Below are 60,948 nucleotides of genomic sequence, written 5' to 3'. Positions count from 1 at the left end.
CTATACATCATTTAGTTGATTTGTATCCATCACCGTACATGAATAACTGTATCACTGGTTATATTAAAAATAGGCTCACACAGTCCGAGAGACAAAGCTCACATCCGTCTCTGTCATGTGTTGTTGGATCAGAGTTGATTGTGTGGATGCAATATACAGAGCCTGTGCACATATTGTACATGTATGCTTTTTTTTCTTTTCTTCTTTTATTTCACAGGGGAGAGTCTCTTCAGTAGCTTCTTCCCCTTGGAAAGTAGTCCTTTCTTCTTCTTGTTTGCCAGATCTTGGTCCCGGGGGTCTCGGGGTTCCAGCGGGATGTGGGGGCCCCTCGTAGGGCTGAGGGGCCTCATGGTGCCCGGGAGGAGGGGCCGAACAATCGGGGACGGCGCTCGGACAGGTGTCGCGTCGTTGTCGACGGCGTCAGTGGTTTCTGTGGTCACCTGAGGGGAGAAGCGATGGGGAGGAGTGGAGGCATGGGGCAGCGTATTACAAGAGAAGAAACGCTTTTATACTGCAGACTAGGCCTGAAGATGTCTGCCTGTGAGGTCTTCATTAAACCGTTCCCTTAATGCAGAAGCTTTTCTGTATTGCTCAAGCAACACAGAGGACTGTACAGTAAGCAGTGTCCTGTCCTCTGTGTTCCCTGTGTATCTAAAACCTGCACTTACTGAGCACATAATGAACAAATTACCCACTGACTCATTGATGTCTTACTTGCTTGTTTTTTGCCTGATGGTACTTGTTGTGAAAAATGTCTGACTGGTTTTATCCAGTAATTCAAGTGGATTTTCTGAAAATACCTCCAGCAAGAAGGTTAGATGTTTGTAACTTTTTGTTGTTTAGCGGAAAATCTCAAATGTCTTTCTTTTAATTTCATTTGATGTAGGGTTAAGTCATGGGTCAACAAATAACTTATTTCCTTCTCTCTTGACATTGTCAATTGGAACATGCATCCCATGGCTGTCCAATTTAATGCAGATGTTAAAAAGCAAAAAAATATTCTACTATTAAAAGAAGTCAGAAGTTAGAAGAAAGAGGATTATGCAGAATTGATATTTTGCATTCTCTAACTTTAGTATCCATGAATTGAATATTATCTGGAACCATGATTATAAAATATTTATTTTTGAATATTAATCAAATGTATTTAGCTAATATAGTTATTTATGTTTATCTTGTATATTATCTACCTCAGTGTCTTTATGTTGTTTGTTTGGTGATTTATATGTTGCTGCTGTAACTACCGCAATGGAATTAATAAAGTTATCTATCTATCTATCTATCTATCTATCTATCTATCTATCTATCTATCATAGTTTCATAATTCAATTTGTGAAATTAATTCACATGAACACACACACACACACACACACACACACACACACACACACACACACACACACACACACACACACACACATTGTACATATGTAGAAGAAACACTGAGGAGGAAGCCATCAAATGTTGAGCACGACATCAGCACACCACAGAGCCGCAGAAGTCCACCATGTGTAGGCCATCAGTAGGGAACATACAGTACAGTTATATACACTACAACACCCAGGGACACAACTGTAGATACCAGGCTTCTCCTCTAATGCAGCAGCTGCACACGCAGTGATGCGATGGTAAGCATAATGCTTAAGATAAAATAGATGATAGTTTGTTTTTCGATATTATAGACTTTCAGTTTTAAAGAGTGTACATTTCTCAGACTCTGGTCCAAATTGTCAGTGATGTATCATAAAATACCGCTTTTGGGTGACAAAAATGATGCTATTTCTGTATTGTAAGGCCAATATTATAAACATTTTCACATTTCGAAATAAACATTTATATATTTGAAATTGTATCAAAACATTTCGATCTGATACATCACCGTGAAAAACAAAAGAGCACGACAGAAACACTTGACAAGTGCTTCCATAATACAAAGTGGCATTTAAAACCCTCTGCCGTGAACATGAGCTGTGTGCATTAGAGCCGCGAGTTTGGTATCTCAAGTTGTCGACTTACTGTACAAGGCAGACAGAGCCATTTATGATGTGAAATGAACAATCTTCCTCTGTTTGTTTGTTTTGTTTTGCCAAGCGGGTGAGGAAAAACAAAAAAGAAATCAGATGTGGCAGCAAAGTCACCGTCGCTTAAAGAACCCACACCACTATGAAAACTGAAAACAACAACAACAACAACACTGTCAACAACTACACCAACACACCGAACACAGAGCGCAAAAGAAGAATGTTTTTAATATCCAATTTTTTTCTTTTATTGTTCCATTGTAACAATACAGTATGGATGTATCAGTGCTGCGATTAGTTTTGTCTCTCGAGCTCAGCGCAAACATGGCGCATCCGCTGTCAACAGGGCTGAAAAATAGATTTGATGTGTGTGCAATATACATAAAGAAACAAAGCCTCTTTAAGGAAATACAGCAGTCGAATCAAGAAAGTTATTATAAAATGTATCAAGTATGAAAAAGGCATGCTTCTCTCTCTTTTTCATCTTAAAAGTTTTTCACTGTAATAACTGCTTTCAGTGTCCTTGGGTAGCCATTGTTATGTGTTGATAAAGCACTTATTATTTTACACAATAACCACATTTTGATTTTGTGTTTCAGTGCAAAGAGGTACCAAATTATGTCGTGTTTTTTTCAAGTCCTCCTTAAACCAGTGCTACATGCATAAATCACCCGCAGAGCTCCCACAGTCTATCCTCTCTCTGTCCATGTCAGGCTTTGCTTCTTCCTTTCTCTGAGACTCAGAAAGGTGTTAACACTGGATTTATTTTGTCCCCTTTTCCAAAAGGGTGGGGGTGGGGGGAGGAGGGAGAGGGGGAGGAGGGAGAGGGGGGGGGAGGCTGGGTTGTTAGTTTGTATAGAGTCACCACTGTCACCACATGGACGAACACACACAATGAACAGCACACAGACGGCAAGTGGAGGAAGCGAGAAGACGGTAAATCAAGAGAGAGGACGGAGGATGGATGAACACAGGGCCTAGCGCTGAGAGCGGCGATGATGGTGTACCCGTTTGCCCTCTGAGACGGTGGCGGCGGAGGAGTTGGCGGGGGCCGGTTGGCAGGCTCTTCCTGGGGGTAGTGGGACGGGGTATCGGTCAGATACACCTCCACGTCATCAGGCACTTCTTCCAGGAAGTTAGAGGGAACCAGACCGCGGTGGCCGTTGATCTCACCCTGTTAGACAGTAAGGAGGAGAAGAGAGGAGAAAGTTCTGTCCGAGGGGCTTACCATGATGTATTTAAAACAGTAAACACAGCATGTTGTATACTACTGTATAGGCTGTAATTTCAGTATATCCACTCAGGGATGTATTGGCACACTCTCCATTATTTTATTTCTTTTCACCAAAATCAGCATGTGAACCTAATTTATACTGTAAATCCCCTGGACTTTTTTCTCATTTAATTCATGTTTCAAAATTATTAATTTGCATATTCATCATCCTAACCGACCTTCTGATTTGTTAAATGAAAGATTGTTTGACACCAACTGTCCTTCATGTAATCAATCATTGTATGTTAAACATTTCGCATTCTTTATGGGAGTTTCAGGAGAAGATTGATGCCATTATCTGATGTCTGCACGGTGAAAACAAAGCAGTTAGTTACCTAATCATTGGATAAAGATTTTTTTTTTTAAAAGGGAAAACAGCTAGCCTTGCTCCACCTTTAGGTAAAAAATATATAATTTGCATACCAGCACCTCTAAAAATGTGAAAGTGAAAAAAAAAGACAGTTCTGTACAAAAATAAAAACAATATATAACATGTTGTTACAAAAGCAAACATGGCAAAGGGGAACTCACATAATAGAATCCGTCCTCATCAATATCTCCAAACACAGCCATGATGTCACCAGCACAGAAGGTCAACTCGGCCTATCACAAGACAGAGATGGAGAAAGGGATATACAAGGAATGCAGTCCAGGTGAAGTTGACTATGTCTTCATCTGTTATATTTGTTTATGTGATGTTATGGTCTGATACAGCGCTTCCATGGATCATTAAATATATGTGTGTTCAGTTAGGAGTCCTAAGCTGGTACTGATACCTCGACGTCAACATTAGGGGAGCTCTCTCGCGGGTCGTAGTCGTACAGAGCCACCATCCTCCTCGAGGCCTGATCTCGACGCTGGCCTCTTCTGTTCTGCTCTGGAAGCAACAACGGGTTTCATTTTAACACAAAGTATTTCAACTTCACTGACAGTGGGTAACATTGACCATCTTGACTTTGGTCATGAGAGTGAGTCAGCCTGCGTAGTACCTATCCTGTCCACAGGGGTGCTGAGCGGCAGGAAGCCCTGTTTGATGAGCTGGTCCATGGTCTCCTCGTCCTCCGCTCTGATCTCTGACACCATGTTACAGGGGATCAGCCCCATCCTGCCCCTCACTTCTCCTCTGTAAAACCCATCTGTGTCTTTATCACCGTACACCTGTCAGACAAGAGAGTAAACGAGTGATGTTTAGATCTCCCAAAACATGTGTAGTCAGGTCTTAAGGTGTTGGAGGTACAGTCAAGTCAGGAATTTACATGTTTTTTAAGATAGTTTTAATTTAAGTAGAGGGATTATACATAATAGATAAAGATATTTGTTTTAAAATAGTTAATTCATGGTAAAGGTCTTTAATTTCCTATAAATTGTTAAATTATAAATGATTTTTATGACAATAGTGCACCATTTTTCAGCTGCTACAAATATACAAATGTGTGTGTGTGTTATTTTGTGTGTGGATGAACAAAGATAAAACCAAGGCAGGTTTAATTCCAGAGAAGTCATTTTACTGACAGCTATTCTATACACATGAATATTGAAAAAAACGAACGATAGTGAATGGTAGAGTCAGTCTGAGAGAACAATATAAGAACTGAACATACATTTCTGCAGATACGGCACATTTAAATAACTATTTACGACACCCAATATTTAAGGATTATAGTGTTTCTATTTCATGGCCAAAATAAAGCAAACAACTAGCACCTTATGAAAACGAAATCAACATAAACTCCCACCCTAATGATCTGCCCCTCTTTGAAGGGCAGCTCCTCATCAGCTGCATCCGGGTTGGGGGACATGGACAGAGGATCGTAGTCAAAGAGGGCCACAAAGATCCTGAAGGAGTCCTCGGGCTCGGACTCATCGTAGTACGTGGGAGAGCGGCGGTCCCGGTCCCGGTCCCTGTAGCCATCTTAAACACATTTAAGACAAACAAGTTCCATCAGCCTGCATCACTAGAAAAGAACAACCTATAAATGTGGTCCAACACACAAAACAGGAACTTTGGAGGAGGCTTTGTTTCTTTGTGGAAGTATTTTTTTTTTTTGCCTGTGTTTGTGATGTTTGGTCACAGATTGGTGATTCAATCTACTGTTGCATACAGTATATACCACTTATATACTGAGCAAGTCCAGTATGTTTACATATCGATTTGTCTTTGTCATGCTTCAAAGGAAATCAATGAGAGGATTTTTTTTTTTTTTGACTTAATACGTCTCATTGATTTGCTGTACTGCATGACAGATTTGATTTTCCTATCTAGCCATAATTGTGCCTGTCAGCATGCAGAAGGAAATCAGTGGTCAGTCAACTATTTAAATAATTCACCGACGCACACACGCATGCACCAACAAACAGACACGCACACACATACATTACATGTACTTTCATGGTTCTGTCTATTTTTACATTTGAATATGCAGTGAGAGACAGATGAGGAGCAAGACAGACCATGATGCAATACACAGAGAACGTGATTCACGGACACGACACCAGAAACAAACAACACTCTGACATGCATGCTACAAAAAGCCTGAATAAAAAACGCACCTAAAGACAAAGATACAACTCCATGTGTCTATTTTCACTTAAAAAAACTAAATAAATGAAATTCTGAGATCTAACGCAAAATCCCAAACTTCCCACACATCGCCAACCCTTGTAGCAGCAAGAGGTATAAAGCCGAGATGGCAGAGTCGTAGTGGAAGTAATTTGTTTGAATTTGCTAGCAAAGTGTGAGACTGTTGGGCCAAAAGCTTTATTTTTGGTGCTTGGAAATACAAGCATGATGTGAAATGCACTGCTCCTGACTGAGCATATGCCAACCTACAGAAGGTTTTTAGTAATTATTTTTATGTGGCACAAGCAGAGGACAACTGCATTTCCAACAGCTGATATTTCAAACTCAAGAAACAAGAAAGCAGTGAACATGTAGTCCTTATTTAACGTCTGTCACTAATATTTCTTCTAAATGTCATGCATGAATACTCTCATTAAAAGTGTTGTAGGTGTGGTTGTACCACAAGGGGAGGGGGTTTAAGCAGGCATCTGGAGTTCAGTGCAGTGAGTGAGGCATTCTCTGAGCAGTCAATCAATCATTTATCATCTGCAACTGTGGGAAGGTTCATCCTGGACCCCAGGTATGGCTTGCCAGTGGGTCCACCATTTCAGTGCAGTGCAGTCATGCTGTTCAACTGGAAGCATAATAATATCTAGTATTATTTGAGACGGAAAAAAACAGGCACTTGCAGGTGTCCACAGCTACTTCTTGCTGTTTTTGCCAGTTGGCTGTGGCATTTTTTTTGTCGCCATGCTGTGGTGGTAGAAACAGGACTGCAGGCACATACCATGGGGAGACCTGGTGCCGCCCATGTGCCTGCGGGAAGACCACGTCCTGTGCCGAGCTACTCTGCCATAGTAAACATCCTCGGTGGTGGGGTTTGCCTCACTGCTATTCTCAAAGGTTACCTCTACAGGAAACACCAATTAGAGGGTGATGGGGTTACGATGCAAAGCTCAACATTCCCTTCCACAAAAGGTTAACTGAAGATTTGTGTTGCCCCCTAAGGCGTCTTATCTCTTAGACACAAGGTACAAAACAAATACACACAGGGAAAATGACTATGGCAAAAAGTATCATGATTGTCAAGAGTTTATCAGAGTAGATTAGCACATCAGCGTGTAGTGCAACTGTGCAAGGCAATTTAAGAAAAAAAGTGTCAGTTTGTGGCAGCATAATAATCTCTGTAAGATGTTCAGGTAGTGAAGGGCATGAGCATGGTTCATAGACACAGAGGTGATCCGGGGACACAGAGAAGCTCATGATGGTTTTTAACAGAGCGACAAACATGTCTGTTCTAAGGCATGCTAACGCTAGAGATGCTAAATAAACGAAATAAACCCCCCCTCGGCTGTCTCTATCCTCCCGCCCGTACTGACCAATGGAGGGGACCATTAGAGGTCGTCTCTGAGGCTGGGGACCGCCGTGATGGTTTCTTCTGCCCGTCTCCCGGTCGTGACGGCCTCCAGCAGTGTTGCTCTGAAATGCACATGAAGCACAGAAAACACATTCGCAAACATTAAACATTCCAGAGCTGCTGACAGACACATGACTCACAAAAACAAGTGTGTGCAAAAAAATAAAATAAAAACGCATGTCGACGTACTCGTACAAGTTGTATGTAAACAAAATCATGCAGCACTCACAGGCAGGCACACTGAAACACAGACGCATAGACACGCACTCAGACACACACAAGCCCACGGGAAATTTCAACATTCCGACATTAAGTGAATACTGATAAAAAAAACTACTGATTTAAAATATGTTCAAGGAAAATTATTGTGTCAAAGATATCAGTAGGCACTACCTTATATTACTGTGTACAACGCTAAACTGTTCACGCCCAGTCTCTCCCTGTGTCTCTCTTCAAGGTGCTTAACACATTCACACCCAGTATATCTTAGTTTCTCTCCATGAAGCTGAAACATTCAAACCCAGCTTCTTTCTCTCTGTTGCTCTCAGACTGCAGCCTCCTGGCGTCAGTGTTCTGTATTTTGAATTTGTGGCAGCAGGCTGCAGTCGTTGCAGCTCCACGTTACCTCCGATCCTACCAATAACCCCTTCTATACACCACAGGCTGCCTCTATCTACCTTGTGCAATCTCAACTCAATAAAGCGAATTTTGCTGACTAATATCACAAACATTGGGCCAGACTAGATATTACAACTTTGAAGATGTTGCTTCAGAACAGTTTCTCTTCACTGGTATGTAGAAATGCTGCCTGAAAGCATTAAAACCCAGTCTGCCTCTCTCTGTTTCTCTCCATAGTGCTGAAACCCAGTTTATTTTCTTCTCTGTTTTTATAAATTTTGAACTAAACTCAGCACACACACTAACAACACCTATTAAATGCAAGTCAAGGCAGCAGTCTCAATTGAAGTATCTGTGCCCGTGCAGTTCACTAGATAATAATAAATTTGGGTGGTTATGGCTTTTGGGGTTTAGAATAAGTGCAAAGAACTGCACCTTGGGTGTGTTGTGCGAGTTGCGTCGGCGTCCCTCTTCCAGCTGCATCTCAGAGTACAGCTCCTCCTCATCCTCTTCCATGATGTCAGACAGGTCAGAGCCCCGGCTGCTTTCGCTGTGATAATCTTCATTGTGACTATAGTGAGGCTTTTTTGCAGTCGCACACACACACAAACACAAACACACAGACGCAATTTGTTTAAGTCCACGTACATTCATACGTACGTGCACACACCAAACGCACATGGAAGGGCAAACACACGCATGTGAACACACACACACACACACACACACACACACACACACGGAGACACGGGCAAAGGAGTGTATGCATGCAACCACCCAGACATGCATGCACACACACATCCAAAAACACACACACACACACATAAGAGGTTGTTGTCCATTTAAAAAAACACATCGGGACCAAATAAGGTAAAAGATTCATCGCTGTTCTTACCGGCCTCCCGAGCTCAGAGCCTCTGAGGAACTCGTCCACAGAGGGTCCTCTCCGACGGCCGCGTGCGAACCCTTCTTCGTCTTCATCTTCCTCATCGGAGTGATGCTGGTGAAATGAATGACCCTGCTCTTCGTATCTGCCCTGCCTCCTGTCCGCCTGAAAACATGCATGGAAAATGAGGTAAGCAACATAGACAGGGGCATACCAGTGGTACTTGATCTTTACTAGTTTGACGGATCAATACGCTCTTTTTTTATGGTGGAAATATACTGACAGTCATAGAAAGACAAATATTATTTTAGTAAAAAATCAATAGATTGCTGTATTCCATTCATTTCTAACTCGTTTAAAGTTATTTTTTGAATTATAGTTATAAATTCACTGTTTATTGTCATGCTGCAGGTTTCCTTTTCTTTTTGGACTTTGTAATGCCATTTATATGAATGGATTAAGCGTTTCCATTTTTATCAGACCTTGCCACTTTCCGCTGCCACCCTCTGCGCTGCTTCTCGGGCGATGGCTTTGGCCACAGTGTCCGGGATGAGCGTGCCTCGGGGCTGAGGAAGAATCCTCTGTGGGGAGGGGGAACGTGGATTGGCAGAGGGAGGGGCCTCGAGGTTGTGGCTTTGCATGGGCACAGGAGGCTGGGAACCGGGAGAGCGCGACGGGTCCCAGCCGGGCTGGCCCGGTGGAAAGGCTCCCCCGTGGTGGGCTGCGTGCTCTTTGGCATCCAGGTCTCTGGCACATACTGGTCTCTGAGGTATAGGGTGGTGATGGGGGTGGGGTAGCAGAGGCAGTTGGTGCTGGGGCCTGGGACCTTGGTGCGGAGGGTGAGGCTGAAGGTGTAAGGGCTGGGGCTGAGGATGTTGGGGTCGGTGCTGGGGTTGCTGGGGTTGCTGGGGACCGCCTGGGTGGGGGAGTCTGGGATGGGGTTGAGGGTGAGGAGGATGGGGATGGGGATGGGGATGGGGTGGGGGTGGTTGTCCGTGTGCCTGGGGCAGAGCAGGAAGTTGGGGCGGGGCGTGAGGAAGGTGAGGGGATTGGAGGTGGGGCAGAGCGTGGGGGTGTGGCGGGGGGCCTGCGTGGGGGTGCATCGGCGGGGGCAGGGGGATTGCAAGTAGAGGCACGAGGAGGTTGTTTGGAATGACGGCGACTTGGGAGTCCTGGGATTCTCCCTGCACTGACAGCGTCCGCACGATGACTTCCCGGGCCTCCAGGCACTGAATCCTCGTCAGCTCCACAGTCACATAGTCTGCCATCGGGAACAACACTTCAGCTATCTGGATTTAAAAAAAAGAAATATACATTTTAACATCAACAGAACCGGCACGATCATTTGTAACAGCTGAAACAACTTTTTTCTTCTGCGGAATCACAAGATTCCAAAACTAAGATACGAAAATGGTTAATATTCTCTTTGTTCTGAACAAAACTCCTTCAGAATGAATCAATTTTGATATTATTATATAAAGTACATGATAAGGCAGGAAACAGCCTTATTAAACATAGTGTGTTGATTCACTTTGGAAGTCACCAGAGGGAGTGAGAGCTCTTTTCCAGGATGTTCACAGGGCCGAGATTGAGAGTCTTGCACTGAACATGAATCACAGGTAGATGGCACCACTGTGTGTGCTCAGGCCACTGATGACATAATGCTAAACTCAGCATCAGATTCGATTACCACCCCATCTGTGATGCATGTTCTCATGTTTCAACTTGATTAAATATGATTAAAACAACTCAATCAGTGTTTAACTGTATGTGTGTACAGCATGTAGGCCTTTGAAATATGGATCCCATATGCTTGGGAATTCTCCGCAAGCCGGTCCCTCGGTGCAATGCATGTAACAGTACGAAGTCGCTTATTTTTCCTGGTATTATTATCGATGCGTTTAACCCAAGATGAGCTCCTCACCTTCACTCACCATGCCTGTTAACAGAGGATATAGTCTTGGTGGGTAACACTTGCTAACTCACCCTCTGTCCTTTAGTGCAGACTGCGTAGCCAACGACGTTTGCCCCATTAGATGTGCCTGTGGGAGAGAGGATGGGGGGCTTCCAGCGGACCTGTAGGACCCCCGGAGCCTGTCCACAGAGCACCTGTACATCAAGGGGAGGCTGGGGAGGGCCTGGGAGGTGAGGGGGAAAAAGAGTTTAAAAGTTGTGTAATCATTCACTGTTTTATTTTCACATATATAAACAAGAGGGAAAGGGTGTGAAGCATTCATCAAATGCACAAATTGGTGCACAGACAACCATGCACAGAAATGAAAAGGGGTGAGGTGGGGGTGAGGATTCAAGACACCACAAACAGGGTTGATTTATAATTTGACTTCCATATTCATATTTGTGAAAGAATTACACAACACATAATTTTTACTTTGTAGACATGCTCAGTTCATGTGAATACTTGTGATAATGTGACATTACTAGTGAGGGTCATTCACAATTTGTTGTGTGCTGTGTTTATGAAATGTGACTATTAATATTACTATAATGAAGTTATAATGGCAGTACACTAACATTGTCCAACATACGATACTCTCAAACCAAACTGAGCTGTGAAATGAAATAATTTTAGTGCAGCAGTATTTTTGCGAAATCAAATATGAACAATTCAGTGTGTATTCCTCTGTCCTAGTGCTGTACCATAACCTTATTCTACGATTAATGAGAGGAGAAACAATGAAGGTAAAATCAAACAATGTGGGCCTCTGGGCCTCCTGAGAGAAGCGCTGTGGTCTCCGCATGCAGGACACAATCCAGAGAGACTAACTACAGCCTATTCTTTGTCTTCCACTCTCCTGGATCACTGGATAAAAACATGCACAACTGCATTCAAGCAGAGGCAAATGCACACTCATACAAAATGGTAATTTGAGTGAGCAGTGGATGGGCACTGCTTTGTATAGTGCTGGTTACTACAGGCGAGGCTATAGGCTGAGGATATGACTCATCAGAATAATAAATGATCATATCGGGTGATGAGAGGCTGACCTCCAATCAGTGATATACTCAGTGCAGTGAGCAAACTTCGGCAAAATTGAATTTGGTTTCCTAAAAAAAAAGTATGTATTTTAATTGAAATAGATACATAAATGACAAAATTGTTTGTAGATGAAAAATCCATTTTGCCCAAATCTCTTAATTTGAACAATATGTCATATTTATTCTCAGTTCCATGACCATAAGCCTCTTCCGAGCACTAATGTCATCTCTGCCCATTGGTTTGCAAAAGAGTGAAAATTATTTGGGAAACCCAGCCCAGGGCTGATGTTTCATTCTGACCTGTTCTGCAATATGGTGTTGGACCTAGACAAAATACAATACACAACAACGGCAAGGTAAGGCAAAGATGTACTGTACTCTTCTACAGCACAGTACAATAACCTTTAGATTGTTATGGCATTATGTCACATATTTGAGCTGGCATTACAGTTAATTGACATAAACAGAGCAGTAGCAGTCTGTCATCTCCATCTGTCTCCAAGCTTGTTTAAAACATGAAGAAAAAAAAAAAAGCAATCGTCTGCTATGGAGCTATGCATATATTATTGATACTGTATCTCTATGTATAGAAATTAGCTTTGCTGACCTGCAGCCTGAGTGCAGAACTCCACACCGGCTTCCTTCCTCTCTCTCTGCTCCAGCGGCAGTTGCCATGGCACCTGGTGCGGCTGTGCCAGCACCGTCACTTTGTAAACTGTCAGGGGCTTCAGGTTGATGAAGCGTAGTCTATACCTTCCTGGCTTTACCACCGCATGCTCTGCCCCATCCAAAAACACCGTGTGACCATAGTTACTGTTGCTAGGCAACCAGGAGAGCTCGGCAGTGTCGCGCTGGATGTCGTCCACCCGGAGGCCGCACGGCGCGACCACCACGTTGGCCCCCACCAGCAAGGTGCAGCGCAGCTCGTCTGACAGGCCCCGGTCCGTGATGCTCTGCACCGACACGCGGTGAACGCAGCCGTCCAGGTCCAGCTTCTCCAGCAGACACTTGGTCCGGCCGCCGTACGCCACACTGGCACGAAGCTCCCCGTCTATTAACACGTTGTAGCCGGAGATGTTCCCCCAGCCCAAAGGCACTAGTGGAGGCTCCCAGGCCACGATGACGCTCCGTGCCAGCTGCTTGATCAAGTTGATCTTTCGGGGATAAGGCACGACGTCTTCAGCCAGGTCATCAGGGTCCAGGGGCCCCCCTGTCCCATTGCTACAGGGAACCAAGGCGTTAGATAAGCCCGTGAGGCCGTCCTGGGAGGCACCTCCATCCACCCCCATCAAGGCCAGGGGCATGTGGTCCAGAGGGCCCAGGTCGTCTCCTCCATCCCCCGACTCGATCGCTAGTTTTTCCTTGTCTTGGACAAATTCCACGAAGTTGGAGGGAACGAGTCCTCGCTGGCCATCGAGCAGCTCCCCTGTGACACAGAAAGACATAGACAGGAAGTTGTAGGAGATGAATAACTCAACAAAGTGACATATTCTTCCTGTTCATGGTGATGAATAAAAAGGCCTGAAAAATCTACCCTAGCAAGATGGTCCCTCTGTGATGCCTCATGCTAATGTTAAAATTAGGCTCACTAACGGCTCCATACAAGACAAAGACACAAGAAGAGCTGTAACTTGAATACACTTAATCATCAGTAAGGTTTATTTTCCTTGTTCTGGTGGGAGTCAGTGAGTGAGAGGTGGGAGATATGTAAACATATACTATGTGCTATTCCCAGAGATGTAAGATTAACTGCTGCTTTGATGCTAAACACAGAACTCAGAAAACATTTAAACATTTCGAAGAACATGAACTTTAGTTCACTGCTTTTGAACATTTTTTGAACACCCCTGAGCATGTAGATGCTGCGGTCAATGCAGAAGAAAAAAAAACAGCTTAGATTTACACTGTTCTTTTTTTCCCAAAGGGAAGACGTTTCTCCTAAGAAAAGCTCTCTATCATCTTGTCCTTCAATCCCTTTCTCCACAGAGGCCTGGGAGACCTTAAGACCATCTGTGTGTGTCTTGTGTATTTATGTGCGAACGAGTGTGTGTCTTGTTTGTGTGTGCTGATGATTAAGCCGAGCCCTGCTGGATTAGTCATCAAGCTAAAGGGAACCAAGGTCCCATCTTGACAACAGCTTGGTCTGAGGCCCGAGTCTCCCTCCTGTGTGGTAAATACAAGGCTCCTCCATGATGGCGTGCAATTTCACTGCCCACAGCTAATGAATCACTACAGCTGAGTACTACTGTGTCTGTAGCGGGCCGCGCTGTCGACAGGATGCTAGTCATGGCGATTAGGAATGCCTCTGATGGAGAAGCCTTCATAATTGTTAAGAGATTAGACAGAGTCACTTCAATCACCAGTTACAAAAACCTGTACAGTATGTGTTCTTGGTGACACTGACACAGAGCATACTTACATAAAGGTTTAGGGCAAATTAACCTAATCACCTGGTGGGAAAACTATTGAAGCCGAACTGAATGTGCATCAGACTAAATTAAAACTGAAAAATGATTTGATACCTCTATGAACACCATGGCAACATGAGCCAAATGCAGTTTGACTGCACTGACTAAGAGGAGTTCAAGTCACAAGATTAAAATAATCAGTGTGACATCTACAGTATGAAGGGGACAAATACTGCTGCTGTCATGAAACTTAAGAAGATCAACAGTGTTTACAGTGATGATTGCCTCAGCATTATAGTCCTTTTACATTAAGGTTTGATCATGATGGTTTGTCATGTCTCACACACTGAGGACAAAGTCAACAAGATATACTTTAGAGTGACAAGTGGGGGAACAAAATAGGTCATGTACGTGTGTATATATTTATATATATATGCACACACAATGGACAGAAGAGAATCCGGCATGGTCATTTTAAAAGGATGTTGACTGTAACAAATTCCCTGGGGATAGCTGTGAGCTGACACACACAGATCTTGGCATTTTGTCTCATTGTGAGATAATCAATATGCGATGATGCACACGCTTGTTGTGACTGTCGAGCAGTCTCTGCTGCAGCAGCAGACAGGGACTCAGGCAAAACCACACACTGCTGCACTGTAATCTTTGGTATATAGAGTGCAATTTAATAGATAATTATGTTGTTTTTTTTAAATTATTTTCCATGTTATCTTTAAGCCTTGTTTTACTTCTCACCTTGATAGAAGCCGTCATCATCCATGTTTCCGTACACATACAGATACTTCCCAGCCACAAGGGGGAGTTCTGCTTCGGGATGCTCGTTTGGTCCATCGTAAGGGTTATAACTGAAAAGAGCCGTTCCCTTTTTTATTAGTTTCCACAAGAGTAGCTTTTTAACATTCACATTTGTAAATAAAGAAGCAGTTAGTGAGTAAACTTGAAAAAAATGTGCAAGATAATCAACCGATTCCTGAAGCTAATTCACCTGTATCGGGCAGTGCAAAGGCGGACCTGGCCTGTGTAGCGAGGCTTGGACCTGGGTGATGGGCTCGCCTCATCCTCCATCTATAGATTGACCACATAACCAACATTAACGTCATATTCTATATGCATACTATTTATAATTAAGATTCAACGTGAGAGTAAGCAAAGTAAGCCACTCACTTTAAAAACAATCTTTAAGACATGATAAGCTTTGATCAGCATTGATGTGATAGTGACACATCAATTCATCAGACCCACCTCTGAGGGAGTCCTCTGTCGAGGGTTGCAGAGGCGGTCCGTTGTCAAGGTGCTGGATTTGACGGACAGCGGTTCTGGTCCTTTTCTGTCTCCAGTCTGTGGTGTGCAGGGCGAGAACCGGGAGATCAGTAGAGGCGTGTTTGCCGCGCTCTCATCGCCTGGGAGACATTGATTTCCATAGCAAATAAAGAGCAACTGTCATTCCTTCTGCATCCATTTGCTGCTCACTGTACAGCTATTGATCTCCCGCTGAAGCGAGTGTACAGCAAAACACTCTTCATGGCAAAGGCTGTTCCACTCCGATCAACACCTCACATCTGCAATGCATTCATCCTTAAATATCACTGATGTCCTCTTGAGGGGGGGGGGGATACAAACTTGAAAAACACAGGAAATTCAAAATAGGAAACTGCAGTCCTATTTTGAGTGTGAACAGCTGAATTCCTTGAGGAAATTAAAGTCAGTCAACAACATGGGTCCATGGTATCAGTGGGTTCTGGTGGTTTGTGAGTGAGTAATATTATGCATTAGCCCCGAAAGCATCAGAGAGTGCCCTCCTCTGTTTCAAGTGAAGAGAAAGATAAAACAGGATTTCCAGCACTTCAAAGACCTCTGGTCTGTGCCAGACTGTATAAATCTACATCGTTGATATGGCTCTATCTGCTGCCTCTGCAGGTTGCACTATGTGTCGTTAGAATACTAATGTGTTAAACCACATTCATGTCATATATCAGGCCTGTGATCAATTAGGGTAGATATTGATCATGAATGAGCAGTGCCGCCATTAATGGTGTCCACCTATGGTCAGGAGTGAACTGATCCAGCTGTTACGGGAGTCTTCTGGGGATTAGATCACTCCGACTTTCATTTCATTTTGATCATAGGCCTTTTGATCACATGTTGTTTGGTGAGTGCTTTTATCTAGAGTGCAGTCATTCTTTTTTTTTTAGAATAGGTGGACCTCACTGGTAATGGAACATTGAACACTGGTAGTCTAAGTAGCATGTACTACACAGATTGAGCATTGCACTTGTAACACTGTCAGACTCACGACGGACCGTTCAAAATCATGGCGTCTACATCAGTCAAAAATGTATATGTAAATGTGAAGTTTTGCTATGAGTTGAGAGCACTGACCCACCTGTCTCCGTCTGGGCTCCAAATCCAAAGATGTCTTGTGAGAGTTTCTTCTCCGATGAGAGAGGGATCTGGGATTTGGAGGCAGGACTAATTTTAAGGATGTCCCCAGTATCTGATTGCAAACGGAAATTCAGCAGCTCGTTGGACAGCTGGTGGAAGTGTTCACTCTGTGACCTGCATTTCTGCTCCAGGTCACGAACTTTGACCTTTGGAAGACAACGAAGAGAGCAGAAGGGGTTGGTAATGGCCGAGAGGAGGGAGAGAAAGAGCAGGAGGTAAAGAGTGATACAAACACACACAAAGCATGGAGTGTTTTTCATCACATGTAATGTTCAGATATGAATTCTCTGAAGAACAGCCAACGTTTCATCTATTTATGCTGATCAAAAAATGAACCAATTATAAAAGGATCCCTAAAGAGCCATTTTTCAGCATGTAGCAGCATGTTATGTTAGAACCACTGTAGTCTAATCACAGCACATGGAAGTGTAGAGCCATCTGCAATGCTGCAGCTGCTGATACATAACACTGTTAAACTCTGATAAGGAAGCCTGAGCACTGCAAGTAGTTAAGAGGATTATAACACTTACAGTATAGACATTAAAGATGTCATATCATAAATATATCAGAGGAAGTAAAGGGAGATAGATGGGGTGTACAGCGAATACAGTAATACTCAATATCATTCAGTGCACAAATGGATTCTCATTTTGCACAATGTAAGGTTTTCATTTATTTTTTTAAGTTTTAAGGATTTGCTGAAAACTCACACATGAAACTAATCAGGGAGGAAAGTAAATACCTGGAACATTCTGTCCTTATTGTTCTGTTTAGACAAAAAAAAGGGAGACAGAAAAAAGTAAAGAAAGAAGAAAAATTAAAAGAAAAAACACAATGATGATTGAACCCAAAAACTAATAAATGTCAATGCAATCGGTGCAAAAGAGGAAAAGAAAAAATGCAAAACAATAATATATTTATCAGTTCAGATAATGAAGAAAAAAAAAAAGCTACTTGAAAGAAAGTAAAAGGAACTAAAAAGAAAGTTTGTCAATCTGAAAAAGCCGAGCACAGGAGTGTGGAATCAGGGGTTTGTTTCTGTGTTTGTCCTCACAGACAGTGGGGCAATGTTTTCCCTCCTGCTGAAGTGTGTATTTGCCCATTAGTGTAGAGAAACAGGCATGTGACAGAGACTAGCAATTGATTCAAGGGATTTCACAAGAACAGAAGTAACTCAGCGACAGTGGAGCTTCCATCTCTCCAACCAAACTCTTGATGTTTGTCTCAGCCAAACTCAGGCTGCTTGCTAAGTAAAATCGTATTACAGTGCCTCAGATGGATAATACCATGACCTTACTTGAAGTAAGTCTGCACCCAACTGTCGTGACAAAAAGGATTTAGAGTGAAATGAGAAAATGATTTTGAGTAGATGAGCCGGTGACAAGCATCTTAGAGACTGATGAAACACAGCAGGTCAGTGATTTGATCATAGGGACATTTAGTATTCAAGGTCAGCCTAGTTGCTGAATTAACTGGAGTCTGCAACTATTGCGACAGTTTGGAGGGAAATTTTATACAGCAAAAGTGCAGAAAACCTACAGGAATCCACAAAGGACTAGGGAGGAATATAGCTGCAAACAAAGAAGCTGAGCTACGGTTTGTTTTAGATTCTCTGAGGTATGAGTCACAAACTGGTGTTGAGTATTGAATAACCTACATGGTATAACAGTATTTGTTCACAACTACTTATAGGCAGGAAGAGGCCCGTTTACCACAAATTTTAAAGACATAATTTATGCCAGAACCCTGTTTCAGGGCAGCACCCCTGACGAGGCCACCTACACTATGCTCAAATTCACAACCAATAACGTTTTCTTGAGGAAATTGCATTAAAAAAGGATCCAGAAACATGACAGAGTTATCCACAAAGCCAACCCTGGTTTTTCCTCATCATGCTTAACATAAAAGAGCCTACAACACACAGGCGTTTTCACTTATTTGGCCTGATTAGACCTCTTCTCTAGGCTGTGTGGACATGTGTAGATTGATTCTCTTTAAAGTCTTGCTCGTGCACCTGTTCATACTTTTATCATCCTTGTGAGTAGAAAAATTTAGATTTTAGACACTTCTGCATCGTCATCATGATCTTGCATTCTTACTGACAGGTGTAGTGTCCCTTGAAAGTCATTTTTTCATCTTTAAACTGCAAACTTGATGGTTGCTTTCTAGAAATCTATTTTAAATCAAAGAAACGTTGTTTCAAAAATCCTGAAAAACAACAGAAAGCTTGAGAGCAATGTTAACAAAGGGGGGCAGGGCTAAACAAACACTAACATTTTATTCAATTCTTAAGATTATTAAAGAATTTTAATTTCATCTTTAACACTAAAAGGAAATGAATTGTTATTAATATAGTACCCCTCCTCCACATCTGTCTAATACAATGACAAACATCATTTTTTTCCTTATATCATCAGCTTTAAACAGATCTAAACTATATTATACATTATATTTCAGAGAGGTAACACTGAGGTAGAGCTGTACCTCTAACAGGTGCCCTGCCCTCCTCGTGCTGTTGGTCAGCGTGAAACCTAGCTTGCAGTGATCACGCAGAGACACACAGTGGCAGCTGACACTGTGATCATAGTCCGTGAGGTAGAATAGACAGCACACAGCTGACATACTGTCAACCCAATACACTGGTTGATCACAGTACTGGTACTTGAGGAGGTGCCTACTCCTGATGGCTCTGATGAGCAGTAACAGATTTATTTTAGTGTACAAGAAGTGGCTGGTAGCAAAAGTAAAAGAACAGTTTTCAACATTAAAAACCTTTTTACGTTGTTATATAAATTACTTAGCATCTGCTTAGTGTCTGTTGGTTTCTCTTTGAAAAGATGCCAATGCAAATACAAAACCATAAGGGGGTACATGCAACCGAATAAACCTGACAGATTATTCAGCTGTTTTAAGGTGTATCAAAAAAGGCTGCACGGTCTAATCCAGCAGGTACTTTGAGTATATTTACATATCAGTCATTAGAATAAGAATGGGCTTTTTAGCTTTTTGTTTTATCTTTTTATGTTGTGTAAACAATTTATTGAAAATAATGCTGCAACAGGATAAAGATATGACAAATTCATTCTTTAAAGCTACATATTTGTTAATTTAACAATTGAAAATGTAGGCTCCACAATGTTGATTCACAGGGTGATTGAATGTCTTCAAGGCATGATGAGGTCAAAATTCAAGTTAAACAGTAAGACAGATAATTCAAAATCTTAGACATTTTGAGGGTTTCAGGTATATCAAAAGCCCTTATAATTTAATTCCATGTGTCCCTTTTGGTATTTGCAGTTCTATCTAATCGGTTTCTAAGCAGAGAAAAAATATATCCAAATATTAAAAAGGTACCAGACTGAATACAAGGCCTAGAAAACAAGGTTTGCACACTGAAAGATGTTCACAAGGCGTTTAAATTTATCTACAACCAGAAAGGCAACATTTATAACAAAGCGCTCATCATCACACGATCAAACGATATGGAAGGTGTTGTAAGCTGAAACTGCATTTCGGATAAAAATCTGCTGATTTTTTACTTTATCTGGCAGGTTTCTGAGGTCTTTATTTTCTCTGATACAGTAGCAGCGATTCAATGACAGGGATTCAGCACAAACTGACAACTGACACATCAATTACTGCACATGGAGCTTCAGGTCGTCACTGCTCTTATCGCAAAAATCCATCCCAAAGGAGCGTTATGTCGAAAGTATAAAACAGATAAGCTTTCAATGACCATTTTTGCACTTTTGCCGTCATCCATATGGCCATACCTTTTGCAGTTGATTGATCTCCTTCTGCTTGGTGTGAAGGGCCACCAAGGCTTGCTCATGCTCTATCTGCAGCTGCTGCTTCAGCTCTACAGCCTTGTGCATATGCTGGAGAAACAGAGAGAGGATATGGTTATGTTGGAGGATGTCATGTAATATAGATGATTATTGACAGTATACATTTTCAGCTAGAAAGTTGTACATTTTTGCAACCTAAGGCACTCAAGAGTTGAGTTCACTGTGGAAGTAAAGAGTGTTATACAGTATGAGCTTTTCACATAATGCGTATCAGATGCAACCCACTGTATACTCCGAAGTGACTCAGACAAAGCTGTCACGGATGGTCACCCACGCTGATCCTAAATCTACCCTTTCCCAAATTAGCCGAGTCACAACCATAGAGTATATCTATCCGCGGAGTCACGACCAGCTGCCACATCTTACAGAAACAAGAGTTAAGGCCATAAGATGTTTCTGCGAGCTTAAGAAGAAAAGACAGCTTAAAAAAAGCTCTGACATTCATCATTTTCTCTCTGTGTTCTCTCTCCCTTGAAAAAAAGAAAAGCCTCTTTACCTCCCGGAGTGGCTTCGAGGTGTCCCGAGCAGGCAGCTACTGCTTTGCATAATCAGGGAGAAAGTTCTAAGCTGCAGAGGACTGGGCTGGCTGAGAGGCTGTCACTGGAGCCTTAGTGAAAAGTACTTTTTATAACTCTTGGATATTCACGGTAGGCTTGATATCTCACCTACATTTTAAGCAAACACTCTGAGATGTCATGTTAAACCAGAGACAGACATTGATTTTACACCAACAACCGCAAGTCTGCAGCTCCAGCCCTTAAGGCTGCTGCCAACCTTTCTTATTTCGGTTTGTGGCCTTTTAGCATGACCCTGATGAAACACGTCGGTCTATAAAGTTGTTCTATATATATACTACATGTGTTGCTAGAGTTATGACCTCTTTGGACTTTTTCCCTTCTCCGTGCACCTTGGAAGTAGGCGAAGTTTTGGTAGGAACCCCAACTCTGCTACAACACTACAGACAAATATTGTTCAAATAGTGATGTTCACTTTTTAGCAGAACCGGAGACCTGAAATCTGAGATTTGGGCTTGAATCATACTTAAAGGGGAGCTCCACCCATTTCACACATTGAAAAGTATTTACGGGTCTTGTGGAGTACTACTGTATGTGAGCAAAAAAGTTAAAGAAAGGCTTTTCTGGTCCCAGAAGGAGCTGCGCTAAATCTGATGAATGGTCTTAAGTGATGTCACTTGAGGCAACATCTGTTGGGTCTGAAGACTACAGATGGGGGCGTGACCAGACCACCGTAGTCCACTCATCCTCACTGCTTGTGGCTGGTGGCTAAAAGCTACATTAGCCGCTACTAGCACTACTTAAACATATGAACTAACCCCTTCAGTGACAATTGTAAAAGGCCTTTAGACGTTCAGTATGACAGAGAGGTGTCTTAAATTCCCAGAATATATGTCAATAGGTCTTTTGTTACTATATAATATAACTTCAAAGCCTAGGTTTGTATCTCATTAGCTTTGACGGAAGAAGTCTGTCTTTTGCCATTTTTTTTCTATGTTGCGTCCCTCTCTCCACCACCATCGCCCCATGTAATTTTCTCTAAATAGTCCCTTTGTCTTCTTAATCAATACACAATGAGAAAGTGACAAACCTTTCTTTGCTGTATTAGGGAACAGGTCAGTTTTTTCTCAGATGGGTACATTTCTCTCTCAAATATCCTGACAAACAGACAATCGATAGGAGATGCAGGGAGGCGAGGATTTGTAATGAGAGTGCCTCTGACGGCGCAGGGAGACTGTGTCTGATTACTATTGGCAGACTATAAGACGGTGAAAAAAGAGCCTCTCCATGAATCCGATGACACTTCACCTCATGAGTTGCATCGCCTTACTTCTGAAGTTTTCTTAGAAAACAAACACATGGGAGATTTGGAGATTTTCCAAAAGAGACAGCGCAAAATAGGGCCTTAAAAAACCACCAAATCTGATAAATGGCGAGAGGTGAACAGAACCACTGAAGAGAAAAAAGGATGAATGAGTGCAGATGGGAATGCTAGAGAAACTTGGTGAGGTATACAGTATGTCAGTAGAAAAACTGGATGGATAGAATCAGTGGTGATAAAGGAGGATAAAAGGTTCAGACTTGGGTCTACTAATTATTTTGCTTTGCCTACATGTGCAGGGTTTGCTTTTGAGAAATATCGCTCAGAAGTCTTCTCTTTTCTCTAGAAACTATTGCAGGTTTATGATATCAATCCCTGAACTATTACTATTACTATAGCTATAACATTCAATTGATTTACATAATTAAATCCATAACTGCAGGTGATTAAATGTGGGGAGAGAATAGAAATGTTTTCCTTGGATGATATATAAAAAAAGGCAAATTGGAATCCTTTGATCGAGTAATCCAAGAGTTCATTACTGACACTTACTGACAGGATTTCTGAGTTCTCCCACAATACTCAGAATTGTTTTCTGACAATATTAAGTGAAATGGAGCTGGTGACATGGTTCTTTTTTACTTTTTACTTTTTTGACTACCACTGTACTAAAGTAAAGATCATTCAAATTTGTCATTATGTGAGAAATCAGGGGCAACATTTTCCTTCCATAATGAAATTGTAAGTATGACTGGTCATAAAATGAATTTATAATATGAAATATGTACTATCATGTCACTTATACAAGGATTAAATTACAAGCACACCAAATAATACCTGTGGAGTAAGGACACATTGAAATAAAGGGATGAATAGAGATGAAGTATTGAAAGAAGACTAGCAGTATTTGTATTGAGGGTTATATGGGATGAAAGTAAACATGGGTTCAACAATGTCTCACCTTTAGAACCTGTTCCAGGTTCTCCACTTTGTCTTGGAGTTGGCTCCTCTGCTGCTGGGCCACGTCTCTCTCCTGGCTCACTACAGCAAAGGTCTGTCTCAGCTGCTCATAGTCTGATTGCACCTATGTGAAGAGAAAGAGTCCAGATGCGAGGGAGGGAGGGAGGGACAAGGAAAAGACAAAAAAGAGCAGGAGGAGATTAAGAGGATTATAAACAACATGGAACTAAACAGCCATGAAAAAAGGTCAGCAGAGACACAGGTAAACAGAAAAACATCGAAGTGAGGAGAAACACTTTCATTTCCTCCCTTTCTTTTTACTTGAGCAGAGTAAATGTACCATTTATTCAGTTATTTTCAAAGAGGAATAGAAACATGCAATTTTTATGAGGTTTGTTCTTTTTACATTTATGAATAGAGGCTGTTCTTTTTTTTTTTTAGCTGGAGGGTTGATTGGGAGTTCAGAGTCTGAAGAGAAATTAATCAGCACATTTCAATTTGGCCTTGATGAGACAGAGCTGCTGACTGAAGCGTTCTGCCTCTCGCTCCTTCATCAGTCAGAGGCCTTGAGTCAAGCTGGTTCCTCTCAAGGTGGCCTCATAGGATCGAGCAGAACCATCCCTCAGCAGTACACCAATCATCTCATTAACAAGCAAAAGAGACGAGCGTACAATAGATAAGCTCGCTTACTCAACGTGCACAAAACTGCACTGCTTCTAAGGGAACGAGTGCATTCATATTGTGGAATTTATGACTGGAGCTCTATTAAACTGACTATATCACGTTGAACGAGTAGCATAATACTCATTTTCAAAACTTAATCTAGAGACCCAAAGATGGTTTACATAATAAAATGAAAAAGGGGGAGTAAAAACAACCTCTAAAACTAAAATCAAATATAAGTGCAGAACAGTGTAAGGTATAAAAACTAACTTTAAATATAGTATAATATATAATATAACAAATATTCTAATCTTATATATATTTGATAAATATTCTGTCCTTGGTTGGGCTATTTAATCAGCAATATTCAAATATTTCTTCATAACCGAACTAACTAATTGTCAACAGGCAGCACCCTGACTCACCATTGGTGATTCTTTATAGGGGTGGAAACAATAACATGAACATTGAGTCCAATACAAGCCCACTATGATTTTGAGTCAATATATTTCCTTTTGAAACTGTCAGTGATACACAGTTATTTCTTTTGAACTCTCTGACAAATAGCCTCCACAGAAAGTACAATTTATTTTCTGTGATTACTTTCTCTAATAATATCACCCCTTTCATCTGTTCTCTGCCTCTTTTCTCTCTTTCGTACCTTCATTTTTTCTCTCTTTGCTCTGTCCACCACACGCTGCCAGGATTGCTCTTACAAACCCGTTGCGCCTCATTCATGCCGTATATGTGGCCGGACTGGACCCACTTCCTTCATCATCTCTGTGCCCACCTTGTCTGTGCACAGATGGCATCTTTTTGCGTGGCACGGTGGAGCAAAAAGCTCCGAGCTGAGTCCCTGGACGCGTGTCAAATCTGCCCCCTCTGTGAAAGTCACTATTAGCGCCAGAGTAGCTAATCGCCTACCATCACAGACTGTCTCCATCTGGGTCTGTGTGTTTGTGTGTGTGTGTTTATGTATGCATGTGTGAAGTGGGAGACTCTGGCTGACTGTGCCAGCGAAGAACACAATGATGGAAAAAGGAAACATAGCAATGATGTGTGTGTTAAAGACGGTAGACATGACATTAATAGCACATGTGGGCTGAACAGCAATATAAAGAATATGAAGAGGCAACACATGATAACATGTATGATGATGATAAAAAAAGGCTGCAGGTGTATTGATCTGCACAGACGGTTCACAGATAGATTTTTAAGACCTTGTGCATGTGGTACGTAGCACCTATATCACTGGAAGTGTAATACACAATAGATTTAACCATTGATCATGGCCTGGTTGACCATTGATCAACATTGTGTGTGTGTGTGTGAGCTTGATTGTGCACTGCGTGTTAGATGCCATACCTGTTCATATTCGGACGCGGTCAGGTGTTGGTTGATCAGCTCAAGGTTCAGACGATTTTTCTCCTGCAAGGCGGCATGGAGCTTTGCCCTCTGAATAAACAAGAGACACAAAAGAGAGTTTGGTGTGCTGCATCATTAAGATGCATCCTCTTCCTCATTGCAAAGACTTTCATGTCTGACTGCATCATGTATGCAAGCAACACAGCGCAACTCCATCTTTAAAACTATTATGTAAGCGACAGATGAAAGACTCAGGTTAGTGCCGATCCCTCCCTCCGTCTGTACGCATGTGTGTGTGTGTGTGTGTGTGTGTGTGTGTGTGTGTGTGTGTGTGTGTGTGCGTGTGTGTGTGTGTGGGGTGGGGGGGGGCTAAGCTTTTCTCTAAGATGCTGTCTGGAGGACAAAACCCACAGCTGCACACTGTCACCCTCCATTTGGTATATGGCATTAGGAATGGACGGGGGGGGAGCTGGGAAAAAAAGGGGGGGGGGGGAGACTGGGAGAGAGAGGAACGGAAGTGGGAAAAGGTTTGAGGGAGAAATAGTCAGGAAAAAACCCTAACAGACTGATGAGATGAAAGGACGGAATGAGGGAGTGGTGAACATGTCAGCTGAATGCTAAATAGGCAAATGAGTGCATAGTGTGAGTTAAAAACCTAGCGAGCTCAAGATGAGATTAAGTTGCATGCCAGGTAAAAAAAAAAAAAAAAAAAGCAGCTCCTGTCTGCACTCTCTGCTGCCCAGATCCACATTCAGAAGTTGTCACGCCGCTGGTGCTGCAGGTACTCAAGCATTACATAATTACGGCAGACTCAAACTAGGGCATCGCTCTCCTCCTATCACTGCGCGGAGCATTTGAGAGACTGCGACTGGTCATATCCGGGGCCCATAATACCACTTCATGCCAGTGCACTGAGCTCATACTGTTGATTGTCATTCTCAGCATCCTCATCATAATATGTGGTTTATTCCTTTATAATAGCAGTCGAGCCTTTTGTCTGTTCAGCTTTGTCTTTATACAAAAAAGCAACAGGAGTCGATCACAGCTTTTATTTTTGTCGTACGTCTAGCACGTTGACATGGTGGCTTCAAGACCAGTGGGGTTTCAACATGTCTTATTAATCTAAAAATATTAGATCACAAGTATTGTCACAAAAAGAGGGTTTAATCTAATTGCCACCTATGTGTCATAAACTGATTAAAAGCACATATGACTCCATTCTAGCTCCATAAATCACAGCGGACTGTGTTGTTTTTATTCCACACAAATGAGCAGCACCATCTAAACACTGTGATACACCTCACATACATGCACTATGCTCTCATGAGTCTGTTTGCTAGGATATATATTCAAGCAAAAGAGGAGCTCAGGCATCGTACGTCACACTGCTGCACAAGAGAAGATTGTGCAGCTCAGAGGTTTTATGATCAAATTTATCAGTACAAATGGAGGAACTCGATAAACCCTCGCCAAGAGGAGAAGAGAGAAAAACAAAGAGAGAGAGGGAGGCCAAGCCAGGTTCATCCTTCTCTCTGTGTGCAGACAGAGAGACAACCAGGGCTGTCGGAGGAAGACACAATCAAACCGAGACACAGATAGAGAGAACAGACAAGGACGGGAAGACACAGAGACTGGTGAGTGAGTTCATGCGCTGCTCTTATTGTGTAACGCTGTCTCCGCATCACATCACCGCAGACTCCAGAGCAGCAGCAGCAATTGTGCAGAGCCACACCTAGCTACAGTAGCAGCCCCCCCAAAAAATGATCTTGTTCTTCTGCCTTCGACTGGTAATTATGAAAGACGTGACACATCATGGAGGTGCCAGCTGTGGTCGTCTTACATTACATTACATTACAGTCATTTAGCAGACGCTTTTACCCAAAGCGACTTACAATCAGTAGTATATTACATATCATTCACCCATTCACACACTGATGACAGGCTACCATGCAAGGTGCCACCATCAGACTCTAACTAACATTCATGCAACATCCAGTCCACACCGATGGCAAGCCTTCAGGAGCAACTTGGGGTTAAGTGTCTTGCCCAAGGACACATCGACTGCGAAGCCGGGTATCGAACCACCGACCCTCTGATTGGAGAACTACCTTGCTCTCCACTACACCACAGCCGCCGTCCTCTGAGTCGATACACTCCAGGACGTGGCCTTGTTGTTGACACCAAAAGGAAGCATTGGTGGGGGTTGGAAGGAATGTAAAGGTAACTGGAAAGAAGTGATTGACAGGTCGAGTAAAGACAGTTCAAGCGGAAGAAAAGTTTAGGGTTCATTTGAGGTTGCTATGATAACAAAAAGAAAGAAAGACACATAGAAAAAAATAAAAAAAATAATGACCTTTTAAAGGCTTCTTTTTTTTTTTATGGGCCTTAGGAATGATGTCTGCTTCTCCACTTCCTCCCACTTCCATCCAGTGAATCACACATTCACAGCTCTGCTTAACACTTCACAACATCTTGTAAACACATTGCTATACTGCTAAGCCGAGGGACACACGCACACATTCCTGCGCCAATTTAAACCTTCAATATGCACCAATAAACAGAGAAATCTGGTTAGAATATATAAATGATTTGATGGAAAAACACCTTAAAATGGGATTAACAGCAGGACATCTGTCCAGATCCATGTTTGAGTGAAAAGTGTGGCATACGTGTGTGTTGTGTGAATCTGTAGCTGGTTGTGAAATTTGAGATCAATATGTTTGTGTAGAAAGAGTACACAAGCTAGGGGTGGAGGCCTCAACACCACTAATGACTAATTCACTTCGACAACTTCTTTTTTTTTCTCTTTCCTCTTCTGTCCTTTCGCTCCATCTATCTCTGTCCCCCCCTACACACACACCCACACACACACACACACACACACACACACACACACACACACACACACACACACACACACACACACACACACACACACACACACACACACACATGCATGCACTTTCCCCTCCATCACCACCATGATAATCATTCTCTCCCCAAACCCACTAATTTAGCTGCTGGCCCTAAATCTGCTCTGCTCACTGTGGCCTCTCACTGAGCTTCTAAAGAACCAGAATCTAATCTACAGCCGTACAAGTGAATCCTAAATCTAATTTAGCAAGAGTCTGCATCAGGAGTCTTAGTTTATATCATTTTGTAGGAGCAAATCAATCAGATTACAATAGTAGTGTTTTCCACTATGCTTCAGAAAAAAAATATAAATTGCTTTTCCACAACTGGCTGGCTTTCAGAAAACTTTAAAGGAATAGATTCACATTTTGGGAAATGCCCTTATCTAGACTTTTTTGACGAAAGTTAGATAAGCAGTTTTATCTCACACTATATATAAAGCTACAGCCAGGAGTTGTGGTTTTGACGATCTTCATCACTTGTTTTGAACCAAAACTATTTTATGATCTGGCTATGTTGAAGGGAAAAAGGCCAAGCTGCACCGTATAACAAGATACAAAACTAAGACATATTAGTGCCTCTGATTTTTGTAATATCATGCGTCACTGCAAAAAACATACAAATAATGCAGTGTAATGTTTTCCGCCAGACCAGAAAAATTACTTAGATTTGGCAACAAGCTGTCAGAATATAAAATGTTTATTTTGTTCCAGGTATTTCCCGCTGGGTTCTGATAACTTGATTTTAAGGAGTTCAGCAGAAAGACATGTACTGTATTCATACTGATACAAATTTGCTGGGAAGAATCTTAAAATATTCCTTCTCTTTCATAAAGAGCACATCCAGCTTTGTTTAACCCAATTTACTCCGGTCCTCATAGCTGTTTTAGATTCTTGAACATGCTGTATTTTTCCATGCAGGCTTAAAATGTATTTAAGGATGTGATAGTGCTTTTGTATTGCTGATGTGCCACTTAATAATAAAACAGACATTAATGGGAATTAATTGCAACATTCAAATATTGCCTCTTGCAAGCCAACAGAAAATTACACGGACAGGATCTTGGATTTGCTTAATTTAGAAAAATACAGGTTTTGGATCATATTGGTAGTATCAAATATTGCAGTATCATATTTGAGTAAGCATTAGCCAGTAGCTGCGGCACTTATAATGGAGAAAAGATGAAGGATGAAGTAACTGGTGCAGAGTGAAATTTCTACAATGGCTTCTGCTGACTCTAAATGGGATTTTTTTTTTTTTTTGTGGGTAGAGGATTGCTGCTGCTCTCCCTCAACTCCCAGGGGGATTGTCATTAATCAGATGTCACGGTGAAACACTTTGTTCCACTTAATCGTCACATAGACGACATCAGCTGTCTTCAGTCGGAGCACCAGTGAAGTCACAGACAAGCAGAGATGTCCTATTAAATGTAATAAGTGAAGTTACAACCTTCATGTTCAATATATATAGAAATTAAGATATATATGCTTCTGCAACATGCTGAGTTTTGTTGCATTTGATCATCAAAACAATAATGCCGTTTTTTTTCCAACTGCAACTCGATGTGAAAGTTAAACTGGAGTTCATGACTTAAGTGTGGAGATCATAATAGACAAATTTACTGTCCTTACAAAGACCTCGCCTCACTCTCAACCCAAAGATAAAGCATAATCTCTTCTTTGTCTTCCTTTCTAAGTTATATTAGGTACGGAGCAGACTGGTTTTTTAAACTGATCCTCAAACAAAAGGCTTCTCGCTTCTGTATCAGAGGATTTCAATCTTATTTGGAATATTGTGATATTATTAATTCAAATTTTAAACTCTCTCCAATGCCGTCCTCTAAACGTTGTGCAGAATGTAAAACAGGACAACTAAAGTTAATGTGTGTGTGCAAACCAACAACCATGTGTGTAACTGTGTCAGAGGTTTTTCTGCACTTGTGTGGTTGGAGAATGGGCAAATGGAGTCAGAGCCATGACTGCTGTCCCACCACTAATCGCTGCTGCTACATCAGCTGCCAGTCAGCACTGTCCAATAGCTGAAGCAGTCAGGACCATGGACAGCTCCCTCAACTGTGGGGCCTTCTGGATAAAAACTGAATGTATAAAATCGGCTTTAATGATTCAACTGTGCATGTTTCAACTGTCAATTTTGCATGATGTGTCACATTAAAGCCTGAAATATCAAAAGCTAGGGTGTATACATTCACATATACTCAAACAACAAAGTATATTTACAAATACAATTAAGGAATATGAATCAACTTTTTTCTTTTACAAATACTTTAAAAAAAAAAAGAGCCTAATAGCATCGGACACCTTTTTAGTAATTTCGGTAGGCTACCTGACCATTTAAAAACTCTGCTGTACCATTAACTACAAATTGCTTTTTACAACAGTAATGACCATTGTTGAGGGCATGCCATAAAATCTTTCTCAACTTCTATAGGATGCAATTGGTTTCCGTTCATTTAGGTATACCATGAAAATAAAAAGAAAAGGTACCCTGTGGAGTTTCTGACCACTAGTAAGGCTACGGTGCAATGCTGTTAAGAATGGACCACAGTATGCGTATGACACATGCGTAGTTTAACTGGTGCTCCGGTGCTGGAGGATTACAGCAGGTGGGGCTATAAATAAAAGGGATGGTGTCTGCTCAGGTGCTCTTAGGGTGAGCTCGGCCTTACCAAACTTTTTGCGTACGCTCTTATGTATGGCAACCTTAATACATTAGAACATTTTCAAGGCGTTTGTTAGATTTGCTTATGACATTTTATTAAAGATCTTCCTAATAATTGCAATTCTCACCCATAAAGTAGGTCACTATCACTTAGTTAGGATGCCCCAGTGAAATGACTCAATCATCCTCATGTTCTATGATCGTACGTCAGCAAGTGAGCCTTTTGGCAAGTGCAGACATGATTTTACTGCGCATGTGTTGTACCCCAATGACATGACCCAATATGAAGATGCAGAATCTCCCTCCTTGACGTCAATGAGGATGTACATACATATGAACAAGTTATTGGGCGACATGAAGAAGCGTAGCAACAGGCCAGCAAGGGTAGCAAAGAAGAAGACTTCCAGGCTGGCAAACATGGAAGTAAACTATTTAAATATCCACAAAATCAGCTCTGCAAATTTGTTAAGTTGACGATGGAAATGCATCAGCACCTTTGTTAGACTTCAAGGATACATACAAATACGTAACAATGTAATGTAGCCGAGATAGAACACACTTTCAAGGTTGATGATAACTTTAAAGCAGTTGAGCATTGGCACTGTACATCCCTACTTAAGCAATTGGTTATGAAAAAGAGGGACATTTTGGAGATTTATTGTTTAGCATTAGCAAGGTCTTCACTGCAGTATAAAAAATGATATATAACACAGAGTTTGTCCTCTGAAGGGCTCAGTAGGTGTTTGCCTTTTCACTAAAGACTTCTATCCCACTTAATATTCAGGCAAAAAATCAGCTTCTTTTGGCAGACTGTTGCAAGTTTCAAGATCATTTTGAGATCGATCGTTACAATTCAAAATACTGTGCATGGCACCAGGACAACTCCTGGCTAATAGATGCACAGTACATACACAAAACAGTGATTTTCATTTTTTCTTTTAACCTTTAATCATCACCTACCTTTCATGTAGTGTTCATGTGTGCCACCTTATTTGGAATGCAACCTTTCGCATTACTCACCTATTCTTTGTGCTTATAATGAAGCGGTGAATGTTACTAAAATGTCACCAATAGATCTTTCATCAACATGCTATAAAATCGTTTCCTTTTGTGTCTATTTCACCTTCTGCACTAATGTGTCTCTACAGGTGCCTCATTCATAAAACATAAATGTGTGGCTCATCCTTGTATGCGTGTGCATAAGACCTACAAGGACATTTTGAATGAGTGTAGCCTAAACCATAGAAATGAAATAGTAGTAGAACGGAGTACCGTTGACATTGCAACTGGTGTAGTGGGCTAACTTCCCCATAAACTAAACCGACTTCAGGCATGTCACAGACTCACTAAGGTGATCTTTTGCAGTAACAACTTAAATGTTCAGTGGAGTAGTAACCTTATAAAGCACAGAGAGCCAGAGTAAATGAGTAAAGTTTAACAACCTTACGCTTCAACTAACTCTCGTCACAGTGTAAGACAGCATATTGCTTTTCCCAGATGAGTGACAACTTTGTTCTGCTTAATTTATGTAACTAATGTAGCATTAAATCTTGGTGGAATTAACAAGTTAGTTAGCTAACTGGCTAGACAGCTACTCTGGTTACAGAAAATTAGTCAAACAGCGGGCTTAACGCTCTCTTCTCCGCATACATTTTATGGCCCCACTTACGTGTTGTCCTCATTTTCTTTTGTAATAGTTCAATGTCCATTCTACTCCTCTTCTATTTCTGTGGTGTAAAACTGTGGACGCAGATGGCAGTGGGTAACATTAATATAGTGAAGTGTGAGTTGAAGTATTTGTGTGTGTGTGTGTGTGTGTGTGTGTGTGTGTGTGTGTGTGTGTGTGTGTGTGTGTGTGTGTGTGTGTGTGTGTGTGTGTGTGTGTGTGTGTGTGTGTTTGTGTGCATGTGCGTGCGTGCGTGCGTGCATGTGCATGCAAGCATGAATGAGTTGCATAACTAGCATCTCCAGGCATACATCAGCCTTAAGCTCTTGTGCGTCCACAGTGTTCCAGACCTCTCATCTGAATCCTAAGGATTCAAAATCCCTAAAAAGTGATTAATGTGGCAAGAACTACCTCTCATAATAAACGAATACACACTCTATTAAGTAAAAACTGTAAGTTGTCACAATGTGTAATACCCTAATTATTTGAGGAAACCCCCTGTTGTTAGTAGATATGTAAATAAAGGTTTGCAAAAATGTCTCTAGTACGAAAAACGTGACTCACTCTTGCAGATTTAATAATGTGGATCAACTGGAGCCTGAATGGAAACCAGGCCTACGCAGTCAGAGACGTTTAATATTAATGTCTCAAGCCCAAAAGACCCTATACAGGTCAATCTGGCGGCAAAGATTTTATGCACATATAAAATCTTCTTACTGGGAAGAAATCCCGGCACAGACTGTACAGTCTTTTGTGCTAAGTGAAACCACATACTCAAAATTTTACCAAGTATGATAAGTGTTCAAAGACTCATATCTGAGCACAAATAAAGAGCCTTGCGGGATATGTAGTTTCAAATTTTGCTCACCTTTTCTCTTGAGCAAAAATCAAACAGCTTGTGTTTTGTTTAAACGCCCTGGTTTCTCCACATCCTGCCGTGTGTGTTTTAGTGTGTGGGTGTGCAGAGCGGGAGACAATCCAGAGTTTTATGGAGGAGAGAAGACAGAGGAGAGGCAGGGAGAGGCAGGGAGAGGCCGGCGCTATCGTCAGGAGAGATTAACTTCTCCTCCACGTAACGCACATCCTCATTCACCTCACTGCTCGACCTCCTCTGTCTTCTCCTGTTACTCATCTGAACTCTGCTAAGAGTCTGTAATGCCTGTGCTTGTGTATGTATTGTAAACATATATGCAGTTTATACAGTGTTTGCCTTTGAGTCTCCACAGATGCTCAGGGACGCATGTTACCATATTGCAACAAAGCACAGCTGATTTGTCACGTCAAACAGCTCACAACAACAAGTTTTAGGCCCACATATGAGGCAAGTTACCAAATAGCTATGGTTTCCATTTCCCCAAATTTGCAAAATGCATGCTTCAATTTTCAACATGAGGACTTTTCCCCTCAATTAAGTATGATACTTTTCACTAATAAAAAAAACTGGATAAATGCAATGCAATGCATGAGCAAGTGAGAGCCTGTAGGATTCAAAAATGTTTCTGCAATTTGCAAGCGACAATTGTTTGAAATAAATGATGCTGCCGCAATTTGCAATCAGCTTATGTACTTAATAAAAAAAGGAAAAAAAAAATTAAATGCAGCCTTTAGATGTCTGTAGACTGCGATTGAGACTATAAGACCCATCTTGCATAGTGTGACATGCATTGACCTTATAAGATTGTTATTGCACAATCCCTGTCAAATTGTGTGATGAATGCCTGGTGAACCTTAGTGCTTATGTGAATCCAGATGCAAGAACTCAAAGTCTTCCAACTATGCTACTCTTATGTTCTGAACATTTTGCAACACATTAAACATGCTTTACCCATAGCACAGTTTTCCTTTATAGAAAAAACTCGAAGAAATGGAGCAGGTAATGAAGCAGGTGAAAAAAGTTACATGAAAAGCCAATTTTGCAAAGTGACTTCATGGTAGCTCTGTTTTAGCAGTAGCATCATGCTTGTTCAGCAGTGTTTTCGTTGTCACATTCTGATTGGTTGGTTTGTCAGTTGTCACATTGTTGGATTTTGGTCCTAAATTTTTGCGTAGCTTGTCTTTCGTCACTGAGGTTATAAAGAATGTCAGACTATAGACGCATTATACAATCCAAGAACACCGTTTTTGATTGAGATCCAAAGATTTTGCCATGTTTCTTTCATTAAACTCAAAGAAAAAATTTACATTTGAAGCACAATTTGATGTAAGACGTGAACCTACAATTTTTCCCAACTGGATCTAAATCCAATCTGAAAGTGGTCTGAACAGGACCAGGGAGAAAGAGAGAGCCCATGTGAGCATATTGACTTTGACTGTGTACTATATGTTATATGTAGAGTTGCTCCAGCTGTACTGTATATGGAGGGCCCTCCAGGGGAAACGCTGGCCTCTCTTGAGAATACACATGCCCCACAGGAAACATTAGGGCAAGGGAACGTGCATATTGAAGTGTGTGCACGCGCTGCACGTACATACCCAGGCAGCAGGCAGTGAGAGTGAAATAGGGCTCCCATGACGTGAGAAGCAAAGCTCCGAGTCACATTGATGACATAACACATTTGATGTGAACAGGACCTATTGTTCCCTCAGGCCACGGAGAATATCAGAGGCCTGGAAAATAAGTTCTGAGGAAGATCAGTGTAATGCTAATGAGAAGCCCAAGAGCTGGTTAGGGATTACATGTGCTTCGATGGACCTTCATGCTCACATAATGCTTGGATGGAGCTCCATGCTCAGAATACACACGTGCACACACAAAACACACACAAGCTGGCGAATAAACGCTCGCACAAAAGCAAATCCATAAAACTCTCTCTCATACACACACACACACACACACACACACACACACAAACCACACCCGAACAAGGATGCACACACAAGTCTATATGTGCATATACACAGACCCACACACAATACCCACAAATACACACTCACGTGACCCCAATCTGCAGCAAAACATACTGCACAAGGTGCTAAATAATTTACATCTGACCCCATTGCACAGTTGCTAAAATGTACAGTACGCTAGGAATACACTGACGGAGCCTTAGCAGAGGTTTCCTCGCCACTGGTTTCTAGACTGATGCCTACTGTAGGTATATCCCATTACAAAAACAGCAAACTACCCCTGCAATGTTTAACAGTGCAAAATTTGCATTTTATACTCATCAGCAGATGCTTCAAAATGCAGCAAACGGTCTTCTTACAAAGACAAAGCTCTGGGAGAGGGTTATGCAGTGATGCACTCTTTGCATCAGCTGCCAGGAGATTTTAAAATTAATCATATTAGTTTTTGTTTAGATTTTTCAGGCAGGAGACAGTGAAGTCCATGAGTACGTTTCCTAATTGACTTACAGGAGACACATGCTCATTTTCAGGTTCATACCTGTGTTTAGGGTTTCTACTAGGACATGTTCAAATGCTTTACTGTTTTCTCATACTGTCAGTCTGAATATACCTGTATTCAACCTCGTTTAAGCGCCTGTCGCTTTAAGCTCTGTCTGCTTTGATTGGCTCGCGAGAAAAAAATATGGTGCACCTTTACAAGTTCTTCTCAAGCAGTGGGTGGATATACTCCTAGAGGGGGTGGTTTATTCTATTATCTTATCTTATTTGTGGGTTGGTAGACACTCCAGATACCAAAATGCATGAGCAAATGCACTGAAAAAGGGAGTTTTTCATGATACTTCTTCTTTAAGTCACTCGACTTACCAGGGACTGCTGGATGTTTTGTCTCTGCTTTGCATAAAATGAATAACGGGCATTTGCTAAAGTTAGGAATAGTTGTTGCTCTTAATAACAAAGTTGATCATAAATATTAGTAATTTGCATTCCATTGCAGATATATTGCTCTTGTTGAGGTCATTTCAGTTTTACTAATTTGGTTTTGTTGCTGTTGCATTTGTTTCTATCCTGCCCATTTGACATTTAGTACTAAATAATTTTATTGTGAGGCACTTGCATTAATAAATCATTGCCTATTTTACATATGTACCTATTTTTTTTTATCTCCATTAGTATTGCACAAGCCTACAAATGGTTCCTCTTGTGAGCAGAGCAACAGAGCAGAAAATAATTGGGACTGCTACCATGACTACATGGTTAGCCTTTGAACAAAACATGAAAATCACCCTTTAATCTATCACAGACTTCTGTCTCATGAATCTCACTGATGTCTGGAAAATGTTCCTTCAAAAAAATTTGATAATGAGATCTTGGATTTTTTTTTAAAAAAACAATCACTTACAGATGATAAACAGTCCCCATCATCTGGGCTCAAAACAAATCTGCTATTGTTAACTTATATTTGTGCTTGAATTTTTTCTCAGGATCCAATGACAGAAATATAGAGAATTCCATAATGTTTCCTGTAACAGTGTGTGGCAAATGCATGTGGCCGACTTTTAGGTCTCAAGTGAGCAGGACTCGGTGGCACAGAGCAATAGGTGACAGTTACAAGAGCACAGGTCCTGTCATGTCATCTGTATCCAAACAGGCTGGTGTGTCTGACAGTGTGTACTCCTCTCTCTCTCTCTCTCTCCATCCTCTCTCCCTTCCTCCCTCCATCTCGTTGCCCTTGGTGTTCACTCCACCAAAGGCTCCTGTCCTATGTTTAATCATTCAAGCCCATCCAGACACAAACCACTGGGGGCTGAAAGGAAGGAGGAAGAGAAACGGAAGTGTTGAGTGAAGGGGAAATGTAGAGAAAGACAAGAGGCACAAGACAGGTGTAATTTAGGTAATCAAGCCGTTATTTAGAGGAACAGGGACTGAGAGGAAAGTGTGATCTCAACAGAGAGGAGACAAAGGGGACGGAGAGAATAGGGTTGAAAGTGAAGGGAGAAGTCAATCTAAAAAAAGGACAGGAGACAGTGGGAGACAATTAGTGCTGCGGAATAAACAGGCTTTTAATCAGCATGTGTCTTTGCTAAAGGGCTCACCTAGCCTTGTGTGGCGAAGTTATGTGGCGATACAAAATCAAATAGGTCACAAATATAGGTTTTTGAAAAGGCACTTTGGTTCTGCTACACTGTCCTTGAAGTATGACACAACTTTTACAACGTATACAACATAAAACTTGGTTCAGGGTCATATAGAGGCTTTTAGTGATGTCATCCAGAGGGCTCTGTACACTTGATACTCAGTAAAGTGATGTCGATGGCAGATGAAGAAGAAGAAATGTAGTAGTAAAGCCTGACGGTCAGACAGGAAACATATCCTAAAACGAATGTGTTGTACATTCATTGAATAAACATCACTTAATATTATCTGATTAACTAGCCTGGTCAATCAATGCTTAAATACCCATCTGCACACATTCATTTGAAGCTGTATTTGTATTTAGACTTCAATCAGACATCCGTTTACGACCTACAATCCCTCTGATCCACCTCTCACTTTCCTTCTTTGCCCCACCCTCCTCTTTTTTCGCTTTTTTTCCCTCTGCAGTGCTCTGTCTCTTTCCTTTAATAAAACTTCTGTGTATCTTGAAAAGCTGCCAGGAAATGTGCGGAGGAAATGTTCCTTCATTGTTTCCCTCTCTGCTTCCCCGATGGCTAGATGACATCAACACGTGTATGCTAGCGATCAATACAGCACTCACTCATATTCAGGCATGTGTTCGCATTCGGAGCTACACACGTTGCATGTACACACACACACACACACACACACACACACACACACACACACACACACACAGGGGTGGGGGGCGAGGGGAGGGAGGATGGGGTTGCTATAGAAACTGATCTCTTTCAGGTGTGGTGTTTCAGGATGATAAAAAGTAGCAATGGAGTATCACAACATATATGATGCCCTCTGAATTGTCTGAATGTAAGCCGGCATTCATATCACATACAAAAGCCGTCTAATTGATTTACATTACATTACATGTCATTTAGCAGACGCTTTTATCCAAAGCGACTTACAATCAGTAGTATATTACATATCATTCACCCATTCACACACTGATGACAGGCTACCATGCAAGGTGCCACCATCAGACTCTAACTAACATTCATGCATCATCCAGTCCACACCGATGGCAAGCCTTCGGGAGCAACTTGGGGTTAAGTGTCTTGCCCAAGGACACATCGACTGCCGAAGCTGGGTATCGAACCACGATTACACGAGTAAGCAATAGAATATTGTACAAAATGATACACAGCATAGTCGACTCCATTTGATGTGGATGTGTAGTAGAGTATAGCAAGTGTCAGCACTCGTTGATACACTGTTAATAATACAGTAAAAAATGAGTGTGTATGAAGGCATGTCATCCAGAGTTACGGTGGAAACATGCGACTGTCTGTGTGTTACGTACACAAAGGTTTGCTAATGTGAAACTCTCTGTCACCACATGTTAGTGCATGGAGTACATATGTGTTTATTGATATGTGCAGCCACACACCTACGAGGCTGTTTCTGTTCAGGGATTATTGCAGTGTCCATACTGAGGAACATTTTGATAAATCAAGGAGTGTCTTTTGGCTGCCAGACTCGCTGATAATCTTAGGAGAGGAGCAGGAAAATCAGCCATGAGACTGAAAACACAAGTTTCATCTTCTTTCTCGCCCCTCTAGCATCCAACTGAATATCAGCTGGCACAGCGGACCAGTCTGCCGCATGGAGATGAAGAAGTGGAAGAAGAATTGGGAGAATGGTGCAAGAGGAGCGTGATTACTGGAGGTTATAAGAGTGTCCCCATCAATTCTAATACTAATATGTTCATGTGGTAAAAACAAGTAAAAGGGATAGATAAAAAGGAGTAATCTGAGAGAACGTGAAAGAGAAAGTTACTCTGCTCATATGAAGCAAAATGCTGCAAAAAGAGACTTTTCTCTCTCCTCAGCCATATTTCTCCTTTGGTCTCTCACCCACCCACACAGCCATACATTCAAACATATGCATGGTTCAGGGATATGAATGTATAGTCTAACCTACACACACACACACACACACACACACACACACACACACACACACACACACACACACACACACACACACACACACACACACACACACACACACACACACACACACACACACACACACTTGTTCTAAGCATGTATAGTAACACGGCCACATGCAACAGAGAAAGCATTTCTGAATGTTTGGCAGTAGGGAAAGCTTTGATTTCTCTCTTGTTTCAACAACTCACCAGATAAAACCAATCTCCATTCTACCATCTAGATGTCTCTGCAAACTTCACACTATGCTTTTTTTTTTTTTTTTTTTTTTTTATTGAAAAATGTTTCATACCTAATTGCTTCCAAAACATTAGCAGTTAAGGCTTTAAAGCTTTACAGTTGTAAACACACCCTGTTAGCACACCTGGTTCCCACACGTTTTTTTTTACAAAGCAGTCAATTATATTTTTTATAAAGACACAACAGTTAGTATGGGCAGCAACATGGGAGGGAAGGATCCATAACCCGTATGAATGAAAATGTGATGTTGGGTGTATTTATTATCTAAATGAAAATGGTGTCAGTAATTTAGGGGTTATAATTCATAATATTTAGCTCATCCTAATGTAAAGTAGGTTGACAAAATACCTCTGGCCCTTCAGACCAGTGTGTAGGATTTAGGGGGATCTATTTGCAAAAATAAAATATAATATTCATTACTATGTTTTCATCTCACCTGAAACTAGCTTTACTAAACTCATTCTAGCTAAGAAGGAATCCTTCATATCTAGATAAGGAGCAGGTCCTCTTCACGTAGTGCGCCATTTTGCACCGCCATGTTTCTACAGTAGCCCAGAAAGGGCAAAACAAACAACAAACACTGAACCTTTCCTGTTTTTACGTTACCTGATGGCCCCCGTAGTTCTCCAACCCAATTGGTAAGGGAGGGGTGAGCGGAGGGGTGTTCAGTTGGATGCAATCTGCAACCTCTCCACTAGAACCACAAACTACAGCCTATCATACCATAAAGTTGAATCAATATCAATAAGTAGGAATTGAAGGGTGATGCCTAATAAACTGGCAAATGAGTGTATAGAAGACAGCATCTTCTTGTGTGCACTCACTCAGATTTAGACTTTGCCTCATGAGGATAAATAAATAACCAAATGTCAATCAGCCACCAGTGGGTTACTATTCATCACTAACACCTGGCAACCCCTCAGCAGGCAGGAACCAGGAACAGCTCAGGTTGCAGGAGCCGTCAAAGCAAAACGTCAAAGCACAACACACACACACACACACACACACACACACACACACACACACACACACACACAATATCTATTTGTTTGACAAAGCATCACGTTTGTCTCTCTCCCAGTGCGTCTAAGGGCTCATGTGAACATGTGTCTACATATGCTTTTTACAAATAACGCATGCATGTGCACACGAACAAGATTAGATTCACACTTTGGAAAATCCATGTGCAAACATACACACACACACACACACACACACACACACGCACACGCAATCACATGCACATACTAACCTTTCCAAGTCACAAACACACCATTAGACCCATACACCCGTAACCCCACCCCCACCCTTCAACACACACCGCACACACCCACACATCTCCAAACAGGTGGCCCCGCCACAGTCAAGAAACAGAGGAAGCTAGAGGTTGCTTTTTATCCTCATTAAGTCCCAGGAGAGACAAAATGTTCAAAATCCTCCTTACCATTCCACCCCTCTGTGGACGTCTGTCTCCTCCTGCCGCAGCTGCACAGACAGTTTTTTTTTTCCCCAGCTGCTTGGCTATGCTAACCCTGTGCACTATATATAGGACTCAACAGAGCTAAATCAAACACAAACACACTCGGGCCAATGATGCAGAGACAGAGACATACAGCGGCCGTAAAGGGGAAGCAGAGTGGTGATAAAGGGGGTCGGTATTTACCGTGAGCGTTGGCTAGCACAGGAGCATCTTGACTGGAGTTGTCGCTTACTCCTTCTTCCTCCTTGCTCCGATCTCCTCCCTTCTTCCCTGCTCTCTCTGGGTGGGGAATTGTCAAACGGCTGCAGCAGCATCAGCAGCAGCATCAGTAGCAGCTCCGGGGCCTGCGTGTCTCTCTCTCTTTCTCTCTCTCTCTCTCTCTCTTCCCTCCGCCCCCTCTCCACACACTCTCTCTTTTCTATCCTCCCTTTCCTCTCACTCTCTCCCCACCCCCGAAGACCCTCCTCCGTAACACCCTTCCTCCATCATTTTCTCCTTTTCTCTTACGCGCTCTCTTCCTCTGCTCAATTTCCTCCCCTCTCTCTCTCTCTCTCTCTCTCTCACTCTCTCCCTGTCTCTCTCTCTATCTCTCGTGCACTCTGTACGCGTGTGCAGCAGCTGCGGAAATCTACTCTGTTGAATTAATCAGCCAGCTCCACTGCTACAACCGTCGGCAACATCGGAAGAGGTATCGTTGGCAAAAGGAAACGGGCATCTTGGAGTCTGCGATACAAATAGGGATGTTTTTTTTGGAAAGCTGCCATGTATAACCACAGCCTGGACCTTCCTGTCTGTCTGCCAAATCGACTGAAATGACAGCAGCCTGCATAATGCTCCTCCTCCTGCTCCCCGTCTTAAGCCACGACACTAATTGAACAGGGGCTTGATTGATGCCACTATTTTAATAACATACACACTTCTGATAATGATGTAACTGGTATTAATAAACAGGGTATAGCTTAAGCTGGTGTGTTTCTATTAATCACTGAGAGAAGACCTGCAATGAGATTATTGTAAGGCAAATTTGTGTATACTATGAATGGTGTAAAAATACATAATAGTAATAAAAGTGTATGTAATTTGGGTACCAATTCCTTTAAAGAGGTCCTCAGCACTTTAATTTACTTTCTTAAACTAATATAAGGTTTATGTCTGCAGTTGTAGTATGATGTTGTTTGTTTGCATACACCATATAATGTTGGAGCATTTAAACGGTTAAACAACTTATGATTAATCATATGATGTTATTTAGCAACACTCAAAATTTTACATTGCAATTTTCAGTTAATTAAAGTTCTGGACATTTAATTTATTTTGTGTGTTGTGAAAAAAAAAGATGGTAAAACTAGGTAAATGCTAACATCAGCATGCTAACATGCTAACAATTACAATGATAACATCCTGAAGTCTTGCCAGGGATATTAACCATATTCCCCATCTTAGTGTCGCATGGTAGCATGCTACATTTGCTAATTAGCACGAAAAACAAAGTACAGGCTTTTTTATATATTCTTTTATATTTATTTGACCTGATGGTTGTGCTAGATGAAAAGTATATTACAAATCATCCTAAGGGGAATTATGAATGTCTACCTAATTTGAATGGCTATCCATCCAAATTATATTTCCCTCAAAGCTAAAACAAAAATGTTCAACGTCATGCTAGTGCTAAAGGACAGGTCAAGGAATCACCAAAGTCCGTAGGATTAATCCACTGGTGACCGTGAATGTCTGCAACATTTCATGCCAATCCATACAATAGTTGTTAATAATTCAATGTGGACCAAATTGGTGGACCGACTGTCTGAGCTGCATACCTGACATTACCACCCATAGAGCCCTGCCATGCTAAAATGTCTAATACACACCTATTTTTACCACTATGGAATACACTACAAACATTTTACAGCCCATTTCAAGGCTAAAGGGGTCGAAACTCGCACCATCTCTTTAATTTCACTCCACACTTGTAGGGTAAGGGAACCCCTGCTGAGATTTTCCTATTATGTTAAGATGCTTTAATATAAGTTTTTTCTGAAAACACTACCCAAACTTAACTCCTTGCATTAATGGAGGAAGCTCAATTTCATCCCCATGTGACCAATTATTCCATTTTCGGTCTGTTCCAGCTCTAATCCTCACAGTTTCACAGCTTTTAGCCTTTAACTACAACACAGAACACACTTGCTATCACACTGCCTACACTTCCTTGTCACAATGAGTAATTATATCATATTGACATCAGCTTATGTGTGGGGGCTCATGCGTGGCCATGCATGTGTATGTGTGATTGAGAGTGTGGGTATACCACAGTTAGCCCCTAAAATGATTTAATCCGTTTAAGGGGATTTTCAATTAATCCAGGAGAGCCCTACATTTTGACAGTGTCATATTTTTAGCACATTTTCCTACTGACGCAACAGAATTTATTTTCCCCTGCAGTTTAAAAAGCTAATATGATTCAGTGCTCTCACAAGATAGAGGTAAAAAAACAAAACACTTGCATCAGTGTTTGCTCTGAAATTAAGACAATGCTGGACATTTATGTAACTGTCACTGCAGCTCTTATTTAAAGATTTGTTTTATCGCCATTTATAAAGCCAGCTCCAACTCAAAGAAGGATGGAAGCAGCAGTTGCCTAGGAAGCAGCACTGTGGGGTACATTAATAATTGTGGTTATGCTGATTATGAGTCACCATAAATCTTTGAATATATAGACTATAAATGACTTAATACGGTCATAATGATTAATACCGCTTGGTTGGGATTAAAAGTTAAGAGTAAAGTTATGGAAAACACCCAATGAAACACTTTGGATTGGGATTTTGAAAAACAGCTGGTTTACTATAAACATATCATGATCAGTAAGGAACATAACGTAGATAAGACTGTAGCAGCTTCTTTTTGTGGCTGTGGGTTTGGATGTTTCCTAAGTCAATATCATCATAGGGAAAACTTAAATGGTATTGGTTTTATCATTTAAGCATTATCCACTCACAACCAGGAAGAAAGCATAATTCATTTGAAAATTTGTGCCTGGAATTAACTCTCAGAAAATGTACGAAATTTGATCATAGGCTGGCATGGCCATCAAATTTTCTTAAATTACTGCAGGCATGAAGCTGAACAGGCCTGATTAGTGGCCTTGGTCAAATTCAGTCAAGGAGGTTTGGACAGGAAGTAGGATGTGGATGGGAGCACGGGGTGGGGGGGTGGGGGTGGAATGGCTTGGAGACAAAGTGAAGGGGGACAAAACAGAGAAGATGTGAGGTAATAAAAAGAGTTGAAAGAAACGTACAAAGAGCCAAAAAAAAAGCGAGTACTACCACTAGCAAGGTAATCTGTTAGCATGTTTTCACTGCTGGGTGTGTGAGCTATTACAATGTCTTTAAAAACAGATGCCTGCATATGAATGTATTCTGTAGGCAAGGGGACGAAGATTTTGGTTTCTGTTTGTAGTCCGAGTAAGATTGAACCATGTTGTTTGAGCAGGCTGAATCTCCGGGTGGAGAGAAAAAGAGGTTGAAAGCATGAGCAAAAATGAAATAGACATAAAAAACTTGTATATGTTTTATCACTTTCCTAACATTTATTCTGCTTTGCCTTAGGTCTCAGTAGTTCTAATTAAGTAACAAGACAAGGAATGGGAAATGGACCAGGAAAAATAGGATAATGTAGTTATATAGAGACAACTCAAACCATCTGAAAGGACACTGTCTGAGCTAAACTCAATTAAGAAAATAATAGAAAATCCATCTTAAACACACCCTGTCTAATACCAGTTTATAAAACAGCCTTTTGAGTCAAAACAAAGTGAATTTTCTGAATATCCTGTGGGTGGTGGGAAGTATTATTCCAGCAGACTATTATTAACCCTGGTTTGTCTGTGCATCTTTGATTAGAAGGAGTTAAAATGGGGATAACTGGGTCAGCTGAGACAACAGGGCTATTAGTGATTATTGATTAGACGTTCCTTTCTCGCATTGGGAGAGCCCATATCATCACGAGGACTATCATCTGAGTGGGCCAGCTGCTAGCAGTACACAATCGTTGCCATAGGGATGGTGTCCAGGGAGACAGCTGTGGCCTTTTAGCAGCAGCCACACTGCACACAGAAGGTCATTCCTCACCTAAGGTACCTTTCTCCGACTGTCCATCACAGATTGTATCCAGGCAACCGGTCTAAAGCTCTTTGTTTGTTTGTTTCTCGAGGAAGCAGTCCGCCCTCTCAAGTGTTTTTTTTCTTGCCATTTCAGTAGCAAAATAACAAATGTATTGGAAGAACAGACAAGACGTGAGAATCTAGTGCCTCATTCTCAACGATAAAACAAGGATTAAATGCAATAGCAAAAGCAGGTAGACTAACTGTAGCCAACAGCCTGATCTAGCACCCTTACCTAACTAAAACATAGGAATAAAGTGAAAAGGGAGACCAAGTTTCATTGATCTGTGTGTGGCCCCTCTCTCAAATTAAATATTCTGCGCTAGGTTGAGAACCATTTACACTCTGGGATGTTACAATTTGAGTTAGTTATGAAACATAACATTACTTAAACCTGCAGTATCTGATATTTTTTGCCATTGGGAGCAGCAAAAACAAGCTGTAGATGCAACACTGACATATTATCACCTTTTAAGTTGACATGGGGAACATGTTAGCAAACATTCATCTTTTTTCACCCTCGCCACCTGGAGAATGTTCCTATAGCTCAAGCTTCATAGTGAACATGTACAGGAAGTAGTCATGTGATCCATTTCTGATATTGTAGGGACTTTATTATAAAGTTACGTAATTGGTAAAGTTCTTACTTTTCTTGTTATGTTTTTCTACAGACAAAAACGTATGCCCAGAGAACAATTTTAGAAGGTGTTATTATCGCATTCTAACGTTGAGCATAGCTATGGCTGCTAGTACATTTAAAAACATTTAGAAAAAGCTGCATTTTATGCACTGATCATCACCTTGTGCAACAAAGCTAGGGAAAAAAAGTTAAGTCTTGCTGCTAATATGTGACAAAATGTATGATTTGGTTAACAATAAAAACTGATATTTTGTGTAGAATATTTGACATTAAAGGTGCCATCTATGTAAACCATAAATACTAATAGTTTGCTTTTCAGACATTTTGCATGTGTTTTTTACCAACATGTCTTTTAATCTTATATCTTCAATCTAAAGATTGTTTTGTCTGGTTCTAATATAACACATCTTTTGACTATTGCTCTATACATTTAGCCCTTTAGCTGTGAGTTTGATAATCATCAAAAACATAATGTGATAAATATCACATGGCCATATTTTCCTTCACCTAGTAAAGAATGAAAAGAAAGACAAATCATATAGCATTAAAGTCAAAATTGATGGACGTGAAACACCGCCATCTTCTCTATTCTTTGAAGAGTAAGCCGAGAGTCTATCTGCATGAGCAAACCCACTCTCATGACTAAGCTTCTTTTAGTCCGACTGATCCATAGCTGAGTCTGTCTTTGCATGAATGACCATGATGCAGTCTGTGGTAGTGTAGCTGTCAGCAGTGACAGCAAAAGAGACTGCCAGGCACCCAGCTGGACTACCTCCAACATTATCCACCCACATATGAAAAAACACATAAACACTAACACATACATAATTACATACCATTATTGAGTTATGTTTCTGACTACGGCATGTTAGCTACCGTGACAGACATGGCTCGTGCCAAGGTTTTAGCTGTGAAGATTGACAAAATCTCGCACTGGGCAGGTTTCGCTAACATAAAGGTGTTAATGTGTTCATATTAAAGGAGGAATTACTAAAAAGTAAGCGTTGTGCTGTCTTAGAAGTGATTTCTCAGCTCATATAGTGAAATGAGAGAACCGAGTGGATCAAGGGAAAGTTGTAAACATGATGGTTATTCTCATTGGTTCATTTTTCATTTGTACTGTATCTAGTTTCCAGATATGGTGGAATCAACGGATAGACTTTAGGTAATTATTTTGGTTTTGGTCCGTTTTGTTAATATGTACTCAGGTATGCTTTACTACAAACAAATGAGGAGAAGGCGACAATGCTCTCATTCACAAACCAAATGAGTGGCGTGACAAACTATTTTAGCCTGAGAGCTACACTGAACTGAAACATTGTCAATAAACCGTTTTGTAAATGCAGACTGTAACATGCAAGTTTCGGTCTATTTTACTGACACTAATTTCAAGCCACTGAGGCTTATAACAGAAGCAGCCATTGTGTTATGTCAGTTCCCCTCAGCCAGTCTGTCCACACTTCTGCAAATAGGCGTGTTGCCAAGACAACAGCTCACACACCTTGCCATCCGAGACCACCTGGGGGAGGCCTCCAAAGGACTAAATACATAAATGCATGCATAAGCATACAGTGCAAACTAAATACGCACGCACACACACACACACACACACACTCATGCACAACTCACACAAAACCACACCACCCTCCTTATCTATTTTACAACACATTACACATGCCCACATGTCTGCATAACCAAGACCAATCAGAGGGAGTATATGTGCACAGGGTCATGCGAGTCACCCCACTATACACAGCTGTGTCCTTGAGGAATAAAAGCTGCAACAGGGACTTGAATATAGTGACTCCTTGACACTCTCTATATGCACATACAGTGCCACAATAATTATATATTTATAGTTCCAATTCCAGAGTAGTGTATCAGTAAATATGTATATTGTGCTCATTTGCAGGCAAATAAAGCTCATCTAAAATAATGAGAGTGAGCAGTGAAGAGTGACTGAGAAAGGTAGAAATGTGTGCGTCTGTGTGAGGGAAAAAAAGACAAAAGCATGGTGGGGGGAGTGGGATATATACCTTTTTCCTATACTGCTGTTTCTCCTGGCGAAGCGTGGTTACCTCAAGCTTCAGAGCTCGGTTTCTCTCCTCCAGAAATCGAAAGCGGATCACATTGGAGGCCGAGTGTGCTGGAGGTGTGCTATGAGGTTGCTGGGATGAAACTTCATATCTCGTCTGCAAGAAGAAAAAAAGAAGATGAGGAAAAATCATCCAGTATGAGACATTACTGGAATCATTACTATAAATATTATGAGTCCTGGTTGTCATACTATACCATTTAAAAATCTAACGTGACTAACTAGACTAAATATTTAGTAACAAGACTAAGAGTTCACAGCCTTGCTAGCAGCTCTAAGGCACAGCAGAGCTTTGAGCTAAATGCTAATGTCAACTCACTTACAAGCTCACAATGAAAATGCTAGCATGCTGATGCTGAGTATAATGTTCACCATGTACATAAACATAGTTTAGCTTGTTAGCATAACACTTGCTAACCAGCATTAAAGACAAGAATAGCTGAATGTGATTAGGTTTGCATTATTTCTTCATAGACCAAAATACTGGACAAATCAAAATAAAGACCAGATGGAGCAAGATGAAGTCAGTTGATCGTCAACATCATCAAAGTTCATCCTGAGGGTAACATGAATTTGTGTACCAAATTTCATTGAAATCCATTTCACTGAAAACCATAAATGTGATAGAAGGGATTACCGCGGATATATATAGCGATATTTTACCAGATAAATGAAAACTTTGACCTGCTGGTGGAACTACAGAAAAAGCCAGAGGATTACCAAAATAATTGGGATACCTCATCTGGGCAGCATGGATATCTGTACCAAATCACATGGTAATCCATCCAATAGTTGTTGAGAAATCTAGACCAAAATGGTAGGCCGTCCAACTGAACAACAGAGTGGGTATAAAAAGTATAAATAAAGAGGAAGCACGTGCACTTGATTAATATAAGTTTTGGAAGAGGACATAAGGCTACTGTCAATCTTGCTTACAGCGACGCTCTCAGGCTTTAGTTCCATCCCGTGGGGTCAGTCATAGGAAAAGGATTACCAGGCCCTGAAAATGAAGCTGCTGCTGCAACAGGTTTAGAGCCTCAGCAGGATTTGCCAGTCAGTGGTTTTTTTCCTTAGAAGTTTTCTTGATGGGTTAGAATTGCTTTTGAAAGTGAATTTTCAGTCTGACGCTTGGACCTTCCAAGTAAATAGACTGCATATCTGTAATAGGCAGATAGGAGTGGTGAATAGTTTCTTGTATGGCTCAGTTTTACTTCGTGCCTTACATCTTTGTGTACAATTTGATAGTGCGTTATTGAGTGAACAGTTGTCTTGTTTTTGAACAGAACTGCCTCACTGCCAATCTTGTACTTTTTACATTTTTTCCAATGACTTTGAGGCTTGCAGAGTGGTTGCAGATAGGAGAAGGACTGAGCAGCTGTTTGGCTGAGGTAAGGGGAAAGCTGATTTAGAATAAGTGCATGTAAACTCTGCCGGTGCCTCCTGAAGTTAAACCCCCCTCCAAGGATGAGAGGTTGCCTTTTGCTCCATTTTGTGTCAGAGGAAATAACTCTTCCCTATGAGTTAATCTAAAAATGGATTTGATGCTCTGCTCCAGAATATCTACTTTTAGTAATGTAAAAGTATGAAATGGGAACATTTTGGAGAGCTACAATTATTAAATCCCAAATGGGGTGTAGTCTTCCTATTTGCCTTCTGAAAAAGCACACTTAGCCAGCCCAGCCACTCCAATATTACCAGAGCTATAAAAAGGGAAAACATTACCACCCTAGACAAAAGAAATATGTGCTGCATTACTCTGAAGTCTGTTCACTTTTCTCTTCATCTTTGCTTTTCTCTCTTTCAAATTTTAATTACATGATGATTTGAAGAAGAGGTGAAAATATATGCCAAGTCTTCTCTTCAACCACTTTTTCCTTGTAGTAACCGACAGAACAGACCACACAACAGATGGTTCTAATATCGGTTTATAGTACTCTGATATATCAATTAGTGTGTTAGCAGAACATTTGGCCTCCTGTCAGGCACACAAATGAACTCACACAAAAATAACAACCAGATCCCCTGCCTGCAAGCTAGACTATCATCCTCCACCAAGACAAAAAAAACAAAGTTGCAGGCAATATGTCAGTTAACACAGACGGCCAAAGCTACCAAAGCCAGTATGATGGACCTGCCAAGCAGAAAGAAAGACAGCCAGATACACCTGCTAATACAGCAGACCTGCCAAGCAGACAAGCCTGCAGATAGACCCACCAGTGTAATATGGTGGACTTTCCAAGAACAGATAGGGAGACAGATAGACCTGCCAACCAGTGCTGTTGGTTTTTCCAAACAGACAGACAGACTAACACATTCAGTCAGCCTATTTAGAGTGAGATATTAGGCCATATGGACATCCATGTGAGAACTGATGCATGAGTCATTTCGACCAGAAAAACCGTTGGTGCAAAAACGAAAAAGAATGTGCTCTTGAAAAAAACCTGGCAACATGTGGTTATTATAAAATCTTTAAACAGGCCCTATTATGCTATTTTCCGGGTGCATATTTTTATCTCAAGTTACAGTTACAACATGTTTACATGCGTTAATGCTCATAATCCGCCTCGTTTTTCTCATCCCAGCTGTCCTGCAGCACCTCTTCTCACTCTCTCTCTGAATTGCTCTGTTGTAGTGCTTGCTCCTCTCTCCAGAAAGCAAAGTCTGCTCTGATTGGTCAGCTAGCCCCCTCTGTTGTGATTGGTCAACGTTTCACATTTCAAAAAACTCTTCCTCCGGAGCTTCAGCTCCGTTTCTCTCTTTTGTTGTTTGAGTGCGGGCCAAACTAGCCGGAAGGAGTTTTATGTCACTTCTGTAACATTATGACCTCATAAAGTTACGGATGTGAAGGAGAGAATTAAATGGAGCCGTTTCAGGCAGCTCAGGAGCAGTAATTGTGAGGGGCAGGGTAACTCCTTTTAGGCGTGGACTTCAGGTTTTACACTCTACGGATCATTTACATGTAAAAGAATATATATAACACACTAAAGAAGAAGGAAAAAGTGGAAAAGCATAATAGGGCCACTTTGAATGAATTGCTGGCTGGGCACTGGAGCAGATTAATGGTACTCATCAACACTTATCAATGCCAGGTTGAGACATCTTATTGAGACATGATAAGTTCATGCAGACAACAGAGGTTGTTACTACACCAGCCCAGGGTCGGGCAGGGTCCAATTGTTCGGTCCACTTGGGAGACAGCATCGTTGTACCGAGGGAGCTGCCAAAGCTGCTCTGACAGGAGCTGCGTCAGAGTTGGGAATCATGACGCACTGGTGCGCTCTGGGGCTACGAGAAACACTGACAACATCTCCTGCTAAATGTGAGCCAGGAGGGGAGGAATTCAAAAGGACACAGAGAAAGGTACAGAGAAAAACATTCAGGGTTGCGCATTCACTCCCAAAGGTGGGCTGTCTCACACACTTTCTGAATGCCGGCCTTTCAATTCAGTGAGGATGCGCAAATGGCTCACTGCATCACACGCATTGTTACAAATACGTCCAACATTTTGCATTCATCATCCAGCCATTATGATGGAACAGTGGATAAACATAAGATACCAATATAAATAGTGCATAAATAAGTAGATTGACAAGGTGTGAAAGGATGCGACACCGTTCATCTGAAGAGAAAGACTGCACACTAGGCACTAGGCTTCTCTTCCTTTTTGTATTCATCAAACAAAAAAAGAATAATAATTGACATGTGTTTTGTATAGATTTGTTATAATGTCCAATAATCTGCTATAATCCAAACCAAGCACTGTATCTAAAATTGCTTGTTACCTCTCTCATGTGTTTTTTATTCTCATCTCAAGGGGTCAGTCAAAGGTAAAAGATTACTTGGGCAATAAAATAAATGTTTTGACTGGATTCTGAAAAATCAAATGGACTTGTCGGACTAAAACGGTACTCTTAAATGGACTTCCAAGCCATACTAGTGCTTGCAAAAGCTATGTGAAAAATGTCTGAGGTAACCTCTACTCAATTGTATATGAGTATCTGTCGTATCTCAAAATTCCAGCCTACAGCACTCAAAGGAAGTCGAAGATAATGAAAATATAACCACGTGTTGCTCAATAGACCTACTGACATTAATAGCTGGGCAACTACTGGTGAATGTGATGTCTGTGTTTCCCAGTATCATTTAATGATCTTTCAGTGTACTTCACCTTGATTCAGTTTGCTAGGTTGAGACTTTGATTGCAGCTGTCATTGTTATTTCAGTGATACACACTATAAGACGGTGTAACCACCTCAGACGCTAAATTATGTGCAGTTTTTATTTTCCTTCTTTAAAAGAAAGAAACAACTTTTTTGTTTAGTAATCATAATACAAAAGGTCAAAGTCAGTTGTTAAACGGGAGTTTAACTTTAACTTACACAGAGGCAGCGCACTTTACAAATCATGACTCGAAGTTATGATTTGAAGTTCATGAACCTATTCCCTAATAAAAAACAAAAGAGACATACAGGGAACTTCAATTTCTGTGAATCGCCTGACCTGCACAGAACCATAGACAACACCAAAGACGGGTACACTGTGAACGGATTAAAACTGATGGAATACTGGAAGCTGGGGTAAGTGTTTATTAAGCAAGGCAGATAATGTGGGTAGCTATTAAGATGTAACAGCATATAATTATGTAATAGGGGCTTTTTAGTACTTTACTCCGTGCACAGTTAGGCTTTCCTCCACTTTTGCAGTATTTAATAGCTAACACTTTTAATTCTTCATGGACACCAGTAAATACTGTGAGTATAGTCATCAAATGATTCTATTAATAAAACCATAATTTTTCTAGGGTTTTATGGCATTTCTGCTTTGTTGGATGACTTACGGTGACGGGACACAGGAGAATGGGTGAGTAAAGCAGCATGTGGTGGCTGGCTTGGATCCAAGGGCATTGTGGTTAAGTGGCGTGTGCTCAGCCAACCGACCCACCCGGATAACCCCAAGGTAATCTGATTTTGACTGGGGTGTGATTTAAATGGATTGCCATATCGCCATCTGGTGTGTGAGTAAAATACTTGCATCAGTGTTGCCTGATGCAGTCAGCCATGGATGTACAGCTATTGACCTGCCATTCAAATAGATTTTCACAGAGACAGCAAATCAGTCTTTTCAAGCCCATCAAGCCACTCTTCTTAGTGTTGTTATGAATGTGTTTCACTCGGAGTGGGATTTAGACAGACTGTTTAAGCGTCACCTACTCCGGAGAGAAATAATTCACTATCATTCACAAACACGCTGCTCCTCATAAAGAGAAAACATGTTGTCCTGTGTCTAGAAGGAATTCAATCTCTCAGAATCTCAGCTGCTACAGCAGCATCCAGAACATTATTTGTGTGTTTAGGGTTTAAGAAAATCAACAGTGTCCAACAGTCTAAAAAAAAATAAAAAATGGGACAGCAGTGTGGACAGACATTTTTTTTTTTTTTTGCTGACATAAACAGTGACAATGTCCCTACCTTAAAAGCAGTACCCCCTTTTTCCCAGCATTACTCTCTTCCCGTCACATCACAGGCTGGCAGTGGAGGTGGAGGTGACGCGTTCTCTCGTAACCACGTGTTTGCCGCTGCATGAGTGCCTGTGTGTGCGTGATGAATGAGCGTTTCAGATCTGCAGTTCCACTAGCTTGCCTGTTCTGTATGCCACTGGGACAGGCAGGAGGTCTCACCCTAACAGTAAAAGCAACAAAAAAAAAGCTACAGTGGCTTGGCTCTCCCAGATACACACACACACACACACACACACACACACACACACACACACACTCCCTGAGTCCCACCTCTAAATGTGTTAACGCTTCCTCACGCACTCTCTGCTTTTTCCTCCAGTCGTGCTTTAAAATCCCTCCTCCCTGACTTTTTTCGCTCTCTGTCTCGCTCATACGCAGACGTGTGCACACCCTGAAACAACGTCACAGAGGCGGAAAAAAAAGGAAAAGACGTGCAGGGCAGCTTTCATTTAAATGGACTAAGTCAATCTGTTGAGCGGTGATGTGTAAATCATTACATCATAGATAAACATTTTTTCCTCTCTGAATCCCAAACAGAGTAGATCATGGTCAAGCATCCCTGTTTCCTCTGTATCTTTCTTTCTAGCAGACAGAAGATAATGGTGTTCTGTTTTGCTGACAGAAGCAACAATGCATACATCACTCCATCCCACATTTATGCATATATATATCTCACTATGTTTATCGTTTGCTCTGTATTACTATGTGTCATTTCCTCTAGAATCAAATCAAATCTACACTTTCATGTCCCTGGATAGACCTCAGATACAACCATCCATTTGCTCTCTTCACCTCAGAGGACTTAAATTGAATCAGTATGTTGGTTTTAGCGAGGTTGCATCAGCAGCAGGCTCACAATGTATTACGTTGATAGGCGTTCTCTCAGTTTAACACTGGAGCCGAGGCACAGGACAGAGGAGAGGACAGAAAGAAAGAGACACTAAGTGTGCATGAGTGAGAAGAGAAAGCAGAACGTACTCTCTGTTCCACTCTGTTGCCTAGCAACGCTTGCTCACAGGCTGTGTCCTTCCTTACTGTAGACGCATTGCTCTCATAGTGCATTCTCTTCGCGCATGACATGAAGCCCCTGTGAGACCAGAGTTCAGGAACAGATGTAAACTGGATTGGGCAGAAATATGCAATGGCCCCTTTAAATATGCAAATAGCTGAAGGCAACTTGTCGTTTAACTACCCAAACAAGCTGCTACCTTTAGAGCGTGTCGTGGACCGGCTTCTTTCTCAACTTGGTGGATTTTAATGTTTGATATGTGTTAATAAGAAGTATGCTGTCCTCATCTGGCCACATGAAATAAATGGAAAAAATCCAAACACCAGGGATGGAGTTATCAGCTGAACACTTGACATTTTGTACGTTTTCCAGGACGCCAACAAAATAGATATTGTATGGAGCTATATTGTTAAATATTTAAAAAAGATTTTTTTTATTAATAAGTTATTTGATCCTTCACTTCAAGGCCTGAGTTCTTCTCATTGAGCCATAACAGTGCCTCGGATTTTTGTTTTCATCCCAATAAAGAATATCAGTCAAGGTCAGAAATGCCTATACAATCTATCGTGTTGGTCAGCAAATCTAAATCAGGACATTGTATGCCAGTTGCCATAAAAGCTCCCAAAATAATTGTATAGGAAGATTTAAAAACACAGCAGCAGACAGGTGTTCATTTGTTAGGGTCGTTTAAGGTAAAAGATTATTGAAAACAACGGATTTGCAGGCAAAAACCCAAAACTCTCTATTTTAAAATTTTAAGACTGGAAGAGCTGGAATGAGATTAAATAATATTCGGCAATAACAATGGTGATCGTGCTGAACAACAAAAATAGATTGCTGAGATCACATCGTATTTTTTGTTGCACTTGTCATAGCATGGTTTAGAAAAATATAAACTTCTTGTTCTGCTTGTGTGCTCTACAGATCATAAACAAATTTTTACAAATAACATGTTATTCTGGTATCTTTTCAAGTTATATCTAGTAATGTTTGCAAAATAGAAATGTGAACTTTTTACTTCATATATAGGACTAAATATTGGGTCAAAGTTTAAGTTGTTAAACTAAAAGATTACACATCACCATTATTGCCATTGCAAAGACATACATCTGTGTTTTAAAGAGTGTATTGGAGAAGGTGGTTGACAAAATGCAACAGGAAGTCCATCATCAAGGAAGTGGAGGAAAGTCTAAAAGCATCGTCAAGTGTTGCGTCATAATAACATGTAATGAAGATCTATCAGATTAGGGTTGAACAGATGTTCCTTTTTTCTAAGGAAAGTCCATAAATGTGCTGCTTTATCCCCAGATTTCCTCCTCTCAAGTGGGCTAATAAAAGAGGAGGTCTGTTTTATGTTGATAACAGGATAATTTAATCATGTCTAGTAGGAGTATAAATCCTTACAGACAAGATTAGTATCAGTGGGCAAACTTCCCCTCCTGGTAGGGGTTTCATGTAGTAGCAGCAGCAGTAGCAACACAGGCCTACAGTATGTGGTACCACAGTACCTTGCCCTTGGTGTGCAGGTGGTGATGCTGTATGTTTCTGGCAGCGATCATGGCCAGCTGTCTTTGGATCCACTGTAACTCCATCTGAGACCGCCTCAGCAGCTCCTCCATGTTAGCGTCGGACGTGTGATCCCGCATTATCACCTGCAAAACCCACACAACCAGAGATTACACACGCTGGAGCCGCACTGGAAACCTCACACCTCCATACAAGCACACGCTTACTGCACCACACACAAACAAAACCAAAACATACAGCTGAATGTGTACGCAATAAATGTACTGCAAGCTGATGTACACACAGAAATACATGCATACACTACAGTTTTCCTATCAAGTACACTGGTATTTTAACGGGTTACCAAATGCCTTTTATAACTGCGTGTTAAGATTAGTTCTTTAGTACTGAACTTTTTCATGTACTTTGTTATTCGTGTGCAGTTTCAAGTCAATAGCTGATCAAAATACTTTCATTACATCATCTTTACAAATTTCCACCATACGAAGTTGACCTGAAGGAAAATAATTTCAATATAGAAAACCACAACGTGCAACTGCACAAACATAAACACAGAAAAGAATGCATGGCATATTGCACTAACAAATCTAGCAAAGAGTTTCTTACTTACTTACTGTACAATTCCTTCATCTTCTTTGGTCTAAAACACATAACTTGTTTGTTACTGCTAGTTTATAGTCAATCCCTGACAGCAACAATGTCCAATTAAACATTGCTGCGCCTGCATCAATATGTCTACATGCATTTGTAGGTGCTGACTGGTGTGATTGATATTTACATGTGTGTACCAAAGCGCATGTGTACGAGTGTGTTCATTGAGTGAGAGAGAGCGAGTGAGAGAGAGCGCCACTCAGTTACATAAGAGAGGATTACTGTATCACAGCAACACAATGACGGGGGGAGCATGGAAAAAACATCCGACTTTATCAGTCAGTGCTAAATCCCCATCTATGTGTGCTGTTTTTTACCTTTACGCAAACCCACACAGACACACACACACACACACACACACACACACACACACACACACACACACACACACACACACACACACACACACACACACTTATTGACAAAAACTAGTATACAGTGACACATGGAAGGTTAAGAAGGTTAATGCAGCATCAGGAGATTTTACTTATCTGACTCCACTGCTGCATCATAATAAATATACTCAAACAGCTGATTTCCGTCATCTGTGTTCTGTCTTTTAGACTAAGGCATTTCTTTTGTAATAAACAAAAGCAACTGCAGAAAAGGATCACAGTAATGTAAAAAAAAGTGGTACTCAAAATGCTTTTTTTGGATACTATCATCGACAAAGAGTCAACCAATGGACAAAGGAGAAATGCGAGTAATTTGTTTTCATACTTCTTTTTTCTTAGAGGTAATAGAAAAAAGAATACTGTAAAATGAATCAGCTCCCTCTTCCCCAGCCTCTCTTAAAGTGTCAGCCAACTGCGCAAACAGCTTCTCCGTGCTGACTCACCTTGGACAGCTTCTATTTCTTTGCAGGGGATGGGAGGAGGACAGACAAAACAACAACAACAACAACAACAACAACCACAACACACAAAGCTCAGGAGTCCTGTAGATTTATGCAGAAATGTTGCATCCCACCAAGCCATCTTTGAACCTGCAGTGGAAAGCATCTCACAGATGTATTAAAGTAAGAGGAGGGTGCTGTGCGTGCCTCATTATCCAGGCCTAAGTGGGGTTTTTCATTTGCCATCCAGCTATTAATTATTCTATCAGTCCATTACTATGATTGATTTATTGTTATTGCTGTCTTTGTTCATAATGCCACATCCCTCTGAAGAAGACAGTAGAGCATTACTATTGTGATGCCACGTAATTAACTTAGCTTGATTCTGAGAATGATTGTTGTGCTGATAACACTTTAGCACATACCAATCCAAAAAAAATACCACAATTTTAGATGAACAAGTGGAGTTTAGTTATGGGGTTACTGCATTATATTAAATAAAAAATAGCTGTAAATGGTTTTGGAGACATGCTCCAAGCTCTGCATGCATGTAGATGTTTAAAATGCATGCACATTGTCTGCAGTGCAGGAGAAAAACTTCATACAATTGCAGTTTGCAGGTCCTTTAAAAAAAGATACAGCATATCTAAGAAAATGACGTTGCACCTGAAACCCTGCAATTCTTAAATGCTAAAAAAAAATGTCTGAGAAAAATGTTTTCTCACTAAAAACATATTGTAAATGTTACATATTGTGAATTGTTTACCCATCCAGGTGAGCTTGTCGGTTGCTCTCATCCTCTTCAGAGTGATCATTTCAAAAACGCATCAAAAGAAAAGAAAAATACATAAAATTTCAAAAACTTAAAAAAAAAAAAAAAAAAAAAACATGCATGGATGCTGTTTATTCTGCGCTGCATCAAATGCGGATACCTCTTCAGCGTGTCCGCCTGCTGGCAACGTTACGTGTTCTGGACAGCTTTAACCTGATATGACTTGCTCTTTTCACACTGAAGTCCGTTATGATTCAGGATTTTTTTTTTCCTCTCACGATGTTCTTGTACCCAAGGCTGCCTGCTGTTTGACCATATGGCACACTTCAAAAAAAAGAGCATGAAATATGAACTGGTGACGTAAAAGAGCATTATAAGGCTAACCTGTCACCTGAACGCACCATGTGGGGGGACAGACCTGATCACGTGGTGGTGTCACTATAACGTTAAAAAGGTCCAAAATATATACTACCCGGCATAAAGACAGGGTTTATGTTGTACAACTTGAAACACCCTCAACACACACACACACACACACATTCCTGGTACATTTAACTTTACCTGGATCAGTGAAAACACCTGTGTGGCTGTGCAGGGCCTTTAAAGCTGCATTACACTTGTTTTCCTGGCTACTTTAGGACAGAAACAGCCCTGAGATTTGTATTTTTCCATATTTAAAACGTGTTTCTGGCCACCAGATAGGTTGGACTCCAATACTGATTCCCCTTTTTTCTCTGGTGTGTTTACCTGCTGATGCGGTCTATACTGGGATTAGCAGTGTTTTTATCTGTATGGCTACTGCTGCTGTAGCAAGGAGTGACTGAAATCAACAGTAAAAGTGCAAAACCATTTTCAGAAATAGGTTATTAAGCACTGTAGAGCTGCAAAGTTTGTTAGTCTGTGAGTGAAGTTAATTTTATTTATATAGCTTTAAGCGGCTTTACATCTGTTTACAATAATCAAAATTGTACAGAAATTCAAATGGGAGAAAAAAAACTTCAGCTCCCAATTAATTTGTAACCAATTTCTTTTAACAATCCCAAAATGTGCCAAATACAATCCAAAGAGATTTATTCAACATGAGTTATTGAAAAGTTTTTTTTACTGATTCACAATAGTTACATATCAAAGTCATAGAGAAAAACATAATGACACAACTCCAGTTCAAATGCATTATGGTTGTTCTTGCTGCTGCTGCTGTAGCTGGTCTCTTAGAGAACTCTGTCTCACTTCCTGTCCAGGCCAAACAGCTATAAACAGTCACCTTGACAGATGAACTGTTCCCAGAAATGTATCACCAGTAAGAATGCAGGCCGCTCATTTTTCCTTGTTTTAATCCAGACAGAAGTGCTGTCCTAACACATTTCCCCCTCCTTTGAGTAACTGCGTGGCAGTTTCAAACTCTAGTGGGACACTCTTGATCTTAGACTGCTTCAGGTCTTTCTCCATCATCTGGGGATAAGAACATGGGACACATTATTCATGTTACTCAAATACATGACTATATGAGTATAAGAGGAGCAATAGCATTTATAAGAGTTAGCTTCCATTTAGTTTATATATGCACTAATGGACAATAATGAGTAGATGTTATCTAAAGTTTGGAGGTGTCCCTTTACCTCATATGTTGTTATCTCCAACAACTCGCTGATGTCATCCTCTTTGTTTGACAGAGGTGTGTTGATGGACATAGCAGCTTTGGCAACATCTGGATGGTAATGCTTCTGTAGAGTCTGCAGGAAAAGAAAAGAAAATCATTGAAAATTAAGTATGCGTCTGTTAAGTTTGATTCCTAAATGTACATGATATTCCTTCATTTCCAAATCAATCCTTGGCTGAGACACATCACATGCTGTACACACCTTAATCTCCCACAAGCTGCTCTCTAAAGCACGGCACTGGGCAGGATCCTCTTCATCCATTAGATACGGGTCCTCCACAGGCTCTGTCATTATGAAAAGAAACAAACCTTTACATACATCCTAAAACGCTTCCTTGGATTGTGCATCACAGTAAAATTCCTACAAGCCGTCTTAAACATCATGATTCCGACTGGCAATCTAAAACCCCTGGCATTTTGAAACCGATGCAATTACAACCATAAACAGGAGAGTGACTGACGCTCACCATCCTCTGTGCTGGGCTTGTGAATAAGGACTCTGCAGGACGGGTGGCGCCGGATCAGGTTGTAGATGAAGGGCAGCACTATGAGGAGGGCTGTAGGCGGTGCTGTGAGAGCCAAGCGTGCCAGGCGTTTGGCAAACGCAGCGACTAGGTACACTGGCAAGTGACTGGAGGAAGGAACAAATACATATTCAGCGAATGTGCGAATTTTGAGTTTTACATGGGCATACTGTCAGCTCGAATCAGATAATCACATTCTCCCTCGAAACCCCATTTAATTCAGTGATGCTCAACAATGGCCATCAATCATCAAAATAGTTTTAACTATAATTGTACACCTGTCCAGTGCTC

General features: G+C 41.2%; 2 protein-coding genes across 2 annotated transcripts in view; both read right to left on the bottom strand.

The window, feature by feature from the left end:
• Nucleotides 1–206: 206 nt before the first annotated feature.
• LOC129102450 (RIMS-binding protein 2-like) lies at nucleotides 207–20,521 on the bottom strand. Its single transcript, XM_054612612.1, is given in 19 exon segments — nucleotides 207–440; nucleotides 3,029–3,061; nucleotides 3,064–3,195; nucleotides 3,826–3,897; nucleotides 4,071–4,192; nucleotides 4,284–4,452; nucleotides 5,031–5,206; nucleotides 7,234–7,333; nucleotides 8,325–8,471; nucleotides 8,785–8,940; nucleotides 9,258–10,064; nucleotides 10,762–10,913; nucleotides 12,073–12,096; nucleotides 12,380–13,198; nucleotides 14,937–15,046; nucleotides 15,187–15,266; nucleotides 15,444–15,601; nucleotides 16,585–16,789; nucleotides 20,417–20,521. Coding segments are annotated over 19 exon segments (3,798 nt in total). The 5' UTR covers nucleotides 20,519–20,521.
• Nucleotides 20,522–59,557: 39,036 nt separating this feature from the next.
• Nucleotides 59,558–60,948, bottom strand: part of noc4l (nucleolar complex associated 4 homolog) — a 4,578-nt gene continuing 3,187 nt past the window's right edge. Inside the window, exons 12-15 of the mRNA XM_054612718.1 lie at nucleotides 60,601–60,764; nucleotides 60,336–60,418; nucleotides 60,093–60,206; nucleotides 59,558–59,925 (exon numbers count right to left, since the gene is read on the bottom strand). Coding sequence (XP_054468693.1) covers nucleotides 59,806–59,925; nucleotides 60,093–60,206; nucleotides 60,336–60,418; nucleotides 60,601–60,764 — 481 coding nt within the window. The 3' untranslated portion in view covers nucleotides 59,558–59,805. The remainder of the gene's footprint in view (nucleotides 59,926–60,092; nucleotides 60,207–60,335; nucleotides 60,419–60,600; nucleotides 60,765–60,948) is intronic.

Source organism: Anoplopoma fimbria, chromosome 14 (assembly GCF_027596085.1).
Source record: "Anoplopoma fimbria isolate UVic2021 breed Golden Eagle Sablefish chromosome 14, Afim_UVic_2022, whole genome shotgun sequence".
Classification (NCBI taxonomy): domain Eukaryota; kingdom Metazoa; phylum Chordata; class Actinopteri; order Perciformes; family Anoplopomatidae; genus Anoplopoma; species Anoplopoma fimbria.
The sequence above is the reverse complement of the archived record's forward strand: the minus strand, read 5'-3'. Positions and strand labels throughout refer to the sequence as shown.